The 71,279-nt window shown below is 47.6% G+C and overlaps 3 protein-coding genes and 2 long non-coding RNA genes across 5 annotated transcripts; 4 read left to right on the forward strand and 1 right to left on the reverse strand.

Annotated features, from left to right (window-relative positions):
- The first annotated feature begins 13,322 nt into the window (after positions 1–13,322).
- Positions 13,323–19,075, forward strand: LOC123086325 (ubiquitin-activating enzyme E1 2-like). The gene is made up of 6 exons (XM_044508081.1): positions 13,323–13,812; positions 14,383–14,600; positions 15,751–16,545; positions 16,629–17,497; positions 17,659–18,094; positions 18,265–19,075. Exons 1-6 carry the CDS (start codon positions 13,596–13,598, stop codon positions 18,859–18,861), a joined length of 3,132 nt encoding a protein of 1,043 aa, XP_044364016.1. The 5' UTR covers positions 13,323–13,595; the 3' UTR covers positions 18,862–19,075.
- A 2,954-nt stretch (positions 19,076–22,029) lies between these two features.
- Positions 22,030–23,876, forward strand: LOC123082067 (transcription factor HRS1-like). Its single transcript, XM_044504492.1, has 5 exons — positions 22,030–22,477; positions 22,558–22,634; positions 22,755–22,791; positions 22,875–22,971; positions 23,175–23,876. Exons 1-5 carry the CDS (start codon positions 22,264–22,266, stop codon positions 23,773–23,775), a joined length of 1,026 nt encoding a protein of 341 aa, XP_044360427.1. The 5' UTR covers positions 22,030–22,263; the 3' UTR covers positions 23,776–23,876.
- A 6,080-nt stretch (positions 23,877–29,956) lies between these two features.
- LOC123086326 (serine carboxypeptidase 1) lies at positions 29,957–32,890 on the forward strand. Its single transcript, XM_044508082.1, has 8 exons — positions 29,957–30,366; positions 30,518–30,625; positions 30,720–30,994; positions 31,077–31,325; positions 31,429–31,547; positions 32,115–32,210; positions 32,313–32,418; positions 32,569–32,890. Exons 1-8 carry the CDS (start codon positions 29,973–29,975, stop codon positions 32,707–32,709), a joined length of 1,488 nt encoding a protein of 495 aa, XP_044364017.1. The 5' UTR covers positions 29,957–29,972; the 3' UTR covers positions 32,710–32,890.
- A 15,899-nt stretch (positions 32,891–48,789) lies between these two features.
- LOC123086327 (uncharacterized) lies at positions 48,790–50,047 on the forward strand. The gene is made up of 2 exons (XR_006440794.1): positions 48,790–49,103; positions 49,683–50,047. It is a non-coding gene; the product is annotated as an uncharacterized lncRNA (long non-coding RNA).
- A 6,398-nt stretch (positions 50,048–56,445) lies between these two features.
- On the reverse strand, positions 56,446–58,039 carry LOC123086328 (uncharacterized). Its single transcript, XR_006440795.1, has 2 exons — positions 57,182–58,039; positions 56,446–56,838 (listed from the first exon to the last, which is right to left on the reverse strand). It is a non-coding gene; the product is annotated as an uncharacterized lncRNA (long non-coding RNA).
- Between the last annotated feature and the right edge of the window lie 13,240 nt (positions 58,040–71,279).

The following is a 71,279-nucleotide window of genomic DNA, read 5'->3' on the forward strand; positions in this document are numbered from 1 at the left end:
GAGATATGAAGTCTCCAACAAGTTCTATAGCTAAAAGATGGAGGAGAATAGCTCAAGCAGTGAGCATGTGCTCAGATTGTCTAGGTACTACAATCGCTTGAATCAAGTGGGAGTTAATCTTCAGATAAAATAGTGATTGCCAGAATTCTCTAGTCACCATCACCAAGTTGGTAGAACTTCATGATGAACTATAGTATGCAAGGGATGACGAAAACGATTCCCGAGCATTTCATGATGATGAAATCGATGAAGGTAGAAATCAAGAAAAAGCATCAAGTGTTGATGATTAACAAGACCACTAGTTTCAATAAAAAGGGCAAAGGGAAAGAAAGGGAACTTCATGTAGAATGGCAAGCATGTTGTTACTTCCGTGAAGAAGCCCAAAGCTAGACTAAAGCCCAAAACTGAGTGCTTCTACTGCAAAGGGACTGATCACTAGAAGCGGAACTACCCCAAGTAATTGATGGATAAGAAGGATGGCAAAGTGAACATAGGTATATTTGATATACATGTTATTGATGTGTACTTTACTAGTGTTTATAGCAACCCCTCAGTATTTGATACTAGTTCAGTTGCTAAGAATAGTAACTCGAAATGGGAGTTGCAAAATGAACAGAGACTAGTTAAGGGTGAAGTGACGATGTGTATTGGAAATGGTTCCAAGAATGATATGATCATCATCGCACACTCCCTATACTTTCGGGATTAGTGTTAAACCTAAAATAAATGTTATTTAGTGTTTGCGTTGAGCATGAATATGATGTAAAGATTGGAGGAAGTGTTGAACCCTTTGGTCTCGGGCCGCTGTTTATATTGACAATATGTCGTGGGTTACAAGTTTTGGGAGGTCGCTAGGACTCTCCAGGATTACACGAGAAGAAACAGAGAACTACACAAGAGGGAGAAAGGATAGAAGTTTGAATACAACATATATCGCTACTTTTTCTATCTAACATCCTCCCTCAATCTAAACCTATGAAACTCTATCAAGATTTAGATTGTATATGAACTCGTTCATCCTCCTCGTGGAAAGTGGCTTAGTAAACCCATCAGCAAGTTGATCTCCTGTTGGAATAAACCTGATGTCAAGTAGCTTCCGAGCCACTCGTTCTCTGACAAAATGGAAATCAACTTCTATATGCTTTGTTCGTGCATGGAAAACAGGATTTGCTGAAAGGTAGGTTGCACCAATGTTGTCACACCATAACCTTGCAGCTTGTGGAACTTTTATCCCAAGTTCACATAGCAAAGTCTGAATCCACATGACTTCAGCGGTTGCATTTGCCAGTGCTTTATACTCAGCTTTAGTACTGGATCTAGAGACAGTAGCCTGTTTTCTTGCACTCCATGATATAAGGTTTGATCCCAAGAATACAGCAAATCCACCTGTGGACCTTCTATCATCAACACATCCTGCCCAATCTGCATCAGAATATGCACTTACTAGCATAGATGGTGACTTAGTAATCTTAACTCCAAGCCCCATTGTATACTTGAGATACCTCACAATTCGCTTAACAGTTGTCCAATGAACTGTACGAGGAGCATGCAAATACTAACATACCTTGTTCACAGAATATGAAATATCTGGACGAGTTAAAGTCAAATACTGAAGCGCACCAACAATACTTCTGTAATTTGTTGCATCCTCTGGACCAAGTGCCTCTCCTCCCTCAACTGAAAGTTTTTCTGAAGTTGAGAATGGTGTACTTACAGGCTTGCAGTATTCCAGTCCAATCCGTTTTATAATATCAGCAGTATATTTTTCCTGTGCCAAAAGTATTCCATCTTTCACCTGTTTTACTTCAATACCAAGAGAATAGTGAAGATTACCCAAATCCTTCAATGAAAACTCCATATTAAGATCATGAAGAAGACTTGTAGTAGCATCTGGATTGGAACTACCAACAATAATATCATCAACATAAACAAGAACAAATATTGTCATACTTCCTTTGTTATAGAAGAATAGTGAGGTATCTGCTTTTGATGGAGTAAACCCAAGTCGTTGTAACTGAGTACTTAACCTTGAGTACCAGGCTCTAGGTGCCTGCTTTAATCCATACAAGGCTTTATCTAGCTTGCAAACATGATATGGTGTATTTTTGTTTTCATATCCAGGTGGTTGCCGCATGAACACTTCTTCCTCAAGAACACCATGAAGAAACGCATTCTGTACATCTAGCTGTCGTAAACTCCAACCTCTAGAAATAGCAATAGACAGTACAAGTCTGATGGTAGCTGATTTAATAATAGGACTGAATGTATCCTCATAATCAATCCCAAATCTCTGCTTAAAACCCTTTGCAACTAGCCTAGCCTTGTATCTATCTATGCTTCCATCTGCCTTTCTTTTGATCTTGTAAACCCATTTGCAATCAATTACATTTTTACCTTTACCTGGTGGAACTAAATGTCAGGTTTTATTTTTCATGAGTGCTAGATATTCTCCATCCATAGCTTCTTTCCACTCTTTATGTGCTAATGCATCACTAAGACTTTCTGGTTCACCAACGCTAGTAAGAAAAGCATGTTTGCGTTTGTCATACCTTATGGTGACATCTTTGTACTCCTTGGGCTTGAATATCCCAGATTGAGACCTGGTAGTTCGCTGAGACACATGAGGTACATCAATTGTAGCAGCAAAGTTGTTGTTTTCGGAACCACATGCCTCTGATGTAGCAGATCCTGAGACAGCCGGGTGAGCCACAGAAGATCCAGGCACGTCACACGGAGAGGATCCAGGCTCCAGATTCGAGAACTCCAGATCAGCAGAGGGAATCAATCTCGTGTCGGACGCCAACCTTGTACTGGGCGAACCAGTAGGAGAACTCCATGTGGCATCCGCTGGAGCCGCCCGCTTGGGTGTGTGGCAGGCCGCCTCGTGCGCGGGCCCCGCCTCGTGCGCGGGCCCCGCCTCGGTCGGCTTGTCTCCCATGGGCCTGGCCAGCCCACGCGTGGCGGCTGGCAACCGCCCGCATCCAGGCCCGTGCCCAGACTAGCGGGGCCACTTGCTGCTGGCGCTGGCGCTGAATCGTCATCGGATCCAGCGCCAGTTTCGTCTTGTTCTGCACACATAAAATCATGGCTAGAAACTGCATTGTTGCCATTAGATGCACTATTTTCATCTGAATCTTTTCTGGTTGGATTAATCTCATGATCGGTTTCAATTAATTCACCCCCGTGATCAGGAGAAGTCAAAGGATCAGAAAGAAGAGAAATTTCTTGACGAAGGAGAGCACCTGCATTTGGATGAAGTTGAGCAAATGGAAAAAGAGTTTCATCAAAAACAACATCACGAGAGATATAGAATCGTCTTGTGGAAACTTCAAGACACTTGTAGCCTTTGTGGAGATTGCTATAGCCAATGAAGACACACTGAGTTGACCGAAAGTCGAGTTTGTGACGATTGTATGGTCGAAGATTTGGGTAACAAGCACACCCAAATATTTTTAGGGAGTTGTAATCAGGTTTTTGATGATACAGGCGCTCTAAAGGAGTGGAATTTCCAATGACTCTACTAGGAAGCCGATTTATGAGATATGTGGCAGCAATAAAAGCATCATCCCAATATTTGAGAGGCATAGACGCATGAGCAAGTAGTGACAACCCCACTTCGACAATGTGACGGTGTTTGCGCTCGGCAGAACCGTTCTGTTGATGAGCATGAGGACAAGAAACATGATGTTCAATGCCTATACTTTGAAAGAAAGAGTTGAGTTTTTCATACTCCCCGCCCCAATCACTTTGGACGACAAGAATTTTTCTGTCAAAGTGACGTTCAACGAGCTTTTGAAATTCTTGAAAAACAGCAAAGACTTCAGATTTGTGTTTAAGAAGATATATCCAAGTAAACTTGTTGAAATCATCAATGAAACTAACATAATATTTCTTTCTTCCAAAAGAATCTCTTGCATGACCCCATACATCACTAAATATAAGCTCTAAAGGAGCATGAGAAACACTACTAGACTTCGGATAGGGAAGTTGGTGACTCTTGGCACATTGACAAGCTTCACAAACAGACTCACTATTTTCTCTACCTGACAATGGAAGATTGTCTTTGTTAACTACTTGCTCAACTATAATAGAAGACGGATGTCCTAATCTTTGATGCCATCTTGCCAAGGAGGGCTTAACGACGGAGTAAACTTGACGATGATGCTTGCGGCTAAGAAACTTTGATGTAATGAGGTAGAGACCACTGATGCATCTACCGTGATGAAGAAGTTCCCTCGTTGCCCGATCCTTGATGAAAAAATATTTTGGATGAGTTTCAAAAAAGACATTATTATCAGCTGATAAGCGAGACATAGATGCAAGATTTTTGTTAGCTTGAGGAACATGAAGAACATCTTCAAGAATAAGGTCACGTTTAGAGGTAGGGGAATTAATGAAAGCATGACCAATATGATGTATATCCATACCTCCACCGGTTTCAGCAGTGTTCACTTGATCGTTGCCATAGTATCATTCACGAGTTGCAAGTTTCTCAAGCTCACTTGTGATATGATCGGTTGCACCAGAGTCAGCATACCACACGGTTTCTCCTTCTCCTGCTTGTTCTCTCAGGGCAGCAAGGACATGGCGCTCTTCAGGCACAAAGTCCTCATCATACCTATGCCAGCACTCAAGTACTTCATGACCAGGCTTCTTGTAGAGTTGACAGTAGGGTCGAGGCCGCCCACCAGATCGGCCTCCATTGTTGTTGTTGTTGGAGCGTGCACCATTGTTGTTGTTGTTGGAGCGCCACGCCCATAGCCGCTGTTGTTTCCGCCTCGGCCGCGCCCTTGCTAACCTTGGTGACCGCGGCCTCGACCACCATAGCCACGACCACGAGTCAGAGCGTTTGCCGAAGATTGACACAGATTTCCCTGTTGGAGCAGATTGATGCAGGCTTCAAAACTAAGAAGCTGATTGTAGAGCTCGGTGATGGTGACGGGCTTGACGCGGGCAGAGAGAGCCGAGACGATTTCATTGTACTCCATGTCCAAGCCCTTCAGGACGAAGGAGACGATCTCGCCTTCGCCAAGCGGGGATCCGATGCAGGCAATTTCATCCGTTAGAGCTTTGATCTTGGTGACATACTCGGGCATCCCCATGTTGCCCTTCTGGAGGTTTGCAAGAGCGATGCGAGTATTGACGATCTGCGACTGTGTTTGCGTAGTGAAGAAGGCATGGATGGTGTTCCACACCTCGGCCGGCGTCTGGAGAGTTACGACCTGCGCAAGCACCTCACGTGATAGAGACCCCGTGAGATAACCTTGTAGTTGCTGCTGCTGGGCGTACCAGATCGTCCTGGCGTAGTTGAAGACCTGCTCTTCCTTCCCATCTTTGTTGATGGTGATGGTGGCAGAGGGCACCGTCTTTGTGGCGTCTAGGAAGTGCTCCATCTGTGCCCCCTTGATCTGGGGTAGCACGATGGCCTTCCAGAGAAGGAAATTCGTCCTCGTCGGCTTCTCTGACGGAGGCGACCCGAGGGAGCTAGCGCTGTTGCTGGAGGTGGAAGAAGAGGCATAGGAGGAACCGGCGAATTGGGTAGTCAGGGTGCTTGCGGTGGATGTGCTAAGGGTGGAGAAGGTAGAGGCGGTGGCGGTGGATGCATCGGTTCCTGCCATGGCTTTGACCTGCGGTGGCTAGATTGGTTTTCCTCTCGGGGTTGAAGGCTTTCTCGTGGATTACTAGATGCGATGAGGATTGGCTGTGATGACCATGTAAAGATTGGAGGAAGCGTTGAACCCTTTGGTCTCGGGCCGCTGTTTATATTGACAATATGTCGTGGGTTACAAGTTTTGGGAGGTCACTAGGACTCTCCAGGATTACACGAGAAGAAACAGAGAACTACACGAGAGGGAGAAAGGATAGAAGTTTGAATACAGCATATATCGCTACTTTTTCTATCAACATATGATTGGATCATGTTTATTGCAATACGGTTATTCATGTAAGTTAGAGAATAATTGTTGTTCTATTTACATGAATAAAACCTTCTATGGTCATACACCCAATGAAAATGGTTTGTTGGATCTCGATTGTGGTGATACACATTTTCATAATATTGAAGCCAAAAGATGCAAAGTTAATAATGATAGTGCAACTTATTTGTGGCACTGCCGTTTAGGTCATATTGGTGTAAAGCGCATGAAGATCCATACTGATGGGCTTTTGGAATCACTTGATTATGAATCAGTTGATGCTTGCGAACCATGCCTCATGGGCGAGATGACAAGACTCCGTTCTCCGGAACAATGGAACGAGCAACAAATTTGTTGGAAATCATACATACTGATGTGTGTGGTCTAATGAATATTGAGGCTCGCGGCAGGTATCATTATTTTCTGATCTTCATAGATGATTTGAGCAGATATGAGTATATCTACTTGATGAAACACAAGTCTGAAAAATTTGAAAAGTTCAAAGAATTTCGGAGTAAACTGGAGAATCATCGTAACAAAAATAAAAGTTTCTACGATATGATCGCAGAAGTAAAATATTTGAGTTACGAGTTTGGCCTTCAGTTAAAACAATGTGAAATAGTTTCACTACTCACGCCACCTGGAACACCACAGTGTAATGGTGTGTCCGAACGTCGTAACCGTACTTTATTAGATATGGTGTGATCTATGATGTCTTTTACCGATATACCACTATCATTTTGGGGTTATGCATTAGAGACAACTACATTCATATTAAGTAGGGCACCATCTAAATCTATTGAGACGACACCGTATGAACTATGGTTTGGCAAGAAACCTAAGCTGCCGTTTCTTAAAGTTTGAGGTTGCAACGCTTATGTGAAAAAGTTTCAACCTGATAAGCTCAAACCCAAATCGGAGAAGTGCGTCTTCATAGGATACCCAAAAGAAAATGTTGGGTACACCTTCTATCACAAATCCGAAGGCAAGATATTCATTGCTGAGAATGGATCCTTTCTAGAGAAGGAGTTTCTCTTGAAAGAAGTGAGTGGGAGGAAAGTAGAACTTGATGAGGTAACTATACCTGCTCCCTTATTGGAAAGTAGTTCATCACAGAAATCTGTTCCTGTGACTACTACACCAATTAGTGAGGAAGCTAATGATGATGATCATGTAACTTCAGATCAAGTTACTACCGAACCTCATAGGTAAACCAGAGTGAGATCCACACCAGAGTGGTATGGTAATCCTGTTCTGGAGGTCATGTTACTTGACCATGACGAACCTACGAACTATGAGGAAGCGATGATGAGCCCAGATTCCACGAAATGGCTTGAGGCCATGAGATCTGAGATGAGATCCATGTATGAGAACAAAGTATGGACTTTGATTGACTTGCCCAATGATTGGCGAGCCATTGAGATTAAATGGATCTTCAAGAGGAAGACGGACGCTAATAGTAGTGTTACTATCTACAAAGCTAGAATTGTCGCAAAAACATTTTCGACAAGTTCAAGGTGTTGACTATGATGAGAGTTTCTCACTCGTATTTATGCTTAAGTCTGTCCGAATCATGTTAGCAATTGCCGCATTTTATGAAATCTGGCAAATGGATAAACAAAACTGCATTCCTTAATGGATTTATTAAAGAAAGAGGTGTATATGATGCAACCAGAAGGTTTTGTCAATCCTAAAGGTGCTAACAAAATATGCAAGCTCCAGCGATCCATCTATGGACTGGTGCAAGCATCTCAGAGTTGGAATATACGCTTTGATAAGTTGATCAAAGCATATAGTTTTATACAGACTTGCGGTGAAGCCTGTATTTACAAGAAAGTGAGTGGGAGCACTACAGCATTTCTGATAAGTATATGTGAATGACATATTGTTGATCGGAAATAATGTAGAATTATTCTGCAAAGCATAAAGGAGTGTTTGAAAGGAGTTTTTCAAAGAAAAACCTTGGTGAAGCTGCTTACATATTAAGCATCAAGATCTATAGAGATAGATCAAGACGCTTGATAAGTTTTTTAATGAGTACATACCTTGACAAGATTTTGAAGTAGTTCAAAATGGAACAGTCAAAGAAAGAGTTCTTGCCTGTGTTACAAGGTGTGAAATTGAGTAAGGCTCAAAACCCGACCACGGCAAAAGATAGAAAGAGAATGGAAGTCATTCCCTATGCCTCAGCCATAGATTCTATAAAGTATGCCACCAGATCTATTGTATACCCTACACTGTTTTTGGCAAGGGAGTACAATAGTGATCTAGGAGTAGATCACTGGACAGCGGTCAAAATTATCCTTAGTGGAATAAGGATATGTTTCTCGATTATGGAGGTGACAAAAGGTTCATCGTAAAGAGTTACGTCGATTCAAGCTTTGACACCGATCTAGATGACTCTAAATCTCGATTTAGATACATATTCAAAGTGGGAGCAATTAGCTAGAGTAGCTCCGTGCAGAGCATTGTTGACATAGAAATTTGCAAAATACATACGGATCTGAATGTGGTAGACCCGTAGACTAAACTTCTCTCACAAGCAAAACATGATCACACCTTAGTACTCTTTGGGTGTTAATCACATAGCGATGTGAACTAGATTGTTGAATCTAGTAAACCCTTTGGGTGTTGGTCACATGACGATGTGAACTATGGGTGTTAATAACATGGTGATGTGAACTATTAGTGTTAAATCACATGGAGATGTGAACTAGATTATTGACTCTAGTGCAAGTGGGAGACTGAAGGAAATATGCCCTAGAGGCAATAATAAAGTTATTATTTATTTCCTTATTTCATGATAAATGTTTATTATTCATGCTAGAATTGTATTAACCGGAAACATAATACATGTGTGAATACATAGACAAACAGAGTGTCACTAGTATGCCTCTACTTGACCAGCTCGTTGATCAAAGATGGTTAAGTTTCCTAACCATAGACATGAGTTGTCATTTGATTAACGGGATCACATCATTAGGAGAATGATGTGATTGACTTGACCCATTCCGTTAGCTTAGCACTTGATCGTTTAGTTTGTTGCTATTGCTTTCTTCATGACTTATACATGTTCCTATGACTATGAGATTATGTAAATCCCGTTTACCGGAGGAACACTTTGTGTGCCACCAAACGTCACAACATAACTAGGTGATTATAAAGGTGCTCTACAGGTGTCTCTGAAGATACTTGTTGGGTTGGCGTATTTCGAGATTAGGATTTGTCACTCCGATTGTCGGAGAGGTATCTCTGGGCCCACTCGGTAATGCACATCACTATAAGCCTTGCAAGCATTGCAACTAATGAGTTAGTTGCGGGATGATGTATTACAGAACGAGTAAAGAGACTTGGCGGTAACGAGATTGAACTAGATATGGAGATACCAACGATCGAATCTCGGGTAAGTAACATACCGATGACAAAGGGAACAACGTATGTTTTTAAGCGGTCTGACCGATAAAGATCTTCGTAGAATATGTAGGAGACAATATGGGCATCCAGGATCCCGCTATTGGTTATTGACCAGAGAGGTGTCTCGGTCATGTCTACATAGTTCTCGAACCCGTAGGGTCCGCACGCTTAACGTTCGTTGACGATATAGTATTATATGAGTTATGTATGTTGGTGACCGAATGTTGTTCGGAGTCCCGGATGAGATCACGGACATGACGAGGAGCTCCGGAATGGTCCGGAGTTAAAGATTCATATATTGGATGATATGGTTTGGCCAAGGGGTCAGGCCCATGGGGCTATAAGTCGGTGCAAAGGGAGTTTTGCGGAGGCCAGGGGGCCAAACGCCGGAGACCCTGGCGTCTGGCCCTGGGCCAAACGCCGAGGCCCATGGCGTCTGGGCCAGACGCCAAGGATTGTGGCGTTTGGTCCTGGAGTCCGAGTGGGACTCTTGCCTTTCGGGCAAAACCGACTTTGAGGAGGCTTTTGCTCCAAGTTTCGACCCCAGGGCTCAACATATAAATACAGGGGCAGGGCTAGCACCAAAGACACATCAAGAAATACCAAGCCGTGTGCCGGCAACCCCGTCCCCTTTAGTTTATCCTCCATCATAGTTTTCGTAGTGCTTAGGCGAAGCCCTACGAAGATTGTTATTCACCAACACTGTCACCACGCGCGTCGCGCTGCCGGAACTCATCTACTACTTCGCCCCTCTTGTTGGATCGACAAGGCGAGGACGTCACCGAGCCGAACGTGTGCAGAACCCGGAGGTGCCGTGCTTTCGGTACTTGGATCGGTCGGATCATGAAGACGTACGACTACATCAACCGCGTTGATATAACGCTTCCGCGAACGGTCTACAAGGGTATGTAGACAACACTCTCCCCTCTCGTTGCTATGCATCACCATGACCCCGCGTGTGCGTAGGATTTTTTTTGAAATTACTACGTTCCCCAACATCCAACTCATACTCCAGTGTGGCAGAGCGCAGCCTGCGGTGGCGGCCTCCCCCCATCTCTGATAAGCAGCAGAAGAGACCAATTACTACCCTTACAACGTTATCATACAACATTATAGCAGCAGAAGTTTTGAGCAGAAGATAATCAACTACACGAAGTTATCATTTCACATTCAAAAAGCAATGCACTTGTGGACATATGTGGCAATAACTTGAACCCTTCAAAACTAGGGATTTCTTTATACATGAAACAAAACTGAAAATGTAAACCAAATTAACAAGTTGCAGTTACTTGGAGTAACATTTGGTTTTAATTTAACTATAATATGCAAGGGGCTGATATTGCTCAGATATGTGTTACAAAACTGAGAAACAAGTTTGAAGATAGAATAACAAGCACTAGTGCCGGCACTCTACTTTGGGCAGTTAGTTAGTGGAAATTTTGCTAATAGAGATGCTTTAACTGATTTCCTGGAACGTAAATAATTTCCTGGAACCCAAAAACCATTGGACACTGAAACAACGATATTTGCATCAATAAATAACTATTTCTTGCTACAAGTGCTAGAAATATCTTAATCTTGGTCTGAAGATGGGCACAGGTTAATTAACTGCAAGTGGAGACATTGGGTGCATTTTTCTATGAGCACACTTGCTAAGTTGCTATCACATGGTTAGCTGCTGAAGGCAAAGCTCTCACATGGTAATGATGGATCGTATTGACTTGAGACCTCGATGTCCTAGACCAATCAAGGTGCTCATGAAATAAAAATCATATATAACTATTTTTTTACTGTGTCAAATTGGACCCTTATTAAAACAACACACGACAATACTATAATCTCCAAGTACTTATCTCTTAATTTTCTCTCAAGCCTTAACCTATCTGTTTCTTGTTCTGTTTCCCAGTGATTCCTTTACATTAGCAGCACACAACTTCTGCCATGGCTTCAATCAACAACAAAATAAGAGATAAGTACTTCTGCCATGACAAACTTAATTGAGGGCGAGGAGCGGTCGAGGTCGAGGTCGGGGTGGCGCGGGGCGGAGGAGGGGGTCGCCGGGGCGGCGGCGGTGCGACGACGGGGTTGGCGCGGGGTCGGAGAGGGGGTCGCCGGGGCGGAGCGGCGATGTGGGTGGCGCGGGGCGGCGGCGGCGCGGGTGCGGGGCAACGGGGTTGGCGCGGGGGCGGAGAGAGGGGACAAAGAGAGGGGTCGGGCGCGGGCATGTTTGATTTTTAGTTAGGGCACGGTTCTTTGCCGTCTGCTGGCAGACATCAAAGAACTTTGCCGTCTGCCAGCGGACGAGAAAGAAAGTGGTCGTTAGGTGGCTGTCGCTAGTGGGCCACCCTTCCTCTTTGCCGTGCATCTATGCCGTCAGCTAGCGGACGGCAAAGAGCCGGCTGACGGCAAACAATATCTTTGCCGTCAGTTTCATTTAACCTTATGGCAAATACCTTCTTTGCCATCAGCTAGCTGGCGGCAAAGAGCCAGTTGACGGTAAAAATCCTGATTTCAGTAGTGGGCGCCTCATTGACAATCCAGACTCATTATGTGAAACTACTCTAAAGGCTAAATGTTTCTCGGAAAGGGACCTTATGAGTGCTACATTAAATAAGAAGAAAGCATCAGACATCTCACAGAGCATTGTGGCAAGGGTAGACACGCTGATGCATGGTCATATATGGAGGATCAGCGTTAGTGAGATGGTTAAATTTGGTAGGACTCGTGTCCCCAATCACCTTCGAAAAAGCGTTAACAACTAAAGGAAATAATATTCTCTCTCATGTATGTGATTTTATTGATCCCTCGACAGGAGATTGGGACACACAATTGGTAAATCAAACTTTTTGTCAAGTTAATGGTCAAAGGGTACTAGCCATTCCTCTCCCTTTACATGAAATGATGGATTTTACTGCTTGGACTCCTACAAAGATCGGTATTTTTCCTACAAAGATCGGTATTTTTCCCGGTTCACTCAGCCTGGGATTTGGAATGGTATAGCCAATTTGGACATAAGATTCAAGCCCCAACAAGATCACTAGCTCCTAATGAACGAGAATTCAGTTTGGGATTTATGCCCAACAAAAATCATAATATTTATTTAGAGGGCATTACACAGTAATATACCTTGTCGAGCTATTTCGGCATGTAACACATAAAGGTTAAAGCGCACTGTTCTGATTGTAATCTTGGTCTAGACAATATTAGACATTTTCTTTTTGAATGTTCATGGTTGGTGAATGTTTGACGACATCTAGGTTTGTATGATGTTATCAAAAGAGCATGTTCAATTGACTTAGCTGGCGAAGCCATACTGGAGCATTTGTTGCGCATGGCGGACAATGAAGTTCAAATCCTAGGCATGCCAAAATTGAGAGAATAAGTGGCTACCACGGCACGGTATCTATGGTTTGATCACATAAAAGTTTATCATGGAGAAGACATCCAAAGTTCTTCACAGATTAGCCTTGCGGTGCGTGGCGAACTTCTAGCATTGCTTGCGTGCCAAAGGCTAAAGCTCGATCCTCTGCATGGATAAAACCGCAGTCTGGCTACATGAAGTTATATGTTGATGCTGGATTTGTTATTTGCTCAAAGGGAAGGGGAGGTGGGGGGGGGGGGGGGGGGGAGGGCTATCAGCCGAGACCACAAATGGAAAGTTCATAACTGCAACAAATGAAAAAGTTGAGATTTGTTATGACTCTCTCACATAAGAGACCTTGGCTTTGAGATTCGGTATAAATCTTGCACGAACTATTGATTGTAGGAACGTTGAGATCAATTCGGATGACATGGAAGTTTGTAACAAACGATTTCCTAAAATAAATAAATAAAGCAAGAACCAGATTCTCTCTCTGCCTAGAAGGAAAGCAGCAGTCCAGCACACGTACACTTCCAGTTGCACTGCCAAGCGGGCCCACATGCCCCGTGCCCCACCTGTCAAGCCACCCCCACCCCCAGATAGGCGAACATCGCCAACGTTTGTATAGTTGAGTCGACCTCCTAATTCTCTCATCTTCCTCGTATAACCCTAGAGGCTCTCCTCGCACTCCACGAATCCTTGGTGAGCTCCGTGCTTCCGCCCAATCCCCCCTCTCTCCGATCCTCCTCCCCCTCGCTCTCCCCGCCTCACGACGAGCCGCCCGCGGCCAGTTGCAGGCCCCTCCTCGCACGCTGGATCTGTCGCGGCAGCTCCCGCCGGCCGCCTACTACTACTGCCTGCTTTTCGCGGCGGCGGCTGGGCTCATCGGCGGCGTCGCGCACTATATGCTTCCTCGGAAGCGGGAGGTCGTCGCCAGCGAGGTCGATAACTTGCAGAAGAAAACCCGCCCCGCTGCCGCCGACGACGCCATGGCCAGGCCCACGGAGATCGACGAGGACCTCCACAGCCGCCAGCTCGCCGTGTACGGCCGCGAGACCATGAAGCGTCTCTTCGCCTCCAACGTCCTCGTCTCCGGGCTCCAGGGCCTCGGCGCCGAAATCGGTAACAACTGCTCAGTCCCCCCTTCTTTAATTTCTTTCCACAATTTCAATTCTCAACTTATACCGTGGGCAGCACTATGAGTTGTCACTTCTATCTCGATTGGATATATTATTATGTTTTTAAGTAGAGTACTAATAGTGTTAATCCTCGGTTGCTATTGTGAGCTGATATGGGATGCGCCAGGATGTCCTGTACAGCGTTCTTATCTCAGCTCTGCCTCTACTGGTTGCGTTCGTAGTTTGACCCATCAAACCAAGTGATATGCCTCATCTGGAGGGACTGATTTTATTATTTGAGTCCTAGAACACTCCTAGTCCTAGATGTGCTCATCTTATTCTGCCTTATGATTGTCTGCAAACCATCAACAGATTTTTTTTGTCTCGCTGTGTTTCTGTATTGTCTGCAAACCATCAACCGATTTTTTTTTTGTCTCGCTGTGTTTCTGCACTAGTCTTGTTACTGTTTAAGTTCTCGTTCTGAAATTTGAATTGGCTTTCCAGTATCTAAGTCATTAGATGTTAAAATTGTTTGTCTTACAAATAATTTACTTATAATATCCATGTGTTGCAGCAAAGAACCTTGTGCTTGCGGGTGTCAAGTCTGTAACTTTGCATGATGATGGTAATGTGGAGCTATGGGACTTGTCAAGCAACTTTTTCCTCTCAGAGAAGGATGTTGGGCAAAACCGTGCTCAAGCTTGTGTTCTGAAGCTACAAGATCTCAACAATGCAGTTGTCATCTCCACTCTAACTGGTGATTTGACCAAGGAGCACCTTTCTAAGTTCCAGGTATGTGAGCAGAAAATTGATGTGTGATCTCCTTGCTGTTTTTTCCTACTCCTGTGCGCTTTCCATTTAAGTTTATGTCGGTATTCTGCATGTACTTTCTGTCCATGTGAGTTGTAACAACAGAGTGTCCATGTGAGTTGGAACTTGGAATAGCTTAAAAGTAATTCACATTCATATACCCTTGGGTTTCTGTGTCTTCTTCCTTGCTACTTTAGTTGTGTGGTTTTGGTCTGAAATGGCACGCTTCGTCTGTGTTTTGTATTTGCCAACGTGTATCGTATAATTCCATGTAGAGCCTCCCTATGTGCGTCGTTTCAAGGCGCCACTAGGGCAGGTGGATTAGGCTCCTAGGCAGCTTTGTTATACTGTTATGTCTCCAGATTCTTTTGATTAGAGTTGATCTGTTTCCTAGTTGGTTAGTCTTTTGCTTTCTCCACATGACTTTGTTCAACCTTTTCCTAACCTATACGACCTCTATAAAAAGAGGTACTACTGTTATAATGCAGTCCACATATCAAAAGGGAGATCAGACTCCAACCCTAAGGTGCTGCCCTAGCTGCATTTTCTGCCATAGCAACCCAGACAGCAAAGGCTGTACGCCCTTGTCCTGAAACCCACCATGATTACAACCTATACAATGTTGCATGTGACATAGAAATGCAATCAACTTTTCTTAGTAATATCTTCACCACAGCCATATATCAATCAAAACCGCGCAAACTGGTGAGAAGACGAGCAGCAGCAGCAGCATATGGAACCCCAGCAGAAATGTAAACAGCAGCAGCCTTTTGTCCCAGCAAGTTTTGGTAGTGTAGCTAGATATGAAACCCAACAGAAAAATATGTAGACCAAAAAGCAAGAGAGAGAAAAAAACCCCAAAAGATGAACAAGTACACAACTATATTTTTTTAGCATTTCTGTATACATGTTATCTGTTTGCTTTGATTTTGTGGACATATATTTGATGCTAGCATGGCCCGCAATGAGTTTTGTTCCCATTTTCTTGCTTTTGACAGTGTGGTTTTTGCTTTGCATACGAGTTTACATGGTTTTAGCTTTTGAGGAGTATTATACAAATTATGTATTCTTGTTTATTACAATTCTATTTATTATTTCTTCTCGGAATAATCATTTCCGTATGATCTTACAGGCTGTAGTCTTTACTGATATCACCTTAGAAAAGGCAGTTGAGTTTGATGATTACTGCCACAACCATCAGCCACCCATTGCTTTCATTAAGTCTGAAGTCCGTGGTCTTTTTGGCAGTGTCTTTTGTGATTTTGGTCCTGAGTTTACTGTTTTGGATGTCGATGGAGAGGAACCACATACAGGAATTGTGGCATCGATCAGTAATGACAACCCAGCGCTAGTCTCTTGTGTCGATGATGAGCGACTGGAGTTCCAGGATGGTGACTTAGTTGTATTCTCTGAAGTTCATGGAATGACTGAGCTGAATGATGGAAAGCCAAGAAAGGTTAAGAACGCCAGGCCTTACTCTTTCTTTCTGGAAGAAGACACTTCCTCATTTGGCACATACGTCAGAGGTGGGATTGTCACACAGGTCAAGCCACCAAAGGTTCTTAAATTTAAACCCTTGAAAGAGGCCATGAAAGAACCAGGAGAATTTCTTATGAGTGATTTCTCTAAGTTTGACCGCCCCCCTCTCTTGCATTTGGCTTTCCAAGCTTTGGATAAGTTCCGGAATGAATTGAGACGATTCCCTGTCGCTGGTTCTACTGATGACGTGCAAAGGCTGGTAGATTTAGCTATTAGCATTAATGAATCTCTGGGTGATGGGAAACTCGAAGAAATTGACAAAAAGCTCCTGCAACATTTCGCAAGTGGTTCCAGGGCTGTTCTGAATCCTATGGCTGCAATGTTTGGTGGTATTGTAGGTCAGGAGGTTGTGAAAGCATGCTCGGGGAAATTTCATCCGCTTTATCAGGTTAGAATTTGCCGTCTCTTTTATTCAATATCCATTCCAATTTGTTTCAGAGATATGTAATGTTAGTCGTCTTGATTTCACAGTTCTTCTATTTCGATTCTGTCGAGTCTCTCCCTGTTGAGCCTTTGGAGCCTGGTGATTTGAAGCCAGAGAACACAAGATATGATGCACAGATCAGTGTGTTTGGATCTAAGCTTCAAAACAAACTGGAGCAGGCAAAAATCTTTATGGTCGGCTCTGGGGCGCTCGGGTGTGAATTTCTGAAGAACCTGGCACTGATGGGCATTTCTTGCAGCCAGAATGGAAAGCTGACTGTGACAGATGATGATGTTATTGAAAAGAGCAATCTCAGTCGCCAGTTCCTTTTCCGTGACTGGAACATTGGGCAGCCCAAGTCGACTGTTGCTGCTACGGCTGCCATGGCAATTAACCCTAAGCTTCATGTCGAGGCCCTTCAGAACAGGGCAAGCCCTGAGACCGAAAATGTCTTTAATGATGCCTTTTGGGAAAACCTTGATGCTGTTGTCAATGCCCTTGACAATGTGACTGCAAGAATGTACATAGACTCCCGATGTGTATATTTCCAGAAGCCACTTCTAGAATCTGGAACTCTTGGTGCTAAATGCAATACACAAATGGTCATACCTTACTTGACAGAGAACTATGGGGCGTCCAGAGATCCACCTGAAAAGCAGGCACCTATGTGCACTGTACATTCATTTCCTCATAATATTGATCACTGCCTGACCTGGGCTAGGTCTGAATTTGAGGGTTTACTTGAGAAGACTCCCACTGAAGTAAATGGTTTCCTGTCAAATCCTAGCGCATATGTAGCTGCAGCACGAACTGCTGGTGATGCACAAGCTAGGGATCAGCTTGAACGTGTTATTGAATGCCTTCATGGAGACAAGTGTGAGACATTCCAAGATTGTATTACCTGGGCCCGTCTTAAGTAAGTTTTAACCCTGTTTGTCCATACTCTTTGTATACCTGCTTCGTTTTAATATGGTTGAACTGTACAAAACTATTGCAGACAAAAGTATTTGCTTTTGACTATGCTTCATAGGTTTCATGTTACTCACTACACTATTTTTTATTGATGGTGTAACTTAGGTTTGAGGATTATTTCTCCAACCGTGTGAAGCAGCTGACGTATACTTTCCCAGAAGACTCGATGACTAGCTCTGGTGCTCCATTCTGGTCTGCACCAAAGCGGTTTCCACGACCTCTTGAATTCTCGTCGACGGATCCAAGTCAGCTTAGCTTTATTTTAGCTGCTTCGATACTAAGGGCAGAGACATTTGGAATACCCATACCTGACTGGGCCAAAACTCCAAACAAAGTGGCTGCTGAAGCTGTTGACAAGGTGATTGTTCCTGAATTCCAACCAAAACAGGGGGTTAAGATAGTTACAGATGAGAAGGCAACTAGTATATCGTCTGCATCTGTTGATGATGCTGGTGTCATTGAGGAGCTTATCACGAAGCTAGAACAAATTTCCAAAACACTGCCACCGGGGTTCCACATGAACCCAATACAGTTTGAGAAGGTCAGTGTTATTCGTCTCTAATTCTTCCTCGGAAGTAGTGTTTGCCTGCACTTGTATACGATGGAACTTACGCTAAATATCTACCCTCTAGAATGAACAGAAATGTAATCCAGATTTGCAATTTTGCATACAAGTTTGAGAATTACTGATATGCTTTTCTGTATGTGCAGGATGATGACACCAATTTCCATATGGACGTGATAGCTGGTTTTGCCAACATGAGGGCGAGGAATTACAGCATTCCTGAAGTGGACAAACTGAAGGCTAAATTCATAGCCGGCAGGATTATCCCTGCCATTGCCACAGCAACCGCAATGGCCACTGGCCTTGTCTGTCTAGAGCTTTACAAAGTCCTTGCCGGCAGGCACAAGGTTGAAGACTACCGCAACACGTTTGCAAACCTGGCAATCCCCCTCTTCTCCATTGCCGAGCCGGTCCCACCCAAGACCATCAAGCACAAGGACTTGTCCTGGACGGTCTGGGACCGGTGGACCGTAACAGGCAACATCACGTTACGGGAGCTCCTGGAGTGGCTCAAGGAGAAGGGGTTGAACGCATACAGCATATCGTGCGGCACGTCGCTCCTGTACAACTCCATGTTCCCCAGGCACAAGGAGCGGTTGGACAGGAAGGTGGTCGACGTTGCCAGGGAGGTGGCCAAGATGGAGGTGCCATCGTATCGGCGCCATCTGGATGTTGTGGTGGCCTGCGAGGATGATGATGACAATGACGTTGACATCCCACTCGTATCTGTCTACTTCCGTTGAAAGGATTCCCTCTGAATTGACATCATCTCGTGTCCCATCTTTCCAGTGAGTTACTTTATATAGTTATACTGTAAACTGAGCTGGGGTTTAAAGCAATATTACTGATTTTCGTATGCACCGACTTGTTAGAGCTCAGTTCAGATCCTTTGGAAAATGTGGTGTCGAGCTTGATACCTCACCGTGATAATTGATGCATGGCACCGTTGAACTTGAATGGCCTGTCTGTTTTCGCGTTTAGCTCGCGAAGAAGTGCATCCGCAATTACACAAGTTTGCTTGTTGGAAGAACGCTGTAGATGACCTCCCAAGCTGATGTTTAACCTAAGTTGTTGCCGCTAGAATTCCGCATCGACAGAAGAATGCGTACGGTAGACCTTTATCCGACACGGGTACTACGGATAATTTGTTTGGGACATTTTATATATCACAAACGTTTATGGATAGAGCAACGTGTGAAACTTCACATACAGTTTTATAGGGACAAATGTATGCACTCTTACATCCAATTGCATATGGTGCATGATAAGTAAATGTGTGTGATAGTCTCTTTATAGTATACGCTTTACAATCGTGAATTGTTTGTGATGAGATGCACATAGTAAGCGTTGCATCACAGAATAACGCGTGTGATGATAATGTCAACCCACACAAGTAGCAAGGATGGAGCATTTAGGACATTTGATATATCACAAACAAACAGTTGTGTGATGACTCGGGTTTTGGATAGATGCAGGCATAGCATACGCTTAGTTTTGCAGAACGTATGCATTCCTACTCTTTATCGCCGACGGTTTCTGGATCATGTAGAAAAGACCCACACACAACCAAGGCGATGGTTTAAAACTCTGTCGTGAAAAGGGGTTAAAAACTGTTTATATAGCACATCGCTGCACCGGTGACAAGGGCACCACCACGGGCACACGGGAGAATCACCACAGCTGCTGCTCCGGTAGCCGGTGCTCCAGTGCTGATCAATCCTCGTGACGGGAGCACCACCTGAGGTGCAAGGGCGCGAGCACGAGGAGCAGCGGTGCCAGCTTTGCATGGCCACGAGCACGAGTACCAGTGGCGCCCATCGCGCATGGCCGCGAGCGCGAGGACGACATGGTTGGGTGACGACGTGGGGAGTACCCCTTAGTCCAGGACACCATCACCTTCTGTGGCGGATTCCCCCTCCGGCAAAGTGCCGGAACAAACCTCCAGAATGGATCTCCTCGGAACAGAAACTTGTGGCGGCAGAAAAAACGAAGAAAAATCTTGCGAAGGATTTCGCGAAATATGAAATTTATAGATGGAAGAATGGACGAAAGGCGATGCTCATGGGGCCCACACGGCTTGATGGCGTGGCCTAGGCCCTGGTCAGGCCCCATGCCCGTGTGGAGGCCTTATGGGTCTCCTCATCCTCCGGTGCTTTTTCAAACCTTCGTGTCCCGGAAAAAATCATATTAAATATTAATTTTCTACAAAGCTAAAAACATGCAGAAAGCAACAATTAGCACTAGGTACTAGATTAATAGGTTAGTCAAAAATAATAATATAAAATGCTATAAAAAGTATACAAATGTAATATTATAATAGCATGAAACAATTAAAAATTATAGATACGTTTGAGACGTATCATGACCTTCTTCATCCTCCGGTCTAGTTACCAAAGCAAGGCAGTTCAAGTCTGATAAAGAGTCCTTGATGTCTTCTTCCGACAAATCTGCTGTTGGATGGATGCTATGGAGGTTACACCTTCCCAAGTGGTTCATCCTCGGCGATGATGTAATTCCATCTTTGTAGATCTGCTTTTGGGCCCAATTGCAATCTTATTTCTTGGTTGGGGTATTTGCAAAAGTCATGTACTTAGTTGTATTTTTCTTCTTCAGGTCCTTATATGAGCTTTCAACTAGCACCATCGTCTAGTAAATAAAGCATTGGACCTGTCTCATGTTAAAAAAAGATCAATCTGATCTTTTGTTTAATAAAACACCCAAAAAGCATCTTAGATTTGATTAACATCAAGGAAAACAAACGCCAGTACAATGAATACACAACTGGACATAGAACGACCAGTAAAAATAATACATTAAAAGGATATATTAGTCTTCTTCTTCTTCTGATTGTATGCCGTCCGCCGGAGATTGAAGAATGCACTGAATCAATAGCAAAGAAAAATAACACAAACTTTTAAGAGTTTTTCTTTCTTACCGTTTCTTTATTTATTTGTGGAAAGAGTGCCGCAAGGTGACTCTGTTCAAATTGCATACAGAAGTATCTATAGCTATGCAAAGAGAGAGAACCAAAAACTCACCACAGTCAAGAAACATTTATTTGCACGACCAAATAGTAGTATTTCATGGCAGATGTTAATTCTTTTAGCCAGGACAGAAGAATAGGAGTCAAAAGAGAAGAATAAATTCTTCTTAAAAAAAAGAAGCACAACTTTTTCTTGAAACTCAGGTAACCTTTAATTGCACAATGTACCAAAAAGTTAAAGTGCTAACATATAACATTCAACCAGAAATTTAGTTAATGTGTCTTACAAGAAGAAATCATGATTACTGTTACTACTAAGCAAACGATTGACCTATAATGATGTCTACCCTGTGATGTCTACTGTACAAAAGAACAAAAGTTTAGTAGTGGGCCCACCAGGCAGTGAGGGATGCCAATATGGATGTTGAGTATTCAAGGACTATTTTTTTAAAAGGTCGGCACTGATCTGCTTTTGCACAAACACAATGAAACGTGCGCTTGTGATGTACCGCGCTTCTTCTAGGACCCACCGATTGCACACTAGTGTATTACGTGAAAACTCATGCAATCTCATGCACGCGTGTACTTAAGATTCATTGCGTGTGCAAGGACCTAGCTGGACTTTTTAGTTAGTGTTCAGTGCTGGCCTTAGATCTCTCTTTTCCAAACCAACTAGAGAAAGTGAAAGCCACACACACCAAAGTGATAGCTAGTCAGAACGGGCGACTTTGGACTAACTTTAATTAATTTCAACAGTAAAAAAACGAGCTTGCTTCCAGCACTTAACTGTCCTTCTCTCCTTAGGTATACAGGACTAGTACATGTACTGTAAAGTGTAAAGGTTAGACTTAACTCAATCTTTCACCACCTCACTTTTAATTTGGATCTCCCATGCATTAGTATGCTTCCTTCCAAAGTCCACATATAATGTAGGAGTATGCATGAGCTCACTTCTGTTGTCTCCCACGCGCCAGCTAGCTTCACATGCAGATAGATAGAATTCAATGGCGACCTCCTTTAATTTGGCCTGATCTATATCTTCCACCAGAGTTGATTAAATGATAATGAGATGAGATCGATGCAACACAACAACAACAGCCTCAAATCAGGTCTCAAGCGCCTCGATCATCAAGTAGCTAGCGAGATCACCATCGGCTAAACGATGGGGACAAGCAACATGGGCAATGAAGGGAGCTCAGCCGCAAGCAACGATGACAGCACGGTGGAGGAGGAAGGCGGCCAGGACATGACCAGGGCCGGCGACTCGTCGTCGTCAGTGCGCCCCTATGTTCGTTCCAAGAATCCCCGCCTCCGCTGGACGCCAGAGCTCCACCACTGCTTCGTCCGCGCCGTGGAAAGGCTCGGCGGCCAAGATCGTAAGCCTACTCTCATTTTCCACAATCCTAGCTATATATGCATCCATCGACATGTTAACTTGATGTTCATCTTTGTGCAGTTGCAACTCCTAAGCTGGTCCTTCAGTTGATGAACGTTAGAGGGCTTAGCATAGGCCATGTCAAGAGCCATCTCCAGGTACGCATCACTTTACTTCTTATTTTTGCATCGTCGTCTTTTGCTGTGCGTTCATATTTCACTGATTCCCCTTTGCATGCGCAATGCTAATTCTGCAATTAATTGACGATGGGCCTTCAGATGTACAGAAGCAAGAAGATTGACGATTCCGGCCAGGGTATGTCCACGAACTCATGAATTTCACAGCCCTCCTTTGGATTCAGTATATTTTGCCCTGATCTGGTCGACTCTTATGTGCAGTCATCATAGGTCACTTGCAACAGGGAGGACAAGTCTATAACTATGCTCATCTCCCCTTCCATCATCGTGTCAGTGGTGCCGGTACAATGCTCTCTAGGTAGTTCATTGGATCTACTAAATTGCCCTCTACACATTCAAGTTTTTTGTTAAGCGATCGACTATATATTTTGGATAATTGGGGATAAATTTATTTTCCTCGTCCTCTGCATTATGAGATAAAACGACTAGCAAAGTTATTCAATAATCCTAATTTGTTAGTTCTGAGTACTGACTAATTAATCTCCTTGGATGGCGAACTAGGTTTGGCACTAGACCATGTCCTCCATCGAGGGGGAGCTGGCATGAACCATACTGGCTCCATGGCCACCGTTTACTTGGATCAAAACCATACTATTCATCATCAGCAGCAGCTCATCATGACGAGGCTCTCCTTAGAGCACGTGCTCAACATGTATCTGGCTATAACCCAGCTTTGATAGTCCAAGAATCCTCTTCATCGAGAAATGATTATCACGCCATGAATCGCTACCACTATGAAAGACGGCCGCTGCAAGCTGCTACGACGGAGGACAACGATGATCAGATCCATGGTCGTGATATAAACCTGGATCTCTCGCTCGATATCGGTGGTGGACAGCGGCTAGAGATGAAGAGCAAGAGAGGCTGCACGAGATGGGGGAAACAAGCAGAAGAAGATGATGACGATCAGGTTGATGTCAATGAAGAATTGAAGAGCACTGCTACTAGACTGTCTCTATCCCTACTCTCTCCTAGTCCTATTACTCTTGATCGAAAGGGGAGTAGTGCTAGTGATCATGCACTAGGTCTAGATGTCAATGTGGATAAGATAGGGAAAGTGCAATATGCAATCAGGGCAAGCACTCTTGATCTCACCATATGATCGATCTGTTGCAGTGTAGTACTTAATACTTATCCATATCCATATATACATATGTAGAGCAAGAAACCTATGTATAACATATAAAACTTATTTAGTATTTATTATATGTGTCCTTTTTTCCAAAAACAGGGGAACGCCCTCGGCCTCAGTCATTATATATTCCTTTTTTTCTTTGAAAAGAAGGTTGAACCCCCCGCCTCTGCATCGAGTGATGCACACAGTCATTTTTGTTACTCCCTCTAATTCTAATTAATTGACTCAGCCTTGTATAGAGGTTGCATCAATGAATTTGGATCGGAGGGAGTATATTATTCAACAATGCCTTATAAGATAAAACATCGATCCTTCTTTCACCCTCTAGGCAATAAAGACACACCACCTTCAAACTTGATGATAATGGTGGTCTTGATCAGGGTTGCTTGCCCTGACCTCATCGAGTCTGCCATCCTCACGATTCAACCAGAGTGCCACCGAGAGGAGCAGACGTCGTGCACTGCGCCTCTAGACAGCCACGGTCGCGGGACACTAGATCCCTGCCACCCCCTTCACCGGCAGCGCACGGCTTTCTTGATGGCCACCTGTGTGGGGATGACAAGGGGAGAGGGGAGGGCGGAGGGGTTGGCGGTAGATGGGGTAAGGTTTTGCGCCCCCGGTCGCCCTGGAGGAGGCGACACAAGCAGGAACGAGAGAGAGAGAGAGAGAGAGAGAGAGAGAGAGAGAGAGAGAGAGAGAGAGAGAGAGAGAGAGAGAGAGAGAGAGAGAGAGAGAGAGAGAGAGAGAGAGAGAGAGAGTCCATGTATATCTGCCATTATATTGTCATTGGTATTTCATCTTGATGATGACCCTACTCTTCTAAACTAAGGGATCCTCTAACTCAAAAGGGATTTCAAAGGGTTTTGAAGTGCTCGAATCCTTGGAATTTTTCCTATCGGAGGTCATTGTATTCACAATATTGGATTTTTAGGAACTTTTCTGTAGGTTCCTTTGCACTTAGTTCCGCAAATTTTTTTTTCGTCCACTCGAACATCTTTTTAGATAAAAGGCACAATATGTACCTGACTTTAAACTAATAAAACAAATAACGCCAACGTCATATAAATAAAGTTCATATTACAGAACAACCAAAGGTAAACATGACAGCTCAAAACAAGTAAGCATCAAATAGAAATCTAGAGGAGCACAAGTCAGGCGGCGTTGTTTCTACTGATCACGTGGAAGCCCTTGATCTTGGACAAGACTGTCCTAGCTTACGCAGTATCCTTCTTTTTGCCCAACGGGCTGCACTGCTAAACAAACAGAGACTATTTGAAGATATAGTCAACAGGTTGGCTTGGAATTTTTCCTCTCATCACAGTTTTGTTACGGCAAGTCCACAAGGCTCGGATTAAAGCCACAAAAGCACGGTAGGCTAGGCTACGATGTTGCCCGTGACTACTAGCTAGTAACAATAGAATGTCATTAACTGAAGCACTCTCAAACGCAACTCCGTAAGAATCTAGCTGGAGCACAATGGAAGATGTGGTTGCCGTCTTCAAGATCTTCACGCAGGGCACACATGTCGTTCCCAAGGGTGTGGCGCTTTTGAAGGTTGATAACGGTGGGGAGACGATCTCTGGCATCCTGCTAGAGGAAGACCCAAATATTGAGAGGAACAGTAGTAGCCCACAATGCTTTAGCAAAGCAGATCCGAGACCTGGGAAATAGTTTCACATAAGTTGATTTGACTGAGAAGTTACCAAAGCTTCAAGATTCCAAGTAATGACATCCCTGTTGTTAGACAATTGACAGGGCCCCAAATCCCAAAGAAGCGTCTCCCACGATGATCTCACTATGGAGGCAAGATTTCATTTGAAAGTAATGTTGGGGTTGCCATTTAGAAACACATTTTGAACCATGATGTCGGGATCTGAGCCAACGAGAAAAGAGATCTTGGTATTTGGAAAACAAGCGAAGGTTAAGCGCCCACTTGGATAACCAAAATTTGGTGTTGGCGCCGTTACCCACTTCAAACTTAGCACTCACAAGGAAAATGTATAGGTCATTTGTGGATTCCTTTCCATAATTGAGAACCACTCTTTTTCGCTGCACAGACAATTGAGTTGGGGAAGTACTTCGCCTTGAGGATCTGAGCCCATAGACTATCTTCGTTTTTCAAAGTCTTCCATATTCGTTTCTTAAGCAATGATAGGTTCATCTTCCTCGAATTTGTAATCCTCAAGCCGCCCTTGCATTTAGGTTTACATAAGTCTGCCATTTGACCATGAGATACTTCTGTTTGGAGGCGTCTCGCTTCCCAAAATAAGTGCACAAGAACTTTGGCAAGCTGACGATGGGTCTCATCTCCCAACAGAAATAGCCCCATGGAGAAAGAGGGATTAGCTTATACATAAGCATTGGCAAGTGTAAGTCTCGCTCAGAAGACATAATCTTGCCTTTGCCACACTTGATAACTTACATACAGTTGGGTCCCAGTCAAAGCTGATGAGATATTTGTCGGAGGCTGGGAGGCCGGGTATGTGATAGGGGAGTTGATGAGCCAACAATTGAGCAAAATCATGACCCAAACGACATCAGTGTGTTGCACCGCCAGGGTTACAACCTCGCTCTTGGATTAGTTAATCTTCATACCCAACAGCAAAGCCCCCTCAGCTTGGTCCCGAAACACATGAAATTGTAGACTCAAACATGTTGCAGTTTTAGAAAGGTCCAAACATGACTTTGCAGACTGTAGTCGCCTATTCCTACCAATATATTTAAACTAAAGCAAATCTGCTTATTCCAAATTTTGCTACTTTTGTACAAAATGTGCGTCTGATTAGGATGCTGAGATCTTTTTAAGTTCCACATTAACGCAAAAGAGTGCGTTAACAATACATGAACAAGTAAACTTTTTTACAGACCCAAAATTTGTCTTTTTTGTCGAAAGCTACTCAGATGTCCAAATGATGTGAAATTTAGGACACACCTCACGCACCAAATTATCTACCATGCAAAAAATATTTTGAATATTTGTTTTGAGTTTTTTTTTCTTTATCGCAGGTGCAGATGAGCCTGCGCACCGAATCACTGCTCTCAAAAGAGTGGTACTTCATAGGAATATCATAGGAATAGGAAAATTATAGGAAGTAAGGTGGCATGCATCTCACTTCCTATAGGGAAAGAGATGTCACTTGATTCATAGGATAGGATTTTTCCCATTGAGTCTAGGCTAATGTTTTTTTCTTTAAAATGTGAAGGATTGATTCCTATCCTATATAGGAATAGGAATCCATTCCTACAAATCAAAGGGCTTCATAGGAATTTTTCCTATAAAAATCCTATCCTCTAAAAATCCTACAAGATTCCTCCAAACTAAAGGAGGTCTAAACAGAGGAATAACAGGAACATACAACAATTCACCATTTGTAATTGCGATGGCTCTCCGGTTGGCGCCACCGCTTCCCCCGCCACCACCGGAACCAGATTAGATCGTCGTCTTCACGCCTCCGCCACCACCGTCTAGGGGTGTTTCGTCGTGCATCTATGTTGGGCTTGTTGTGCTGTGCCCACAGAGGAACTTGGGTCTATTTGTGTTTGTGTGTGTGAGTGTTGGACCTTGTCTGCGGTGGCGTTGTGTTGATGTGTGGTGTGTTCTGTTGTTACCTTGATACTTTGTGCTTCGTGGTTGCTTTATTTATAAAGCGAGGCGAAAGCCTTTTTCGGTAATTGCAGAATATTCAGTTGGATGAAATGCAAGGTTATCTCATAAAAACAAGTTGAAAAGTAAGCTCTCTTTGTAGAACGTGCAATTATCTCCCTAAACCACCATGCTGAACATTTGCTGACTAGATTTACATACTTCGTTGTGTTCGAAGGACCTCCTTAGCTGTTGTGCCTTTCAATTGACGACAAGACAATTATCTGACGTTCTCTGCACATCGCCATCCCAATTATTCGCCCAGCCCATCCAACACTAGAAGGCGCCTTATTTTGCGCAACAAGCTAGGAATGTTCCTGCACAATTTGCATCATCCCGCAGAAGTCAAACAAACATACACGGATGCTGAAATGCCCCACTGAGAATTGGATAATCCTTTTTGCATGACCACCGTTCATGATCGTGAACGCTTTCTGTACCAAGTAAAACTTGACTTGAGCATAAGAGTTGTTCTTTATTCAAAATGCTAAAAAAAATTGATTTTGCAAGGAACCAGAGCACCAGCAGAAAGAAATATTCTTTGCTCCCTTTGTAGTCCTTGTGGCATGCACATCTTCCTTGCTCTCACTAACTTCTTTGTCAGTATGAGTTGTCTTTGGGGAAATTCTTCATATATGTACACTAGTAAAAGGTGGGATTCTCTGCCAAAGTTTATGCTTCCTGCCCAAGAACTCGTCTTTCAACTCTAGCCCCAAAGTGGCATCCCTGAGTGCATAACGACCTACTAGAAAAACAAAACAAAAGGAAGGGAAAAAGAGATGAAGCACACTAACAAAATGGTAGTATGATGCCCCAATTCAAAGACGACAAACGGACAAAACTGAAAAAATATTTGGAAAGAGAAAGTAACCATGACCAAGCAGACTTTTTCTTATATTACCTAAAAGAGTGTATTTCCCCAAAAGAAATATCTCAGGCCAGACAGGGCTGTTGTGAACAGCCAATGTTATCAGTAACCGTTGGTGAAAGTATTGTGCTATACTCACTGCTTAAGTTTAGCATCTACTTTATCACAGAAAAGTTCCAGACCGAAAGGGTAACTTGCTTGAAAGTCATACCTAAAGAACAAAATGGAATATGCGCAAACAATTCCATGGTGTATCCATAAGTCATATCAAACTGCAAACAGCAGTTCTTAAGAAACATGCATGAGAAGGAATCAACATTCTAGTACATGGTAACATAATTCATAAGGTGCCAGTCCATGTCTACAGTGCTCGAGTCACTCTTACTCTCCAGATTCTGTCAATCTACTAATTATGTCGAAGAGAGTTGCCCAGTTAATTAAATAAAAACCAAGCACAAAGCAGATTACAACCGTCTACCCAGGACACCACCGACAGACATGGCCACACTTGCACAAACTCAACGCGCACTGTTCGGCAACTCCGACTTCACCATAGGTGACCACAAAAGAATAGCTAACCACAAAAGCTCCACAAATCAGCACGAAAAAGCCACAGCAGCCAACCAACACGCCAGCGAGAAGACAACTCTGATTTTGAGGATGAGCCTCACAGGAGAAATGTGCAAGGCCTGCGCTGACCAGATCCGCTGAAACTGGACCACCCTTCATGTGTCATCGTCACCACTTGGTCGACCTCATGACAGGGAAGTTCTGAGTTAATGGTAACAAGGCGAAACAGAGCACATAGAAGTAGGGAACCGACGGACAAGCAAGAAAGCTGACTACCAAGCCATGCCGCAACCCAACGTTGTTCGCCATCATCATCGTTGGCAAATCAAACGCAGAGCAAACGGGATCCAAGCCAGCGGACCCGTAATCCGCACCAAGAAAAGTGACCGGGAAGCCTTGTCACACATAAATATGATATGCAATACAATGTATGTATGATGATGACCAGTTGCACTAAGCCAGAATTGGATGACATGAGAAATTTATGTATTCCAGCTTTATGGGGCAATTATGCAATGAAACAGCCTTCTTTTTAAACTCAATTTTAGTTGGGCCGGAATACACAACACATCAGAAAAGTAAACTAAAGGTAAAGGTTTCCCGGGAATCTTGAGGATACAGTTGAGTGTACAAGAAGCTTATGATGGTGTATGAGAGATCTCCTTCAGTGAAGGTCAGACATACTCGTGCTATTGTTGATAAAAAAAAGAGGGTGACATTGCCACCATGATGTGGACAATGCACTTAATACATATTGTGATAGATGAAACACCCCCAATCTGGCCTGAGCTGGGAATATGTCCTCCAGGAATCATGCTGATTTTGTTATATCACAGTCGACGAAAAGGAACCATCAGTTTAATTGAACAAGAACACCATTGACAAATGACAACACAAACATAGATGCCATGATAAAGACAGAATATTAAGCGCCTTTGAGGGCCAACTTGGAGGGGGGAAAGGTCAAAGAATCAACAAGATTATGGTTTCCTTGGAGGACTCCCACAACTGTACTGCAAACAGAATGTCCCGCTATAAATGAAGATTGGCCAATGGCAACACAGCACAGGACCCCAAACACACATGCACACGCTTCCTATCAAGATGAAAAGAGGCCTACTAGTAGTATTTTGGTCCTTGTTCTGCCTCTGTGTGGCAAACACAGCTACTGGCAACAAGCCCAAACACCCTATTGAGTTTGATCAATTAGAAATATCCAGGAAATATGTTCCAGCAAAACAGCATGCATCTGCGAGCAAGAGCCCTTCTAGTTCTTCAGTCCATGGTGGCTCACAAGATTATCAGCGAAAGAGGGATAAGATTATAGCAATGCCAGGCCAGATGGAGGAAGCGGAATTCACACAATATGCAGGGTATGTCACTGTGGATGCAAATGCTGGAAGGGCTTTGTTCTACTATTTTGCTGAGGCTCCTCAAGATCCTTCCAACAAACCACTAGTCCTATGGATGAATGGAGGTATGTTATATGTGCTCTGCTTATCCATAAACTTGCAGTATAATTTAACCATAAAACTATGTGAGTGAGACCAGCAACGATGCAGATGTGCACTTGAGAATGAATGATGTTACAAACCTTCTTTGAGAACTATTGCTAATGAGGTTTGCAGGCCCTGGTTGTTCATCCTTTGGAGCTGGAGCCATGCTAGAACTTGGACCCTTCTCTGTCCATAGTGATAACAAGACACTGTACAAGAAAAAACATGCTTGGAACACAGGTAAATTCACTCCAGCCCTGCCCACAGTTAATTGTTAACAAAGAGGTCACATTTATACCCAGATGAATTTATCAGCCTTCATCCACAAATGCAGTAGCAAATATGCTGTTTGTTGAGATCCCAGCCGGTGTTGGGTACTCATACTCCAACACGACATCAGACTATCACAACACTGGTGACAAAAGAAGCACAGATGATGCGTACACCTTCCTTGTCAATTGGCTGGAGAGATTTCCCATGTACCGAGACCGTGATTTCTTCATAACCGGCGAGAGTTATGCTGGCCACTATGTACCAGAGCTAGCTAATTTGATTATTTCTAACAACAGAGCCAGAGGTGCGACTAATGTCAAGCTTAAAGGTGTTGCTGTAAGTGCTTAACAATAACTGTTTTGAAGCTTCTAATGCCAGTAAGATTCTAATCAATGATGCCACTCTCAAATTTGGTCAGATCGGCAACGCAGACTTGCAATACAATTTGACTCTAAGAGCGACATTTGACTACTTCTGGATGCATGCTATGATTTCTGGAAAAACCTACAGAACTGTACAGGCCAACTGTGGCTTCAACGGGACATATACTAAAGATTGTGATAATGCCATGAACTTGGCCATAAAGGAGAAGGGTAATGTTGATGACTACAACATCTATGCACCAATATGCCGTGATGCCTCCAGTCCTCTCAGATCAAGTGACCCGGTATACACAATTAAACACATTAATCCACATACTTGTCAAATTTCGTTTGTTACATATATGCCTCTTGGGATACTGAATTTGTGGCTGACCAATGTAATGTAAGGTGGTGTTCGGTGATCCCTGCACAAATCACTATGTTTCATCTTATCTAAATCGTCCTGAGGTCCAAAGAGCCCTACACGCAAACACCACAGGGTTGAACTACCCATGGACGGATTGCAGGTATAAAGATTGGAATACCCAAGTAGGTTTCAAAATTTTGCAGCCAATTTTGGGCACAATTATTTCCCAGGAATAATTCCATTCTTTTGTTTTCTTAGGGCTATCTGAAAAGGTAATCTATACATTTAAGTACAAATCACAAATTATTTATATGACTGACCCTAAGAACTTCATCACTAGAGAAGTACTTGTAAGCCTCCCATCACTCACTTCTGATTTGCTTTACTGCCAAAAAGGTACCTATAATCTATATAAGCTAGCCATCAAAGATTAAGACTCTGTGAACCACAGATCACGGTAGGTATTAAAAAGTGAACAATAAAGAGGGCATAATGGCATATCTCCATAAGATTCTTCAGCCTATACAGACTATACTTTTGCTTGTGCAGGTGCATCAATCTGAGATTATGCATAAACCTTTTTTACTGCTGGGAATTTTCTCAGTCTTCGGTATCAAGCAACCTCGTACTAAAGGAATATCAAGGAAAATTCGATAACCGGAAAGCAATCAACTTGTATTAGACTTAGAATATGTTTCTAATCGATTTCAATGTCTCACTCAAGCAGTCAACTTGTATTCGATAACTGGAAAGATTCACCCGAGACCGTGCTGCCATCGATCAGGAAACTCATTTCAAGTGGCACAAGGGTATGGCTGTACAGGTACTCCTATATATATAGCCCCCGGATTCTGTTTCTCAAGTACCGAAGCAATCAATTGTTAATGTCTTATTAATCCCTATCAACTGCACCCTTGTGTACCAGTGGTGATATGGATGCAGTATGTTCTGTGACCTCGACCCAATACGCACTGGACATTCTTGACCTGCCCACAGAAACATCTTGGCGCCCATGGCGCGTCAACAATGAGGTAAAGAATCCACGGCTGATCACCTGACTAACGCTGAACAGTAGAGAACTTCAGATTACATTATTATTTCCTAATTCCTATAGCTACATGGCTACGTGCACCTGCGAATGAAGCTAAAAATTGTTTACTGGTTCCTTCCTGAAATGGCAGGTTGCTGGCTATGTGGTTGGGTACAAGGGCCTGGTGTATGCAACAGTCAAAGGAGCGGGGCACATGGTCCCTTTTTATCAGCCCCGCAGGGCCCTAGCGCTATTCTCATCCTTCCTAGAAGGAAAGCTTCCGCCACAATGATCTAATTGTTAGGGATAAATTAGCACATATCTATTGTAAAACGTCGATAGCGAAGTCCGACCCCAAGAAGTCGCATCCCTTCTCTCTCTCTTAACATGTAAATGTCATCCTTTGGATGCATTCCCGCAGGCATGCATATATATCCTTTGTATCAGTGAAATCAATGGTGCTTGACCATTCACTTCCTTCCAATCTCGTTTTACATTATAATTTTTAGATCATCCGGAAGGCTCAAAAAGCCATTCCGGTATATGTGAAACCACAAATTCCAAACAAAGGTTTGAGGATTCGGAAGCTACAGCAAGAACGTCTAGAAAGGCTAAAGTAGCTAAAAGTAGCAGACAACTAGAACATTCAAAGCCTATCACCCAAATTAAAGCATATGAAACCCAGTGCTAGGCGGAAAGACATCTTCTAGTAGCCAGGCAGCTCTCCGTTCACATGGCTTGCATTTCCAGCGGCACCACCAACGTCGAGGAAGTCCTGGTCTTCTTCATCGGCGAATGGGTTGGAGAGCCGGCCAGCTCCAGAGGGGAAGCTGGGCTGAGTGGGGAGGTCTTCGGCACCCTGGTTAGCACAGTTGGGGAGAATGGAGGCGAAGGAGCACTACCACAGGAATATCTAGACAGGGCTCCAGTAATGGAAATGTTTTTAATTGGAGATAAACATAGCACCTTCAGTGCCATTGCCTAGCCCCGTTACCCCACGGACAGTAGTGGAGCATCACACAAATTGCTGGGCGGGCCAAGCTAAAGAACACACAAAATATTCAAACTAGATCATTCGCATTAATCAGTATACCTTCTCTTCTTATTTGTTACAAGATCAAGTGAGCAGATCAAAAGAAGTTATGCCAAAATTTACTACTCCCTTACATTGTACAGAGGACGCGTGGGAGCATATGATAATTTGCCAGGCACTACAATTTTGACTGGCCTTGCACATAGCTACATATACTACAGTTTGTAATCTGTAAACAACAATTGAGTGAATTGTTTATGCTAGCATATTGGTAACGACATGAACAGATAATGACCTAAGTGAAATTTAGGGGAAGAAGAACGCCGTAAAAAAAATAGGGGACGAGAATTGGGAATGATTCAAAGAAGTTATATGTGAAGCTTGTAGTCATTCAGGAGAATTGGAGAAATTGAGGGTACGATAGGATCAAATTCAAGAAGGAGCTCATTTTTGGGAGTTGCCTGTGTTGCCGGTGGTAGCTGGGTGTACTTGTGGCCGCGTGGAGTCGTAGGCTGGCCGACTCCGACTCGCCCTGCTGCTGTGTGCGGTGTGCCGGTGGGCTGTCCGGCCGTGGGCGGCGACTGATGTGTGCCGCAGTCCCCGTGGCCGGTGGGTGGCGCCGCGGCGGCGGCTGCTGAGTCGTCGAGTGCTGCGTTTCTGCGTGGCGTGTGAGGAGTGAGCTCCTGGGCCATGGGCTGCATCCATTCCAGCCATCCAGTGAGTGCTGGGCCTAGATATCGATTTGTTTTTCCCTAAAGCTGGGTAGGTGTGTCTCAAGAAAAAAACTGGGTAGCCTATACAAGTACCCTCACGCTTAGGGTTGCTAGCGCCGCCTCTGGCGATTGCGATCGTCGGCGAGGGACGCTGGTTTTTGTGATTGCTGCCGAATCATCGCCCCCACAGGAGGCGGTGAGGGGGATTACTGGAGACTCAGGTGCGCTTTGCTGAAACTCGCCGCCATGGCGGCGGAAGGAGGCCCTTCATTGCAGGCGGGGAAGAAGTTAGAGACTGATCTGGAGGAGATGATGAAGAATATGGAGCTGCTGGAGGAGGAGCTGGATGATGTGGTCATTGGGAAGGCTGATGCCCAGAAGTTTGAGGCGGAGGCCAGGTGGATGGCGATAGCCCGTGTCAACACCAATAGATCCTTCAGCTCCTCTGCGTTTTTTGAGAACATGAAATTCATATGGGGGCTGGCCCAGACACCTAAGTTCAGAGAGGCGGGTGAGAACTTGTTCATCTTCCAGCTCTTTTGCCTTGGGGACTAGAAAAGGGTTGTTCATGGAGGCCCATGGCTCTTCAGGGGGCTTGGGGTGACCATTAAGGACTACGATGGCAAGACAGACCCATAATTGGTGGCTCTGGATGGCCTGTATGTTTGGGTGAAAATACATAAGATACCTGATATGTATCGCCATGAATCAATTGTTGATGAGTTAGCTCGCAGAATTGGCAAGGTCTGCGTGGTGCAGATCCGCCCCACCCTCTATTATGAAGGAGATTATGTCAAGGTAAGAGCGAGGATAATCACTGCAAAACCTTTGACTCGCTTTACCCTGCTTATTGTGGAAGGAGAAGGCAGACGCATGCTCGTTGTTAAGTATGAAAAGATCCCGTTCTTTTATCAGGTGTGCAGCTTCATGGGTCATAGCCATGAGCAATGTGGCAACGGTGTGTGGAAGGATGAAGATAAAAAGTGGGGCAAATGGATGATAGCTCAACGCCGAACTGTGATCTACTCGCAGCCTATGGGGCGGGGATTTTCTGTTGGAAATATGCCCTAGAGGCAATAATAAAATGGTTATTTATTATATTTCTTTGTTCATGATAATTGTCTATTGTTCATGCTATAATTGTGTTATCCGGAAATCGTAATACATGTGTGAATACATAGACCACAACACGTCCCTAGTGAGCCTCTAGTTGACTAGCTCATTGATCAAAAGATAGTCATGGTTTCCTGACTATGGACATTGGATGTCATTGATAACGGGATCACATCATTAGGAGAATGATGTGATGGACAAGACCCAATCCTAAGCATAGCTCAAAGATCGTGTAGTTCGTTTGCTGTAGCTTTTTCGAATGTCAAGTATCATTTCCTTAGACCATGAGATTGTGCAACTCCTGGATACCGTAGGAGTGCCTTGGGTGTGCCAAACGTCACAAGTAACTGGGTGACTATAAAGGTACACTACAGGTATCTCCAAAAGTGTCTGTTGGGTTGGCACGAATCGAGACTGGGATTTGTCACTTCGTATGACGGAGAGGTATCTCTGGGCCCACTCGGTAATGCATCATCATAATGAGCTCAATGTGACCAAGTGGTTGATCACGGGATCATGCATTACAGCACGAGTAAAGTGACTTGCCAGTAACGAGATTGAACGAGGTATTGGGATACCGACGATCGAGTCTCGGGCAAGTAACATACCGATTGACAAAGGGAATTGTATACGGATTGATTGAATCCTCGACATCGTGGTTCATCCGATGAGATCATCGTGGAGCATGTGGGAGACAACATGGGTATCCAGATCCCGCTGTTGGTTATTGACCGGAGAGTCGTCTCGGTCATGTCTGCATGTCTCCCGAACCCGTAGGGTCTGCACACTTAAGGTTCGGTGACGCTAGGGTTGTAGAGATATTAGTATGCAGTAACCCGAAAGTTGTTTGGAGTCTCGGATGAGATCCCGGACGTCACGAGAAGTTCCGGAATGGTCTGGAGGTAAAGATTTATATATAGAAAGTTCAGTTTCGGCCATCGGGAAGGTTTCGGGGGTCGTCGGTATTGTACCAGGACCACCGAAAGGGTCCTGGGGGCCCACCGGGTGGGGCCACCTATCCCGGAGGGCCCCATGGGCTGAATTGGGAGGGGAACCAGCCCCTAGTGGGCTGGTGCCCCCCCCCTTGGGCCTCCCCTGCGCCTAGGGTTGGGAAACCCTAGGGGTGGGGGCGCCCCCCACTTGGCTTGGGGGGGGGGGGGAAGCCACCCCTTGGCCGCCGCCCCCTTGGAGATCCATCTCCTAGGGCCGGCGCCCCCCAAGGCCCCTATATAAAGAGGGGGGGAGGGAGGGCAGCCGCACCCTTGCTATTGGCGCCTCCCTCTCCCTCCGTAACACCTCTCCTCCCCGTCTGCGCTTGGCGAAGCTCTGCCAGGATCCTACTGCATCCACCACCACGCCGTCGTGCTGCTGTATCTTCATCAACCCCTCCTTCCACCTTGCTGGATCAAGTTGGAGGAGACGTCTTCCCAACTGTACGTGTGTTGAACGCGGAGGTGCCGTCCGTTCGGCACTAGGTCATCGGTGATTTGGATCACGTCGAGTACGACTCCATCAACCCCGTTCTCTTGAACGCTTCCGCGCGCGATCTACAAGGGTATGTAGATGCACTCCTCTCTCCCTCGTTGCTAGACAACTCCATAGATTGATCTTGGTGATGCGTAGAAAATTTTAAAATTCTGCTACGTTCCCCAACAGTGGCATCATGAGCTAGGTCTATGCATAGTTTCTATGCACGAGTAGAACACAAAGCAGTTGTGGGCGTCGATATTGTCAATTATCTTGCCGTTACTAGTATTATCTTGATTCGGCGGCATTGTGGGATGAAGCGGCCCGGACCGACCTTACACGTACGCTTACGTGAGACTGGTTCCACCGATTGACATGCACTAGTTGCATAAGGTGGCTGGCGGGTGTCTGTCTCTCCCACTTTAGTCGGATCGAATTCGATGAACAGGGTCCTTATGAAGGGTAAATAGAAATTGGCAATTCACGTTGTGATTTTGGCGTAGGTACGAAACATTCTTGCTAGATACCTATAGCAGCCACGTAAAAACTTGCAACAACAATTAGAGGACGTCTAACTTGTTTTTGCAGCAAGTGTTTTGTGATGTGATATGGCCAAAGGATGTGATTGATGATATATGTGATGTATGAGATGATCATGTTCTTGTAATAGGAATCACGACTTGCATGTCAATGAGTATGACAACCGGCAGGAGCCATAGGAGTTGTCTTTATTTATTTATGACCTTCGTGTCAACATAAACATCATGTAATTACTTTACTTTATTGCTAAAGCGTTAGCCATAGTAGTAGAAGTAATAGATGATGAGACAACTTCAAGAAGACACGATGATGGAGATCATGATGATGGAGATCATGGTGTCATGCCGGTGACAACGATGATCATGGAGCCCCGAAGATGGAGATCAAAAGGAGCAAATGATATTGGCCATACCATGTCACTATTTGATTGCATGTGATGTTTATCATGTTTTACATCTTATTTGCTTAGAACGACGGTAGCTTAAATAAGATGATCCCTCGTAATAATTTCAAGAAAGTGTTCCCCCTAACTGTGCACCGTTGCGAAGTTTCGTTGTTTCGAAGCACCACGTGATGATCGGGTGTGATAGATTCTAACGTTCGAATACAACGGGTGTAAACCAGATTTACACACGCAATACACTTAGGTTGACTTGACGAGCCTAGCATGTACAGACATGGCCTCGGAACACAGAAGACCGAAAGGTCGAGCATGAGTCGTATAGAAGATACGATCAACATGAAGATGTTCACCGATGTTGACTAGTCCGTCTCACGTGATGATCGGACATGGCCTAGTTGACTCGGATCATGTTTCACTTAGATGACTAGAGGGATGTCTATCTGAGTGGGAGTTCATTGAGTAATTTGATTAGATGAACTTAATTATCATGAACTTAGTCTAAAATCTTTAAAATATATCTTGTAGATCAAATGGCCCACGTTGTCCTCAACTTCAACGCGTTCCTAGAGAAAACCAAGCTGAAAGATGATGGCAACAACTATACGGACTGGGTCCGGAACCTGAGGATCATCCTCATAGCTGCCAAGAAAGATTATGTCCTAGAAGCACCGCTAGGTAACGCACCTGTCCCAGAGAACCAAGACGTTATGAATGCTTGGCAATCACATGTTGATGATTACTCCCTCGTTCAGTGCGGCATGCTTTACAACTTAGAACCGGGGCTCCAAAAGCGTTTTGAGAGACACGGAACATATGAGATGTTCGAAGAGCTGAAAATGGTTTTCCAAGCTCATGCCCGGGTCGAGAGATATGAAGTCTCCGACAAGTTCTTCAGCTGTAAGATGGAGGAAAATAGTTCTGTCAGTGAGCACATACTCAAAATGTCTGGGTTGCATAACCGCTTGACTCAGGTGGGAGTTAATCTCCCGGATGACGCGGTCATTGACAGAATCCTTCAGTCGCTTCCACCGAGATACAAGAGCTTTGTGATGAACTTCAATATGCAGGGGATGGAAAAGACCATTCCTGAGGTATATTCAATGCTGAAATCAGCAGAGGTGGAAATCAAAAAGGAACATCAAGTGTTGATGGTGAATAAAACCACTAAGTTCAAGAAAGGCAAGGGTAAGAAGAACTTCAAGAAGGAAGACAAGGGAGTTGCCGCATCCGGTAAGCAAGTTGTCGGGAAGAAGCCAAAGAATGGACCCAAGCCCGAGACTGAGTGTTTTTATTGCAAGGGAAGTGGTCACTGGAAGCGGAACTGCCCCAAATACTTAGCGGACAAGAAGGCCGGCAACACTAAAGGTATATGTGATATACATGTAATTGATGTGTACCTTACCAGTACTCGTAGTAGCTCCTGGGTATTTGATACCGGTGCGGTTGCTCACATTTGTAACTCAAAGCAGGAGATGCGGAATAAACGGAGACTGGTGAAGGACGAGGTGACAATGCGCATCGGGAATGGTTCCAAGGTCGATGTGATCGTCGTCCACACGCTACCTCTACATTTACCTACGGGATTAGTTTTAAACCTCAATAATTGTTATTTAGTGCCAGCTTTGAGCACGAACATTGTATCAGGATCTCGTTTAATTCGAGATGGCTACTCATTTAAATCCGAGAATAATGGTTGTTCTATTTATATGAGAGATATGTTTTATGGTCATGCTCCGATGGTGAATGGTTTATTCTTAATGAATCTCGAGCGTAATGTTACACATATTCATAGTGTGAATACCAAAAGATGTAAGGTTGATAATGATAGTCCCACATACTTGTGGCACTGCCGCCTTGGTCACATAGGTGTCAAACGCATGAAGAAGCTCCATGCAGATGGACTTTTGGAGTCTCTTGATTACGAATCATTTGACACGTGTGAACCATGCCTCATGGGTAAAATGACCAAGACTCCGTTCTCAGGAACAATGGAGCGAGCAACCAACTTATTGGAAATCATACATACTGATGTGTGCGGTCCAATGAGTGTTGAGGCTCGCGGTGGCTGTCGTTATGTTCTCACCCTCACTGATGACTTGAGTAGATATGGGTATGTCTACTTAATGAAACACAAGTCTGAGACCTTTGAAAAGTTCAAGGAATTTCAGAGCGAGGTTGAGAATCAACGTGACAGAAAAATCAAGTTCTTGCGATCAGATCGTGGGGGAGAATACTTGAGTCACGAATTTGGCACACACTTAAGAAAATATGGAATAGTTTCACAACTCACGCCGCCTGGAACACCTCAGCGTAATGGTGTGTCCGAACGTCGTAATCGCACTCTATTCGATATGGTGTGATCTATGATGTCTCTTACCGATCTACCGCTATCATTTTGGGGCTATGCTTTAGAGACTGCCGCATTCACTTTAAATAGGGCCCCGTTGAAATCCGTTGAGACGACACCGTATAAATTATGGTTTGGGAAGAAACCTAAGTTGTCGTTTCTAAAAGTTTGGGGATGCGATGCTTATGTCAAGAAACTTCAACCTGAAAAGCTCGAACCCAAATCGGAAAAATGCATCTTCATAGGATACCCTAAAGAAACTATTGGGTATACCTTCTACCTCAGATCCGAAGGCAAGATCTTTGTTGCCAAGAATGGGTCCTTTCTAGAGAAAGAGTTTCTCTTGAAAGAAATAAGTGGGAGGAAAGTAGAACTTGATGAAGTATTACCTCTTGAACCGGTAAGTGACGCAGCTCAAGAAAATGTTCCTGAGGTGCCTGCACCGACTAGAGAGGAAGTTAATGATGATGATCGTGAAACTTCAGATCAAGTTGCTACTGAACTTCGTAGGTCCACAAGGACACGTTCCGCACCAGAGTGGTATGGCAACCCTGTCTTGGAAATCATCTTGTTAGACAACGGTGAACCTTCGAACTATGAAGAAGCGATGGCGGGCCCGGATTCCGACAAATGGCTGGAAGCCATGAAATTCGAGATAGGATCCATGTATGAAAATGAAGTATGGACTTTGACTGACTTGCCCGATGATCGGCGAGCCATAGAAAATAAATGGATCTTTAAGAAGAAGACAGACGCGGATGGTAACGTAACCATCTATAAAGCTCGGCTTGTCGCTAAGGGTTATCGACAAGTTCAAGGGGTTGACTACGATGAGACTTTCTCACCCGTAGCGAAGCTGAAGTCCGTCCGAATCATGTTAGCAATTGCCGCATTCTATGATTATGAAATATGGCAAATGGACGTCAAAACGGCATTCCTTAATGGTTTCCTTAAGAAAGAATTGTATATGATGCAGCCGGAAGGTTTTGTCGATCCTAAGAATGCTGACAAGGTGTGCAAGCTCCAACGCTCGATTTATGGGTTGGTGCAAGCATCTCGGAGTTGGACATTCGTTTTGATGAGATGATCAAAGCGTTTGGGTTTACGCAGACTTATGGAGAAGGCTGCATTTACAAGAAAGTGAATGGGAGCTCTGTAGCATTTCTCATATTGTATGTGGATGACATACTGTTGATGGGAAATGATATAGAATTCTTGGAAAGCATAAAGGCCTACTTGAACAAGTGTTTTTCAATGAAGGACCTTGGAGAAGCTGCTTATATATTAGGCATCAAGATCTATAGAGATAGATCGAGACGCCTCATTGGTCTTTCACAGAGTATGTACCTTGACAAGATATCGAAGAAGTTCAAAATGGATCAGTCAAAGAAGGGGTTCTTGCCTGTATTGCAAGGTACGAGATTGAGCACGGCTCAATGCCCGACCACGGCAGAAGATAGAGAAAAGATGAGTGTCGTCCCCTATGCCTTGGCCATAGGGTCTATCATGTATGCTATGCTGTGTACCAGACCTAATGTAAACCTTGCCGTAAGTTTGGTAGGAAGGTACCAAAGTAATCCCGGCATGGAACACTGGACAACGGTCAAGAATATCCTGAAGTACCTGAAAAGGACTAAGGATATGTTTCTCGTTTATGGAGGTGACGAAGAGCTCGTCGTTAAGGGTTACGTCAATGCTAGCTTCGACACAGATCTGGATGACTCTAAGTCACAAACCGGATACATGTATATTTTGAATGGTGGGGCAGTAAGCTGGTGCAGTTGCAAGCAAAGCGTTGTGGCGGGATCTACATGTGAAGCGGAGTACATGGCAGCCTCGGAGGCAGCACAAGAAGCAGTCTGGGTGAAGGAGTTCATTACCGACCTAGGAGTCATACCCAATGCGTCGGGCCCGATGACTCTCTTCTGTGACAACACTGGAGCTATTGCCCTTGCCAAGGAGCCCAGGTTTCACAGGAAGACCAGACATATCAAGCATCGCTTCAACTCCATTTGTGAAAGTGTTCAAAATGGAGACATAGAGATTTGTAAAGTACATACGGACCTGAATGTGGCAGATCCGTTGACTAAATCTCTCCCTAGAGAAAAACATGATCAACACCAGAACTGCATGGGTGTTCGATTCATCACAATGTAACTAGACTATTGACTCTAGTGCAAGTGGGAGACTGTTGGAAATATGCCCTAGAGGCAATAATAAAATGGTTATTATTATATTTCTTTGTACATGATAATTATCTATTGTTCATGCTATAATTGTGTTATCCGGAAATCGTAATACATGTGTGAATACATAGACCACAACACGTCCCTAGTGAGCCTCTAGTTGACTAGCTCGTTGATCAAAAGATAGTCATGGTTTCCTGACTATGGACATTGGATGTCATTGATAACGGAATCACATCATTAGGAGAATGATGTGATGGACAAGACCCAATCCTAAGCATAGCTCAAAGATCGTGTAGTTCGTTTGCTGTAGCTTTTCCGAATGTCAAGTATCATTTCCTTAGACCATGAGATTGTGCAACTCCCGGATACCGTAGGAGTGCCTTGGGTGTGCCAAACGTCACAACGTAACTGGGTGACTATAAAGTTACACTACAGGTATCTCCGAAAGTGTCTGTTGGGTTGGCACGAATCGAGACTGAGATTTGTCACTTCGTATGACGGAGAGGTATCTCTGGGCCCACTCGGTAATGCATCATCATAATGAGCTCAATGTGACCAAGTGGTTGATCACGGGATCATGCATTACGGCACGAGTAAAGTGACTTGCCGGTAACGAGATTGAACGAGGTATTGGGATACCGATGATCGAGTCTCGGGCAAGTAACGTACCGATTGACAAAGGGAATTGTATACGGATTGATTGAATCCTTGACATCGTGGTTCATCCGATGAGATCATCGTGGAGCATGTGGGAGCCAACATGGGTATCCAGATCCCGCTGTTGGTTATTGACCGGAGAGTCGTCTCGGTCATGTCTGCATGTCTCCCGAACCCGTAGGGTCTGCACACTTAAGGTTCGGTGACGCTAGGGTTGTAGAGATATTAGTATGCAGTAACCCGAAAGTTGTTCGGAGTCCCGGATGAGATCCCGGACGTCACGAGGAGTTCCGGAATGGTCCGGAGGTAAAGATTTATATATAGGAAGTTCAGTTTCGGCCATCGGAAAGGTTACGGGGGTCACCGGTATTGTACCGGGACCACCGGGTGGGGCCACCTATCCCGAAGGGCCCCATGGGCTGAATTGGAAGGGGAACCAGCCCCTAGTGGGCTGGTGCGCCCCCCTTGGGCCTCCCCTGCGCCTAGGGTTGGGAAACCCTAGGGGTGGGGGCGCCCCCCACTTGGCTTGGGGGGGGGAGGGGAAGCCACCCCTTGGCCGCCGCCCCCTTGGAGATCCATCTCCTAGGGCCGGCGCCCCCCAAGGCCCCTATATAAAGAGGGGGAGGGAGGGCAGCCGCACCCTTGCTATTGGCGCCTCCCTCTCCCTCCGTAACACCTCTCCTCCCCGTCTGTGCTTGGCGAAGCCATGCCGGGATCCTACTGCATCCACCACCACGCCGTCGTGCTGCTGGATCTTCATCAACCTCTCCTTCCCCCTTGCTGGATCAAGTTGGAGGAGACGTCTTCCCAATTGTACGTGTGTTGAACGCGAAGGTGCCGTCCGTTCGGCACTAGGTCATCGGTGATTTGGATCACGTCGAGTACGACTCCATCAACCCCGTTCTCTTGAACGCTTCCGCGCGCGATCTACAAGGGTATGTAGATGCACTCCTCTCTCCCTCGTTGCTAGATGACTCCATAGATTGATCTTGGTGATGCGTAGAAAATTTTAAAATTCTGCTACGTTCCCCAACATTTTCATCCCAGGGGCCGAAGCCGCGGCGGTTTTGGCCGTGGTTTTGTTCCTACCAGAGGAGGAGGTGTGGCGAATGAATAGGCCAAGAATGCTACTTCTGGAGCAGCTCGTACTGAATCTGGTGATGCAAACTCCCATGCAAGGAGGCAAACAAGGATGATCTCCAGGTGGGGGTTGAGGAAACTGAAACTGGTCCAGTAATGGAGGAGATAGCCAGCCCGGACAAGGGGGGACAACCATGCTTGAGAAATGATCAGGAAAGGGATTGCTTGCTGAAACTGTATCTGGGAACAATGAGATAGACATAGGGGTGGTGGGGGAAACAAGCAGGATCCCCAACAAGCGCCAGTCGCAGGAGAATCATGTAGCGGCCACCGAAAGGACTGCCATGGCGTCTGTTACGGGAGCTAGCAGTGCCCTTGTTACTACTGGGATGGTACTACACGGGGTTCCTCCCTTACCCCAGTGTATGTGTCACCAAGGAAGACCAACAGGAGGCCCCAAAAACTGACGAATCAGCAAGATTTGGAAGGTGGGGAAGACATGACAACTATTGCCAGTACTCAATCGGCGGGCTCCCGAGGGGGCGCCGCCGGGCACAATGAGTTACATATGCTGGAACTGCCGAGGCGCGGGCAAGGCCTCGACAGTTCGCGAGCTTCGCAATATCATGAAGAACTTTGCCCCTACCATGCTTTGTATTTTAGAAACACAAATCGACAAGGCAAGTGTAGAAAACTTAGCATCTTCAGTGGGTTTTTGATAATGCTTATGCTATAAACAGTGTTGGTAGAAGTGGAGGCATTGGCCTTTTTTGGAATAATGCAATAAAGATTGATATTCTCGGGTACTCGGACTATCATGTGGATGTTTCTGTAAGTGATCTAGGTTGTGATCTATGGAGAATGACAGTTGTCTATGGTGAGGCCCAAACTCACTTACGGCACCAGACATGGGATACCATCAAAAACATCAGCAACATAAGCAACCTTCTGTGGCTGTGCATAGGTGATTTCGACGAGGTCCTTTGCCCAGATGAACATGTGGGAATTGGGCAGAGGAGTAATGCACAAATTCAAGCATTTCGTGATGTAGTGGATGTTTGCATGCTGATGGACATAGGTTTCAAAGGAAGGTTTGGGGCTTTTGAGAAGAAAGTAACAGGGGGATCTTATACAAGAGTTAGACTGGACTGTGCTCTAGGGTCGGCTGAGTGGTGCTCGCTATTCCCCAATGCGAGTTTGACCCATCTAGATGCAGTTACATCAGATCATTGCCAGATTTTGCTTGAACTAAACAGTACACAATCAATACTGAAAGGGGCAAGCAAGATCATCAGGTATGAAGTGGCATGGGAGACGCATGAAAATCTATGAGATATGATTCAGGATTCTTGGTCAGCTAGCCAACCAAGCTTGTGAATGGAGAATGTTAAACAAAAACTAGCCAACCTCTCGAAAAATCTGAAACTTTGGGACAGGGACACCTTTGGGCCGGTTAGGACAAAACTTAAACATTTGAAGAAAGAATTGGGGAGGCTGCGAGATGATCCGGCGCGCGTCAGTCCAACCCATCAGGAACAGAAGGTCCATGAGAGACTTGTTGAATTGTACCATAGGGAGGAGATATTGTGGCATCAACGGTCGAGAATTGAATGGCTTACATCGGGTGATAAGAACACCACTTTTTTTCATATGAGAGCAAGCTTGAGGAGAAAGAAGAATATGATCAAGTCACTTTCACGTGCTTTGGGCATTATGGTGGATGATCCAACGGATCTAAAGTAATTGGTTTCAAACTTTTACAAAGAATTGTACACCTCGGAGGGTGTAACAGGGATGGAGGCTATTTTGGAACATGTACCCCGCAAAGTCACGACAAATATGAATGGGATTATGTGTGCTCCATACACGAGGGAGGAGGTGAAAATAGCATTATTTCAGATGTTCCCTACCAAAGCCCCAGGGCCGGATGGGTTTCCTGCTCACTTTTATCAAAGGCACCGGGACGTTTGTGGAGAGGAGGTGACAAATGCGGTCTTGCGAATTGTCAAGGGAGAAGAAAGTGTGGATTGCATTAATGATACTTTTTGGTCTTAATACCAACGGTAATGAACCCAACCCTTCTCACTCAATCCAGGCCTATAAGCGTGTGCAATGTTCTATATAAAATTGCGTCAAAAGTGGTGGCAAACAGATTAAAGCAGATTTTGCCAGACATTATATCTCAAGAGAAATCAACATTTGTTCCAGGAAGATTAATTATGGATAATATCATTTGCGCTTATGAATGTCTACACTTTATGAAGAGGAGCAAGGCCAAATCCAATAGTCACCGTGCGCTAAAATTGGATATGATGAAAGCCTATGATAGGCTAGAATGGGATTATTTGGAGGTTGTCATGACCAAACTCGGTTTTGCACGGGCATGGATTGATATTTTGATGGGCATGATTAAGTCAGTGTCTTTCTTAGTTTTGTTTAAAGGAGAAAAGTTAGAACAGTTTAAACCCACCAGGGGTATTCGACAGGGAGATCCAATCTCCCCTTGCCTCTTCTTGATAGCAGCGGAGGGCCTCTCGTGCCTTTTGAAATCTGGAACTCAATCATCGCAATTTGTGGGAGTACAGGTGGCCCCGATAGCTCCGGTTGTCAACCATCTTCTCTTCGCTGATGATAGTCTGCTGCTTTTTAAGGCGAGTGATGAGGGGGCGGCTGAAGTATCAAACGTGTTGACTACTTACTGTAACGCTTCGGGTCAGAGGATTAACAATGAGAAATCGTCCATCTTTTTCAGTAAGGGATGTCCTCAGTCTGTTCGTGAAGGTATAAAGAATTCCCTTAATGTGCACAATGAACAACTCAATGAGAGGTACTTGGGCATGCCGACAGATGTAGGTCACTCAAGGAATGGTACATTTAAATACTTGAGAGACAGAGTTTGGGAAAAGATCAAGGGATGGATGGAAAAGTTATTGCCATATGCAGGGAAGGAAGTGTTGATAAAAGCGGTTGCTCAAGCAATCCCAGTTTATTCTATGGCATGCTTCAGATTACCATGTGGCATTTGTGAGAGCGTGACATCTATGACTCGACAATTATGGTGGGGTAGTAAAAAGGGTAAGAGGAAGCCTTGTTGGGTCTCTTGGGACATATGCACTAAACCCAAATCTTTGGGAGGTCTCGGCTTTCGGGATATAGAGATTTTCAACTTGTCCCTCCTTGCGAGACAAGCATGGAGGTTGATTGAGGGTCCAGCCACCTTGAGTGCAAGGATATTAAAGGTAGTATACTACCCATCGGTTTCACTTCTTGAGGCTGAACTGGGAGCCCAACCATCATAGATTTGGAGGGCGATATTGAATGGTCGTGATGTGGTCTCCAAGGGCATTATTAGAAGAATTGGAATGGGAGAGAGTACTAGTATCTGGAAACATAATTGGTTGCCGCATTCGGGACTAATAAGGCCAATCATGTCACTAGTATCCCAGCCGCCTTTATTAGTTTCGGAATTTATCGATGCCTCATCATCGTCTTGGCGAGAGAATGAGTTAAGAAGAGTTTTTGTTCCTATTGATGTGGAGGAGATATTGAAGATACCACTATGTACGAGGAGGATCAATGATTTTTGGGCCTGGGGAGAGGACCACCAAGGCAAGTTTTCTGTGAAATCATCTTACAAGATGTTGTACAATCTGAAATTTCAGCAAGCGCATCTCCTTGAGGGCGCCGGGGGGACGTCTGTTGTTGATAGAGAGATGAAGGCCTGGGTAGCAATATGGCATATCAAGGTGCCTCCGAAGCTGAGGAATTTCGTTTGGAGACCGTGTAATGAATCAATCCCTATGGGGGATGTATTGCATCACCGTCACATGTCAACTACGTTTGCATGTCCCTTTTGTTCAACTCATGATGGATGGAAGCACACACTTGTTGATTGTGTTATGGCCAGGTGCATTTGGTCACTGTCTTCAGAAGAACTAGTTGAGAAGATGTGCAATAATCTGAAATTAAACGCCAAAGGTTTGATATTCACACTGCATGAAATACTATCAGAAGAGGAGTTCACTCGCTTGGTGGTGACACTATGGGCGATCTGGAGAGCTAGGAGAAGAGCCGTTCATGAGGACATCTTTGGCAGTCCGCTGCAGACTCATACTTTTATCAATGCTTACTTGAGGGACCCGCAGGTACTAGTGAAGCCCAACCAACAGGCACGCTTGAGCATGAGTAGCAGACTGTCTCAGTGGTTACCACTGCCTTTGGAGCATGTAAAAATGAATGCTGATGCAGCAGTTTTAAACGGGACAGTGGGGGCTGTTGCAGTCGTTTGCAGGGATATACATGGAGTCTTTCTGGGTGCGTCGGCTATTACTTTTAGGCACATCCATAACCCAACCATACTTGAGGCATTAGCAGTGAGGGAAGCGTTGGCAGTGGCATAAGATTTATATGTTCAGAAGATTTACGTTGCGTCTGATTGTAAGAGCGTGGTGGAAGAAATCAAGCAGGGGTCGTCGTTGGCAGGCCATGCGGCTATTATACATGAAATCATAGCTAGATCTTATGCTTTTTCTTCATGTAATATAATCCATGAGTTTAGGAGCTCGAATTTGGAGGCTCACAATCTCGCTAGACATGCACTTTCACTCGGGTTGGGTCACCATGTTTGGTTAGGCCAACCCGGCGATCTTAGTTTCATTCCTGTAAACATGATGGCAGTTTGAATAAAGTCTAGCAAGAATGTCTCAAAAAAACTGGGTAGGCCACGCCTTTTAAAAAACACATTTGCTGCCGGCCCGCCGGGCGAAGCGTTACGCCGGACGCGCACTCCACGTTAGATCAAGACACATCACAATGCATGTCAGGGCCCCATGCACCGCTTTAGGGTCAATCTTATCATTTCTACTGCGTTGTCCACCCCTCATTCCCGTGGCCTTCCTCTTTGCTCATTTCGTGTCCACACAACATGTTCTCATCTCTTTCTTCCTACCCCTCCCCTTCGCCATGAGAGAAGAACCACATAGCTCGGCACGTGCATTCCTTTTTTTGGGTCCATCAGCGGCGGCATGCTCCTCCCCATGAGATTAGCGATGGCGACAAGTGTTGCAACCAACACCCACCGATGCCGGAGACAACGGATACAAGTGCGGGAGACCCCGCGGTGGCATGCATTCAAGATGTTGGAGGTACGTCGACAAAATGCTGGAGATCTCGGCCAGTTTATTTTTGCTGCAACCAAGTGTGTGTTTATTTTGCTGGAACCAACTTCAGATTTTGGTACCAAGTATTTGGGTTTTATTGGAACAAACCAAAAAATTTGCTACCATGCTTGTTTCCCTGGTGGAATCAGTGTATTTCTTTTGCTACAACTGTCTTCGACTTTTGCTGGTACTAACCAATTTTTTGCTTCCATGTACTTTTGTGTTGGAACCATTGTATCACTTTTGCTACAATCGTTTTGATTTTTTGCTACTACCGCCTTGTTGATTTGTTACATCCATTTTTTCATGAGGTTACCGAGACCCACAACTATGTGTTTTTTTGCTACGACCATTGTCGATTTTGCTACCATCGGTGTCAACATTTGCTGCTTTCACGCCCGTGAAAATAAGAGCTGCAACCAAAAATGGCGGCGAGGTGTAGCGTCAGTGCGGGGTGTTTTTCAACCAAGGTGTTGGGGGCGTTGCAAGATTTGTTGGGGAAGTAGATCGAGTTTTTTTGCTGCAGCCACATCCATGGCGATGACTACGTTTTTTTGCTGTTAGCAAGTACAACATCGCTCGGTTGGCCACGGAGGAGATCTCACCGGAGCTCCTGAGCTACGACCACAATGGCGAGGGCATGGAAGCGGCGTGCCAGGGGAGCGTGGGGATTTCCCTTTTTCTATTGCGACCTATGCGGGAAGAAGATGACTCAAGGGAAAGCCAAATCTAATAGTTGTACATGAAGGAATCAGACAATTGAGCGGTGCCTGGCCCAAATTTGGGCCGGTCGACGGGCGCCTACCACTAGCCAAAGATGAATGGACAAAGACTAATTTTTTTGAACCTAAACACTCATGATCTTTTTTCACGCAGGGAGGGGGGAGTGACCCCTGGAGTACACATAGCTCCACCTCTGAGCTTATCCATGTAGAGAGTCTCTGAGCTAGAGTCTATAGGGATGTGTTAAGATGCTGGGCTATCACAGTTTGGGATAGGGATAATCGTACTTTTGCATGGATACCTGTCATTTGGTTGGTGGGCGAGTAGGAATAAGGATGGCCGGATACTCGTAATATTCCCGTAAAACGAGGCTCTACTTGTCCGTGAAAATCTCATAGATTTGGGCATCCTGAGCGCATGCACGACGCAAAGGCAGGCCGTGAAACGTTTTCTCGGTTTTATTTTGTTCACCTCTCAAACAAAAGGACAACCCTATCTCTTTCCGCTTTCCATCTCTCTTTTCTCTACCGTGGTGGCTATAGATCGAAGCGCGACAATTGAGAGGTGAGACACGGCGGTATGGGTCTCTCCTTGCGTTGTTTACTTGTCATGCCATCTCTTCTTCCTCTATTGATCATCTATCGCATCGGGGTTGCAATGTTAACCCAGCATAGGGCATGGAGGCGGTAGACACAAGTCAATACCGCGCGCGGCCATCGGAGCCCTGTGGATGGAGGCGGTTTCTCTCCGGCAGGGCATGCGCGATGTACTTAGCGGGGCGTGGTGTGTGTCGTATGCGCATGCATGATGTACTCACTAGGCGTGGTGTGTGTGGTCTGTGCATGCCATGTTGTGTGTGCGTGGTGTACTGGTGTGTACTACCTCCCCTTGATTTTTCTCTCCAAAAATTTGATCCTTTGTTTGATTTTGTGCAACAACAGCTCAATGGGCAAAGGGGGCCGGGGAGTGAGGGGACATATCTTTGATATCCTTGTTTTTCTTCTAGAAATGGCTATCCCCAACCATGATTCATCATCCAAATCAAACAAAACATGGCTAACCTCACACATCAACCAAACAGAAAAATGTCTATCCCTAAACGGGCGGTTGGGGATACCCATAACCACACTAGCTGTTGGGAATCGTTGCATGGAAAACAAAAAAATTCTACGCACACGCAATGATCTATCCATGGAGATGCATAGCAAAGAGGGGGAGAGTGTGTCTATGTACCCTCGTAGACCGTAAGCGGAAGCGTTTCACAACGCGGTTGATGTAGTCGAACTTCTTCGTGCTTCCACCGATCAAGTACCGAACACATGGCACCTCCGCGTTCTGCACATGTTCAACTCGGTGACGTCCCTCGCCTTCTTGATCCAGCAAGACGTAGAGGTAGTAGATGAGTTCCGTTAACACGACGGCGTGATGACGGTGATGGTGAAGTGATCTCCGCAGGGCTTCGCCTAAGCACTATGACAATATGAACGGGGGTGTAAACGATGGAAGGGGGCGCCGCACATGGCTAGGCAATTGTCTGGGGTGTGCTAGGGGTGCCCCCACACACACACACACACATATATATATATATATATATATATATATATATATATATATATATATATATATATATATATATATATGGATTTGCTATCCACACTAGCTAGAGGGGTGGCTATCGGAACCGTTCATGCGCGTCAAGATCCGCACCGTTAAGTGGATAAGGTTCAACTTTTATGAATTATTGAATTTCGCCATGACACAAGAGGAAAACTCGGCTGAACCTTTTGAGAGGTGTTGTCCCGGTATGGCAAGCTAGTGTCTGACTTTTCAGGCGTATTCAGATCAAAGGCTGCTGCGCCTTTCTCACGGGGCAGTGGGCGCCAGGAGCTACTTCCGGCAAATTTTGGCACTAGCTGATGGAGTCATTGACTAAAAGTTCTGAGCTGCCCTCTGCTGGCCGGGGCATGTAAAACTTGCTATTTTAGTCTAGCTAAATTAGCACGGTTCGGCACCGTTTAGACAGTAAATGAACTGCATCTTGAGAACTCATTTTTTGCAGCTGGAAAGGCCGGTGGAAAGCAGCCAAAAGCGTGAACAGAGTTAATGTCGTTCTATCGGTTCGGTGACTGAGGCCAAGGTCCACCTGCAGCATGTAATTACTACGCCAGCGTCCAGCTCTGCTTTGCATACAACAAGTTCCTCTTCCTCACTTTTGCCGTTGCACTCCACTCCGTTCAGTTAGGTAAGTGTGTGGGAAATTTCAAAAAAAAAGGTAAGTGTGTGGGAAATTTCAAAAAAAAGGGTTAAGTGTGTGGGATTATGTTTTTCGTTTGCATACATATGTCGTTTGTTTTGCCTCACCCTTGAAAAAAAAATCCATTTATAAAACACGTGCAACAATGGTGACTACATAGTAGTTAATGGCTCTTTATAGCAACTCCAAAGCATGGATCCAAATGGACACGAATTTTGTCCGTTTGGGTCATCCATCCGCCTAGCGGACATGCCGCGGACACGCATGGATGAATGATGCATCCAACGCGGGACGCAAAAGTGGGCACGCGCGGACGGTAGCGAGTACCTCCTCTGCATGGATGAAGGATGCATCCAACGCGGGACGCAAAAGCGGACACGCGCGGACGGTAGCGAGTACCCCCTCTGCAAGTTCCCCGTCTCCTCCGCCTCAACGGCACCGGCACCGCCGTGCCCGTCAGCTCCCCCTCACGGGCGCCGGGCCCCTCCATGCGCGGCCCCTCCGCTTCCCATCGTGCCGCCGGGCCTCTCCACTCCGGCCGCGTGCCGTCGTGCCTCTCCGCTTCCCCTCACGGCGGCGACGACTTCCACCTGGCGCTCTTCGTCGACGCGTTCCCGTTCCGAGCGTCAGCGGCGGCGGCTATGGCCACGGTCGCACCCGCCCTGCCCAGCCGGCTTGTCTCCGCAGTGGACCTGCACCACAAGGGGGTCTGCATCATGTCGCGCGTGGTGGAGACGGACGCCTCGTTGGCCGTTGACCGGAGCTGGCTCACGGGAGGGACCGTGGTGCTCGGCGGCGTTGCCCTGGACGGGGCGCGTCAGGCGGGACGGGCTGGCCTCCACGCGCCGCCCCTCCGCTCCCCATCGTGCCGCCAGGCCTCGCCACTCCAGCCGTCCCGCCGCTGTGCCTCTCCACTCCCGGCACCGCGCCGGCCGCGTACAGTTCCCCGGCCGTGTCGCCCGGGTGGGCATGGCGGCGGCCTGCGCCTGTGAGCGGGACGGCCGAGAAGGCAGAGAAGGAGGACTGGGTGGGGACGCCAGCTCGTGCGTGCTCACTGCTAGGTGGGACCAAGGGCGGACAACAGCGGTCGAGCAGAGCATCCGCTTCTGTCCGCTTCGTACCCATTTGTTTTCAGATTTGGGTCAAGTTTGGGTCGGGGACGGACATCACGCCATTGGGCCATGTTTTGTGCCTGGATGACCCAAACGGACAAAATGGGTCGCCCTATTGGAGTTGCTCTTAACGAGGCAACATTCCCTCATGCACATATACGAGTGTACTCCTTAAAGGTGTGCGCATGTAGGCACTTAGTCAGTTCGAGCGATTGTTGCGTGTCTAATTCTGAAGAAAAATGTTGGCATGTCTTGTTTTTCAGTGTTGTGACAAACTACAACGACATCACTCACCAGTCACCACTTCCTCCATTGCATATGTTTATTTGGATCTTCAGAAAAAGGCATGTTTCCAACCCTTCTGGTGCATTTGAAGTAAGCAATTGTTGACCCAGTGAATCTTCTATACAGTACAAAGAGAGGCAAATGGATATCCGTCGGACGGACTTGGCAGCAGCCGCCCTGCGAACAAACGCTGTTCGTCAATCTTCCGATGCGCTTCAACCTCTGGTAAAATTGATAGCGGACACCAAATGATCTGCTCGGCTTTCGTAGGAGTAGCCGCCGCGTGAATCCGATCACGGGCCGCCCTCGCCGTCTGCACGATAACCTGCAATGGGGAGCCGAAAAAAGAAAATGCCAGGCGATCTCTGAACCCCGGATTCCATGAGACACGAGTCGAGCTTTTTGTTTTGGGGGCGAGCATTGACTTTGTAACAGTAAGTCAGTAAATCTGGTGTTTTTTTATCGCCCACGGTAAATAACCATGAATCCTTGATCATGGGCCAACTCCAACGTATACCCCAAACAAACATCTGATTTATCCGCATTTTGTTTGTTTGGATCAAAAAACAGACGTCCGGTCAGGGTTTCTGCACCGAATGCATCTCCAAACTTGCCCATCGCTGACATTTCATCGAAAACCAGGCCCTCGCCCACGCCCGCCTGCCTGCACGCATGCCCACGCGCTCGCCCACCGCCCACCTGCCAGCATGCTCGTCTACGCTCGCTCACGCGCCTGCCCGCGCACATGCAGCGGATACAGCTGCACAACGGTTCGTGTACGCTTCGGACCCAAATTGCGAGCGAATTTGCTCCGGAAATGAGGTCGAACAAACACAAAATGGATAAAAATATAAGATGGGATATGCGGTTGGGCCGTTGTTTTTGTCTGTTTAGACCCAAATGGACACAGCCAGACTAAATGGGGTCGTGCATTGGAGTTGGCCTCACAAGCAATCGTCAGTTATCAAGGAATTCACGGCGACCACGAACTGGTCGTCAGATGACCAACCCAAATCGTAAAGCAGAGAGTGTTGCCACGTCAGTCCTATTCCCTCCCCCATGACCTTATCCCCCCACACCCAACACAGTTGTAGCTTGAGTCCTATCCATTTCATCCGTCGCATCAACTTTTTGTCTATCCCCCCTCACCCAACGTAGTTGTAGCTCGAGTCCTATCCATTTCATCCGTCGCATCAACTTCTTGTCCTGGCCGCCGACGGCGGCAAAGGTAGCTAGCGTGCGGCGGGAGTTGACGGTGGAGCCGCTTCAGTGGATATCATCACGGTGGCACTGCACTAGCAGCCGCGTTGGGGTGGCTGCCGCAGCGAAATCGAGCTGGAGGCGCACGCAGCCACGCATCTCCTCACCAACGACCGCGTCTAGGTTTGTCCTGCTGGCATGTGCAGCGGGAGGAGACAGTGGTGTGGGTCCAGCGGAGGTCGACCCGAAGCCATACAAAGATGGGCTCATATATATGTTGTCAATGGGTTATGGAGGCAATTACAAATTGTCATGTCATTACAACACAAATATCAACACCCCAAAAACCTTGCATGGTGTAGAAGGGTGTCGGTGGGTGACCCGTCCACCCTGGGAAGGTTCTCGTAGACAAGAAAAAGGGTGCTCATATACGGGTATGCATGGTTTCTAACAATCTAAAATGAAGGTTCGCGTGTAATCTAACGATGTGGTGATACTTTGTGCTGCACTCCCATTCACCAACAATCCTCTCTCTCTCTCTCTCTCTCTCTCTCTCTCTCTCTACTAAATATGTCATGTTATCATTTATACGAAGTAGTGTCTTTGCGTTCCTTGCCCTCCGAGCCTGATACACCGGACAGTGTCTTATTTGTTTTGATTCAAGGGTTCATCGATTCAAAGTCAACGGTGTCTTATTACCGAAGAGGAAACTGCAGTCTCATCCTTCCTACGCGTGGTGTTACCACAGTGTGGCGTATGTGCCATCCAGTAGCAGCACCAACACTAATGAATCCAAGACACTCTGACATTACTACCTGAATATTATTACCTGAAGTGCCGTTGATGAAATTGAGTACTAATGATTTGTGATGTACGAGTGCATCATGTTCAGATAACTTGCATCAAAATAAGTGTTTATTCATAGGAAATGTGCGTACAACTAAATGCACGTGCCTTGAGTCAGATATAAGAGGTCAAACTCAACATGGGTTCCACTTATACTCCTATTTTTCAGATTTACATCTCCATAAAATTCCCAACAACAGAAGTTAAAAAGGCTTGATGAAAGCATATTACACAATTAATTGCACCAACCATGATCCACTATTGGTAGCGTTACTTTGATCAATTTGGAATGTTAAGTTTTTTGAGAAGCAACAGGAAATATGTACCATCAAACATCATCGAAATTAACCACTACTGCCACTTATTTTCTTCCATCCATCAAATTATTTGTTAATAACTTTCTCTACTTCCACTTTGGATCATTCCCTTCGAAAGCATCTATGTGCACTCTAGGCGACTGGAGTTCTATGTGCTCTCAGTAGAAAGCATTCATGTTAATCAGAATTCTGTATTATAGAAAAAGGGACAGATCAAGCGAAAGTGCTCTTCTAATCCCGAGCTCACATGAGCTTGGGTGAACAGTAAAATCCAAAAAATAGTAAAAAAAATCCAAAAAATCAGAATTTTTTGTGAGAAACAATGATGTTTTCCCCGCATGCATGCAAATTTTCATCACCATATGACATTCGTGGAAAATGTGGCAAAAAAACAAAATCAATGCTTAATGAAAATTTGCACGCATGTGGGGGAAAACATCAATGTTTCTCACAAAAAAATTTGAATTTTTTGGAAATTTTTTTATTTTACTGTTCGCCCGAGCTCATGTGAGCTGGGGAGCAGAACAGCTGCGACCGAGATCAAGTGCATCCTTAGTCGGACAGAGCAAATACAGCACCTTGCATTGGTGGGAGACAAATTGATTTGCTTACTTCATATAGAAAAGGACAAGAACAAATGAACGCTAGTCATGTGCGCAAGTTTCCATGATACTTATTGCACAACAGGCCCAAAATCACTAAGATCAAATCCAAGTTCAAGTTGAACTGTTCCTGCACACTAAAACCATTAATACTAGACCACATCCAATCCATGCACTACTGATGCAAAGTCACCAAAAAAAAGAGAGAGGGAAGGGAAAGAGAGGAGCGGAGTCGTGAATAATAAGCTGTCCCCTCATGCAGGAGGGAGATGAGGTAGTAGTCGTGCTGGCCACTGGCGTGCATGCAGCGCGAGCTCACTCCTGGGCTGGTTGCCACAACAGCTGGCATCATCCATGCCAGTGCTGCTGTGACGCTGGTGACTGAAGAACAAAGCTGCCGGTCAGAATTGAAAAATAAACCGTAAGGGGAAATCATAACTAAATCTAGGGTTAACCCAGCGACAATTTAGCCCAACGACCATAATCGATTTACTTCAATCGTGTAGAAAGAAATGAAATCTATTATTTGGACGAACGAAAAGGGTAAGTCGGGTTTGAGGCCAAATCAAATTACTTAGATACAAAAATGACTGAAAAAACAACACGTAAATGCGTTTAGGCTGTAAGGACATCTTCCCTGGTATTCCATTAAACAGGTGTTGAGCACTACGAACCAAAAATCAAATCTCAAAGGTTTAAGCCTTAAGCGAAGGAAAACACGTACATCCCATTATTACGCTCAAATCTCACATGTTTTGAGTGGTTTGAACCTCTAGTTGCTGCCCTCCGCGTAAGGTCGAGGGAGATATGCATCTCCAGCTTGCCTTCCATGCTCCACGGGGCTTCTGTACAAATGAAAAACACATCTGCCATATGAGACATCAGTCGAGCTGCATAAGAAGAAAAAATACAGCTGCGTTCTCATCCAACAGCTCCGACCCAGAAAACAGGGGCTTCCCCACGCACTGAGCTGTGTACCGGGGCGCAAGCACGGAACGGCCCCTCCCCCTCGGACCTCAGTGATCTCGGACATCAGATGCAGCTGCACATTATTGTTTTTTGGGAGAAAGATAGGGAGATGGAACAGAGAAAGGTTCACACCATGTATATGGTTCTGAAGAACCCCATATACATGGTGTGGACATCAGATGCAGCTGCACTACGACGGCAACAATAAGCTCGAGAAAGGGACGGTTGGAGGAGCACGAGGTGGGAAGGGACGTTCCGCACAAGGCACAGAGGTTGATGACGATATCTACAGTGCCCCGTCTCTCGGATCTCGCCGGTATTCGTGTAGCAGAAGAGGGAGGGAGCCCGTTGGGTAGCATGATAAAGGAATGAGGAGCACCGAGATGGGGATGGGGGCGGTGCGGCTCGCCGGGAAAAGGAGGGAGAGATGCCTCGTTGAGTAGGGGAAGGGCTGCGGGCGGTGGGATCTGGATGGGATGGAGAACCAGCGAGAGACAGCGACGACCGACTGGTGATGCCCTGATGCATAACGAGTAAGAGAAAAAACCAAGGGATAAAAAACATGAACCTTCACGTGTAAGGTTCACACCATGTATATGGGGTTCTTCAGAACCTTACGTGCAGCTGCAATGACGGACCCGTGACCGCTAAACATGCCATCCTGTGAGTCTACTACTGCGGGCTACTGGACAAGGCACATGCTGAGTGGTCCATGATTCGGCTATAAGTGGAATTATCCAAAGATCACCTAAAAGCAGAAAAATGTAAAGAGGGAAAGGTGAGGGAGCAGATCCCAACACATATGAGCGTCCGTGATTGCAACCGCTGTAGAGAAGCTTCATAGGTTTGCTTTTTCCTATATATATATATATATATATATATATATATATATATATATATATATATATATATATATATATATAGGTGGAGGGAGGGAGGAGCAGCCAAGGGGTGCGCCCCAAGTAGGCCGAATCCTACTTGGGGTCTTCCCCAATCCGGCCTCCCCCTGCCATGATTGCCGGAAGGAAAAAGGGAAGAGGGAAGAAGAGAAGGAAGGGGGATGAACCCCCTCTTCCCCTTCTCCAATTCGGCCTCCTGCCATAAGGGGGGCGCGCCACCTAGTCCTGGCCATGGGCAGCCTAGCCCGGTCGGCCCGACCCGGCCCGACCTTGTCCACGGGCCGGGATCAGGCCTAGGTTTTGAGCCCGATGGCCGGGCCAGGCCGGGCCCGGGCCCGTCATTTTTGCCGTTTAAGGAAGAGGCCCGGCCCGTGGCCCGAGGCCTGACGGGCTTTTAGCATGATGGGCTGGGCTCGGGCCCGATTTTTAGGCCCGACAGTCTGGCCGGGCCGGGCCGGGCCGGGCTCGGGCCTGTTTTTTTTGCGTCGGGCTTTGGTTGGCCCGGCCCAAAGCCCGGCCCGGCCCGAGGGATGGCCAGGTATAGCGCCACCCCTTGTGGGCTAGTGTTCTCCTCTCCCATGGCCCATGTGGCCCATATGTTCCCCCCGGGGGTTCCGGTAACTCCTCCGGTACTCCGATAAATACCCGATACACTCCGGAACACTTCCGGTGTTCGAATACTGTGGTAGTACAACATTCATTCACCAAATCACATAACTCATATAATACAATATCATCATCGAACGTTAAGCATGCGGACCCTACGGGTTCGGGAACTATGTAGACATGACCAAGACACCTCTCCGATCAATAACCAATAGCGGAACCTGGATGCTCATATTGGCTCCTACATATTCTACGAAGATCTTTATCGGTCGAACCGTTATGACAACATATGTTATTCACTTTGTCTATCGGTATGTTACTTGCCCGAGATTCGATCGTCGGTATCTTCATACCTAGTTCAATCTCGTTACCTGCAAGTCTCTTTACTCGTTCTGTAATACATCACCTCGTGACCAACTCCTTAGTCGTTTGCTTGCAAGCTTATGATGTGTATTACCGAGAGGGCCTAGAGATACCTCTCCATACTCGGAGTGACAAATCCTAATCTCAATCTATGCCAACTCACAAACACCTTCGAAGATACCTGTAGAGCATCTTTATAATCACCCAGTTACGTTGTGACGTTTGATAGCACAAAAGGCATTCCTCTGGTATCCGGGAGTTGCATAATGTCATAGTCGAAGGAATATGTATTTGACATGAAGAAAGCAATAACAATAAAACTGGACGATCATTATGCTAAGCTAACGGATGGGTCTTGTCCATCACATGATTCTCCTAATGATGTGATGCCATTATCAAATGACAACTCATGTCAATGGTTAGGAAACCTTAACCATCTTTGATCAAAGAGCTAGTAAAGTAGAGGTCCACTTGGGATATAGTGTTTGTCTATGTACTCACACATGTATTAAGGTTTCCGATTGTCGGAGTAATGGGCCACAGGTAGGCCAACCCGAGTCCCATAACCTTTCAAGACATTGGGGCAGGTGCGCCCCTCAAGACCCCAGGACAAAGAGCCGCCTCCTGAGGAGTCGACGGCAAGGCGGACGACTTCCCGCTCATGGCCGAGTCCCAGGGACGACTTCCAGAGAAGCCGGCTTTGGGGAGTCGGCCTGCGACTCCAACAAACCCCATGACCTCATCAAAGGGGACGAGGCAGGGGCGTGGCTACAGCAAAGCCCACCCCCGCCCCTCACCAAGGGCAGGCATGGCCACAACACGCCGTACCCCGGAAGATCTCCGTGCGGCGTGGCCCTGCTGCCATGTCGGCCCTGACATCAGCACCGCAGGGCCGAATCCTGCACCCACGATGGCTTGTTTGTACGGCCTGGAGGCAGCAGGGCCCACCGGTCAGTGAGACCCCGGGAGACGGCAGGAGAACCACCAGTCGGACCCGTCGGGAGTCGGCCCGGGGGAGTCGGCCGAGCCCTCCCCCGGGGCCCACGCGCCATTAATCAAGATGAGATGGGGAGTGGCAACAGTGATCGCCCGCCAGGCGGCGGGGCTGTTGCCATGACCTCATGATCAAGCCCGCGTCATCAGAAGTACGGCTACAGTAATCAGCAGCCGGCAAGACCCGCCCGCGGCGAACGCGGCCTGTCGGCTTCGTACCCGGCTAGTCAGCGGGGCCCGCAGTCGGCGGGCCCCAGCGGTCAGCAGAGAAGACGGAGGCCAGAGACACTGACGGCTGGGCCCGCGCCCAGCCAGATTACCATTGTACCCCTGGGGGGTAGGCCTATATAAACCCCCCAGGGCACCCATGCAAAGGGTTGGAACCCATTAGCTCTAGACCAAATCATATAGGAGGGAGAGAGCTAGTCTTGCCCTCTCCTACCACCAGAAAACAGCTCAAGGAGCAACTATGTAAGCACTTTACCATAGTGATCATGCGGAGACCCCGCAGAGCAGCAGTAGGGGTATTATCTCCCCGGAGAGCCCCGGAGCTGGGTAAGATTCGCCGGCGTGCATGTCTTCGCCTCATCCCGTTTCCAGGCACCGGCGACGTTCTACTCGCCCCCACCATGATAAGCCATCCGTTGGCATATGTCGCACCAAACCCCCGACATTTGGCGCCCACCGTGGGGCCTGGTGCACCGCCGTCTGGAGATCTGTTCTGGACGGGAACCCTTTTCCTCCCTAGCGAGCGCAGCCAGCCAGGCACGCCCGATGGAGTTTGCGCCGACGCGCTAAGCGGCGTTGAGATCGCCTGCGCGGTCAGCTCCTTGGCCGAACTCGTCAGCGAGGTTCGCCTCTCCAACGAACCTGCATCCAACGCAGGCACGGATGGCCCCGAGAACCTCCTCGCGGGCCTCCTCGATCAACTCCACGTTTCTGGCGAGCCTGCCGTAGACTTGGAGTCCGTAGGCTCCACCGACCCGATGCTGGTCGACTCCGACACCACGTCGCTCGACGCGTTCCCCACCAACGTGGTGGTCTACGACGAACTTCTCCCCCACGCAGAGAGCGACGGAAGCACCGTCACTGAGGTGCTAGTCATCAGTCATGACGAGTTCCCCGGCGGAGGAGCGCCTGACTCACTCGGCGTGGTGCTGCAAGACCTAACTGCGCCCATTCCGGAAGACGCTGACGCAGAGACGTTGGAGGCGCGCCGCCTTCAGCTCATTGAAGGCACGAAGAAGCTAGCCAGCATGAGGCGCTTGTCAGAAGCCTACCAGCGGGAGATGGATCGCGCCGTCGGCGTCTCGCCGGCCCTGGCGGAGCCCAGCCGCCTTGGCGCGGTCTGGCAGCGCGGCGTAGCCATCGCCAACCTGTTTGGGGCAAGCCACCCTGTGTATGCTACACCAGCAGAGAACATCCGAGCCGCCCAGGCAGCGGCAGATGAGCTGGACAATTTCGAGGGCGAAGAACGCCACCTCATGATGGAGCGAGTCCAACGGCTTCTCGACACGGCCGTCACGCAGAATGAGGCCGGCTGCCGCACGGAGGCGCCTCAACGGCCCAACAACGACCCTCACCGAGACCAAGGCGCGACATCTCGGACGCCGACTGGCGGCTGCCGAGGAAGAAGAGACAAGGAGCTGACTGTCAGCCACAGTCGGACTCGCATTACCATAGAGCGCGACCGAGATGGCCGCCCAAGGGCAGTGGAACGACGGGACGACTGTCCGTCTCCCCCTCCCCGCAAGGAGAGGCGAGTCTCCCCGCCGCCTGTTGACCATCCGACTCTCGGTGACCGCCTTGGCCGCCGAGAAGGAGTTGGAGAGAATGACGCCTGCCATCGGATCGACCGACTCCACCGATCCTTAGCACTGGAAGAAGAAGACGAGCTGGGTCCGCCTTGTTTCGGGCCCCGCATTCGGGACGAGCCCTTTCCCAGAGGATTCACGCTCCCAAGAGACACGCCCAAGTATACCGGCTCCGTGAAGCCGGAAGACTGGCTAGTCGACTACTCCACGGCTGTCAGCATAGCAAACGGCAACAAGCGTGTCGCCGTAAAATACGTTCCGCTCATGCTCCAGGGCACGGCCCGGACATGGCTGAACAGCCTAAAGCCCCGCAGCATCAATAGCTGGGTCGACTTCACCGAAGCGTTCGTCCGCAACTTCACCAGCACGTACAAGCGTCCTCCCAAGCCTCGTCAGCTCTCCTTGTGCGTGCAAGGCCCCAACGAGTCGACTCGTGATTACCTCACGCGTTGGGCCGAGCTTCGAAACTCCTGCGAGGGCGTGCACGAGGTGCAGGCCATCGAGTACTTCACGGCCGGGTGCAGAGAAGGCACCCTCCTCAAGCACAAGCTCCTTTGCGACGAGCCAGAAACCCTTGACGAGCTGATGATCATAGCGGACAAGTACACCACGGCCGACTCCTCCATGAAGGCGGAAATTCAAATCAGCACGACTGGCAAAGTGGCTCCTCAAGCTCCAAGAACTCAGGCGGCAGACGCCGGCCGGCGACAACAGCAGGGCGACAACAAGCGCAAGGCCACGCAGCCGGCTTCCAGCAGCCGGCAGGTCGCGACCGTTGAAGCCCAGCAGCCAGAAGAGTAGCCCCCGCCCAAGCGAAATAAAGGCAGCAAGCCAAACTGGTTGCCGGCCTTCTCCTACGAGCAAACCCTGGATGGACCTTGCAAGTTCCACAGCGGCGCAAAGCCGTCAAATCACACCACCCAGAAGTGCCACTGGCTCACCAGGATCGCCAAGGGAGACGGCCTCCTGCCTCCCCCGCCTGCTGGGCAGCCGCCTCCACCTCCGCCCCAGCAGCCGGCTGTCAGGCCAGTCGGCGCAGTACAAGACGAATACCCTGAAGAGCATGGAGCCTATGTGGTGTTCACCAGTGTGGCTGATGATCGACGCAGCAGGCGGCTGCAGCGATAAGAGGTGAACGCGGTACCGTCGGAGACGCCAGAGTTCATGCACTGGTCTGAGAGGCCCATCAGCTGGAGCAGGGCTGACTACCCAGAAGTGATGCCGAGTCCGGGCTCCTATGCTTTGGTCCTGAATGCCACCTTTGCTATGGACAGACGAGCCGCGTGTTTCTCGCGATTTCTGATAGACGGGGGCAGCATCATCAATATCCTGTACAAGGACACCATGGAGAAGTTAGGAATCAAGCAAAGACAGCTTCAAAACAGCTGAACCGTGTTCCACGGCATTGTTCCTGGGCTTTCCTGCTCGCCAATCGGCAAGATCCTGATGGACGTCCTCTTTGGGGACAAAGATCACTTCCGTAGAGAGCCCGTTTGGTTTGAGGTGGTGGATCTTGAGAGCCCATACCATGCGCTGCTTGGCCGACCTGCCTTGGCCAAGTTCATGGCGGTCCCCCACTACGCCTACCTCAAGATGAAGATGCCCAGTTCCAAGGGAATTCTGACTATGGCTGGCGACTACCAGAAGTCGTCTGCTTGCGCAGCAGAGAGCAGTCGGCTGGCCGAGTCCTTGGTAATCGCGGCTGAGAAGCAGCTCCTTGAGCGAGTTGTGGCAATGGCCGGCGAGCAGCCTGAGGTGTCGCCCAACCCAAAAGAGTCGGAGACTGAGGGTTCGTTGAAGCCAGCGAAAGAGACAAAGAAGATACCATTGGACCCGGAGCACCCAGAGAGGTACGCCGTCGTAGGTGCAAACCTCGACAGCAAATAGGAAGGCGAGCTCGTTGATTTCCTCCGTGAGAATCGAGACACCTTTGCATGGTCCCCCAAGGACATGCCAGGTGTACCGACGGAATTCACCGAGCACAAATTACATGTCCGATCTGATGCAAAGCCGGTCAGATAGCCCCTGCGCCACTTATCAGAAGAGAAGAGAGGAGTTGTCGGAGAAGAGATAGCCCGACTCCTAGCAGCCGGCTTCATTATCGAAGTGTTCTTTCCAGAATGGCTAGCAAATCCGGTCCTGGTACTAAAGAAGAACAAGCAGTGGCGAATGTGTATTCACTACACGAGCCTCAACAAGGCCTGCCCCAAGGACCCATTTGCTTTACCAAGAATCGATCAGGTGATAGACTCCACAGCCGGATGCGAGCTGTTGAGTTTTTTGGATGCATATTCAGGATATCACCAGATCAAGTTAAACCCGGCTGACATACTGAAAACCGCCTTCATCACGCCGTTTGGAGCCTTCTGCTACCTCACCATGACGTTCGGCTTAAGGAACGCCGGCACCACCTTTCAGCGTTGCATGCAGAAGTGCCTCCTCAAGCAGCTCGGCAGGAACGCCCACGTTTACGTGGACGACGTGGTGGTGAAGACGGAAAAGCGTGGGACACTGCTGGAAGACCTCAAGGAGACCTTTGAGAACCTGCGCCGGTTCCAGATCAAGCTCAACCCCGAGAAGTGTGTCTTCGGAGTACCAGCCGGCCAGCTCCTTGGCTTCCTGGTCTCTGAACGCGGCATAGAATGCATCCCAGTAAAAATCAAGGCCATTGAGAGAATGGAGGTACCCAGCCGACTGCTGGATGTGCAGAAGTTCGCCGGCTGCTTAGTGTCCATCAGCCGATTCATCAGTCGGCTGGGCGAGAAAGCTCTCCCCTTGTACCAACTCATGAAGAAGACCACTTTTTTCGAGTGGAACCATAAGGCGGACGAAGCTTTTCACCAGTTGAAGAAGATGCTAACTACTCCACCCATCCTGGCGGCTCCGACTCCCAAGGAACCTATGCTCATGTACATCGCTGCCACCAGCCGAGTAGTCAGCACGGTCATTGTAGTAGAGCGCAAGGAGGAAGGCAAGGCGCTGCCTGTCCAGAGACCGGTATATCACCTGAGCGAGGTACTGTCGACCTCCAAGCAGAACTACCCCCACTACCAGAAGATGTGCTATGGCGTACACTTTGCTGCCAAGAAATTGAAGCCTTACTTTCAAGAGCATCCAATCACGGTGGTCTGCACGGCCCCACTTGCCGAGATCATTGGTAGCCGAGATGCTTCTGGCCGAGTGGCCAAATGGGCCATAGAGCTGGCTCCTTACACCATCCACTACCAGCCGTGCACCGCCATCAAGTCACAAGCACTGGCCGACTTCCTCGTCAACTAGGTCGAGACCCAGTACCTACCTCCAGCACCTTATTCCACCCATTGGCGGATGCATTTCGACGGCTCCAAGATGCGCACTGGCTTGGGAGCCGGCGTCGTCCTCACCTCTCCCAAAGGCGACAAGCTCAAGTATGCGCTGCAAATCCACTTTGCCGCCTCCAATAACATCGCCGAGTACGAGGCGCTCATTCACGGGCTCCGGCTTGCCAAAGAGCTTGGCATCCGCCGGATCTTGTGTTATGGCGACTCGGACTTAGTGGTCCAGCAATCATCTAGCAACTGGGACGCGAAAGATGCAAACATGGCGAGCTACCGTTTCCTCGTGCAGCAACTCAGCGGGTATTTCGAAGGGTGCAAGTTCCTCCATGTGCCAAGGAATGACAACGACCAAGCAGATGCATTAGCATGAATCGGCTCTACCTGCCAAGCAATACCATCTGGTGTCGCCCTTCAACGCCTCCTCAAGCCGTCTGTCAAGCCTTCACCAGAATCAGACTCCATTTTTGTGCCAGCTCCTCCCGAAGACGTCGGATTCGACTCCAGAGCTCCGGTAGCCGGAACGAGGATTTTGGCGGAAAACCCCAAAGCTACCATAGCCAAATCCGGCCCGGGGACTGCGGTGGCGGACTCGAAAACTCCAGAACTCGGCCCAAGGACCGCGCCAGTCGGCCTAGGGACTTCAACAACCCAGCAAGCAGCTGTTGACTCCACCCCGCTGCCTCCCAGCCCAACCGCCCTCGTCCAAATTGTAGTTCTAGCAGTCGAAGAAGTAGCAGCACCCTCATGGGCCCAGCCCATCCCCAAATTCCTGGTGAACAAAGAGCTGCCGACGGATGAAACTTCAGCTCGACAAATATAATGCCGGGCGGCAGCCTACACCATAGTCAATAGAGAGCTGGTCAGGCACAGCGTCACTGGTGTCTACCAGCGCTGCGTAGAGCCAGAGCAAGGCCAAGCGATTCTCAAAAACATCCATCAAGGCGAGTGCGGCCACCATGCGGCTTCAAGAGCACTCGTCGCCAAAGCCTTTCGACACGGTTTCTTCTGGCCAACTGCCTTGGAAGAGGCCAAGGAGCTGGTCCAAAAATGCAAAGGGTGTCAGAAGTTCAGCTCCAAGCCGCACCAGCCAGCTTCTGCACTCAAGACCATCCCCATTGCCTGGCCTTTCACAGTTTGGGGTCTAGACATGGTGGGACCATTCAAAACAGCACGAGGTGGTTTAACTCACTTACTTGTCGCAGTGGACAAGTTCACCAAGTGGCTAGAAGCAAAGCCAATCAAGAAGCTGAACGGTCCGACTGCCGTAACTTTCATCTCCGATATCACAATTCGGTATGGCATACCACATAGCATCATCACCGACAATGGCACAAATTTCGCCAAAGGCGCCTTGGCCCGTTTCTGCGCAACACAGGGCATCCAACTGGACCTAGCGTCCGTCGCCCATCCGCAGTCAAACGGCCAAGTGGAGCGAGCAAACGGCCTCATCCTGTCTAGCATCAAGCCTCGGTTGATCGAGCCTCTAGAGCGCTCGGCTGGCTATTGGCTCGACGAGCTGCCAGCCGTCCTCTGGAGTCTGTGCACGACTCCAAACAAGTCAACCAGCTTCATGCCCTTCTTCCTCGTCTACGGTGCCGAAGCCGTCATCCCAATGGACATAGAGTTCGACTCCCTACGAGTCACCATGTACACCAAGGAGGAAGCAGAAGAAGCACGACAAGACGACGTCGATCTGCTGGAAGAGGGCCGGCTGTTGGCACTCAGCCGGTCCAGCATCTACCAGCAGAGCCTGTGCTGATACCACAACAGGAAAGTCAGGCCAAGATCTTTCCAAGAAGGTGACCTTGTGCTCCGGCTGATCCAGCGAACAGCCGGCTAGCACAAGATGTCGGCGCCTTGGGAAGGCCCTTTCATCATCAACAAAAGTACTGGCAACGATTCCTACTACCTGATCGACGCTCAGAAGCCCCAAGAACGCAAGAGGGACCACTCCGGCAAGGAGATAGAGCGGCCATGGAATGCAAATCTCCTCCGAAGATTTTATAGTTGATGCAGTATGTACCACACTACCTTTTGTATTAAAGTACCAAGACTTCGGGCCCCCCGAGGCGAGCTCGGGGACTGCCCTCTTTTGTCTGTATGATAAAAATTATGACTGCGAGTATGTTACTCCTTTTTATGCCGTTTGGCACCGGGCTCGACAAGTCGGCCCGGGGACTTGCCGCCTTGCACTATGAAATGCTTCCTGCAGTCGGACAAGTAGTGTGTAAACGCCTAAACCGTCTCCCGTCAGAAGCCGCAGCTCACAGAGCAACTGTACGGTGGGCAGTAGTAAGGTAGAATGGGCATTCGCATGAAAAATGGCTAAGGACTCAAAGCATAAAACATAGCTCAAGACAGCTTCCAGCCTTTCTCGCAAACCGACTCTCGGATAGTCGGATTGCCGTCTTCTATCTAACTTGCTCAAAAAATCTTGAAAACGGCTAAGTACTTGCTTTCCCAAAGTAGCCTAGCACTTGATCCAGTGACAGTCCGCAGAGCGGCTGTCCGATTGGCAAGGCAGGCAACTAAGAGAAAGCGGCAAAGGAAAAAAGCCAAAAGAGCAATGAGCAAGAAAAGATAGACATATATATTTACATAACATAGGCCCTTGGCCGAATTGTCGTGTAGAGGTTCAAAATACACCCCGCGGGTGGAATTGTGCGAATTAACAAAGTTCTTCAAAGACTACTGAAGCAGACAAAACAAAGATACAACGGCAGCTTAGGAAGCAGCAGACGGACTCGGAGGGTCGGAGGAGGCGCCAGCGCCAGGCGTCGGGGCGACCGACTGGCTAGTCTCGGCTTGATCGCCTCCGGCAGCAGTCGGGTCGGTTGCACGCGGCTCGTTGCTGGAGGCACGGTCGAGCTGAGGCTGGCCGTCTGCTCTGTCTTCTGGTGCCTCCGCCTCGCCTCCGTCCTCCACCTCGCCCTCTTCCTCGATGCTGGAGCCAATCACCTCCGCTGAGTCCTCGCCGTAGTCTGGGTTCATCCCAAACCACTCCGGCGGTACCTTCTCGCCATCTTCAGACCGCTCGGGGACGAATATGCTGGTGTCGGTGTACTCGGCGATCGCCGCATCACGCTTGACGAGGGCGCCTTTCGCGGCCGCTAGCTCCGGCTGGGCCTCCGACCGAAGCGTGGCCAGCCGGTCTAGGTCCAGCCCCAGATACCATGCCTTGACGAACTCCAAGGCCCGGCGCGCTCCAGCTCGGGCCGAAGAGCCCTTCCAGGCCTCAAGACGACCAGCCGCGACCTCCAGCCAGTCGGCCGTCAGGCTGGGGGTGCACGGAGCCTGCATATCCAGCCACAGGGCGGCAATCGCCTGGGCACCGACACGCTGAAGCTGGCGCAGCATCCGATGAGCCGGCCGGAGGCGAGCCTCGATGCTCAGGATGTGCTCGTCAAGAGTTCGAGGGGCATCGGCGGCAATCTCTGCGCCCTCCGCCCTCCGACCTTCACGGTCAGCCTCGATGGCTTGGATGGCGGCCTGCGACTGCCCAGGGAAGAAGTCTGCAAAGACGCGAAGAAATGAAGAAGCTAGTCAAAAACCAGGAGTCGGCACGACTTAAATCGGCAGCTCGAAGAAAGAAAATAAAGAGACTCACCATCAACGATGTCTTCAATCTCGTGGAAGCCGGAGGACAGCAGCGCCTCCTTGTCAGACCAGGAGGAACGCTCGCTCGCAAACTCGGCCAAGAGGGCGGTTTCCGTCTCCTCCGCCTCCCTCTGCGACTTCACAAGCAGCTCCTTCTGCTCTGCCAATTGAGTGGCCAGCAGATCGCACTTTGTGGCGAGCTTGCTGCACTCCTCCTCTTTGGCGCGCAAAGCGGAGTTGGCGTCGCTCAGCTGCTGTTGAAGAGCAGCGTTGGCCCTTGAGAAAAAGAAAGAAAGAAGGCGTCAAGCCACCAGTAAAGAAGGTCGCTAGGGAGATCCGGCCCGACTGCTCAGCAGTCGGCCCGAATCTCGGGAACTACAGCCCATGGGTGCGCCAGCGCGCCCCCGCGAAGAAGGAAAAGGACTTACTCCGGCTCTCCGACAGATCGGCGGTCCGCTTGCCCAGCTCTTCAACATTACGTTTGAAGGCAGTGACATGGAGGTCGTGGTAATCCTGCGACGAACGTTTCAGACAAAAAGTTAATACCCAAAGTTCATCAATTGAAGTTCCGGGTTGCCTGCTCAGCAGCCAGCCCGAAACTCGGGGACTACACTGTCGGATTTCGGGTTCCGGCAGACCCTTGAGGTTCGAACACTGGGGTGCGCGTGGAGATTTCGCCTCCTACCTTCCTGCACCCCTCCGCCATGCTAGGATCATAGCTATGAAAAGAACAACACAAGGGACACAGGGTTCATACTGGTTCGGGCCACCATTGTGGTGTAATACCCTACTCTAGTGTGTGGTGTGGTGGATTGCCTCTTGGGATGATGATGATGGACAGTACAAGGAAGAACAGCCTCGCGAGGGTCTGTTCTTGGCTGGGGCGATGTACTGCTGGGGGGAGTTCAGCCACCTTTCTGTATCTCTCTCTCTCTCTCTCTCTCTCTCTCTCTCTCTCTCTCTCTCTCTCTCTCTTTACCACCTCTCTACTTGTTGAGCCCTTCGAGGAGACTCAGCCGACCCCCCTGCTACGCGGGTGGCCGGTCCTATTTATAGTGGCCCTGGTCCTCTCCCCAAATATTGAGCGGGAAGGGAGCCAACAATGGCAGGCTAATTTGAAAGGGGATAACAAGTATCAACTATCCTGACAAAAGTAGTCTTCGCCTGCGCAAAGCTCTGGTGATGACGCCGTCTTGGGCTCCATGGTGATCTCCGTCTCGTGGTCCTCCTGGTCTTGGTCTCGTTGCACCGAAATGGCAACCTTTGCCTGATGACTCGGTACTCCGCGGCTGCGCTTGCCCCCTTTGCACCAAAGAGGAAAGGAGGACGCTGCGCGGGCTGGCACCCGCCTGGCACCCTGAGTCGTCATGGCTTGCGTCACGGGTACCTCGCGAGGTACCCCGCCTTGATCTCTCCGCCTCCTCGCGAGCCAGCCTGACGAGGCCGTGACTGAGGAAGCTCCGTGTCGTTCTCTCCGCGAGGCTTGGCCCCTCGCGAGGGTCTTGAGTTTGTGTTGGTGAAGATGGGCCGTGTTGGGCCCCCCTTTGAGCCACGCCGCAGGCCACAGGCAGGCAAGTCTAGGGACCCCCGTTCCCAGAACGCCGACAGTAGCCCCCGGGCCCAAGGCGCGCCCGGACTTGGCCGTGCAGGGAGGCGGAAGGGCAAGAGCGAAGCGCTGCAGGCCCTAACAGCCTGCGGCCTTTGGCGCCGCGTGGCGGTTGATTGGACGTGGGCATCTCCACTTCCCCACGGCGCCTTGGCAACTGCACAGATTGGACAAGTCCCTGCATGCAAAGCGGGTCATAATTACCTACGATCGTGGGGGCCGTTGGTTGGCCATCGCCAGCCATAAGTACGGACTGGCGCGCGCCCTTCCAGTTCACCCCCTAGCTTCTCCTTTTTCTTCATGGCCCCGTCGAGGAGGTTCTCAGCCGCCGAGAAGGGGAAGGCTTGCCGGGTTGAGCCCGCCTCTCCCCCACCCAAGCGCGGCCGAGGGCGCCCTCGCAAGCATCCTGTGGCCCCCATGGTGGCTCCCCGCGGCCATGGAGGCGATCTTCAGCACGGCGACGGGCGGATTGCTGCAGCCGGGGGGCGCGCTCCGGCTGCGCGTCCCCCCAGGCCGCGCGTTCATGCTGCTGAAGTGCTGCCGGAGTTCATCGTGTGGTCGGCGGAGCCGGCTAGCACCCGGCTTCCGCTTCCTCACTTCCTCCTCGGCGAGCTCCCGACCGGCGCCCCGGGCGGCCTCTGGCTCCAGGACGACGGCT

This window comes from Triticum aestivum, chromosome 4A, assembly GCF_018294505.1.
Source record: "Triticum aestivum cultivar Chinese Spring chromosome 4A, IWGSC CS RefSeq v2.1, whole genome shotgun sequence".
Lineage (NCBI taxonomy): Eukaryota > Viridiplantae > Streptophyta > Magnoliopsida > Poales > Poaceae > Triticum > Triticum aestivum.

Excerpts from the sequence above, each read along its gene's own strand:
- LOC123086325 (XM_044508081.1), top strand. The coding sequence starts at position 13,596 with ATGCTTCCTCGGAAGCGGGAGGTCGTCGCCAGCGAGGTCGATAACTTG. Across the intron at positions 14,601-15,750 it reads AGCACCTTTCTAAGTTCCAG|GCTGTAGTCTTTACTGATAT; the intron begins GTATGTGAGCAG and ends ATGATCTTACAG. Across the intron at positions 18,095-18,264 it reads ACCCAATACAGTTTGAGAAG|GATGATGACACCAATTTCCA; the intron begins GTCAGTGTTATT and ends CTGTATGTGCAG.
- LOC123082067 (XM_044504492.1), top strand. The coding sequence starts at position 22,264 with ATGGGGACAAGCAACATGGGCAATGAAGGGAGCTCAGCCGCAAGCAAC. Across the intron at positions 22,478-22,557 it reads AAGGCTCGGCGGCCAAGATC|TTGCAACTCCTAAGCTGGTC; the intron begins GTAAGCCTACTC and ends ATCTTTGTGCAG. Across the intron at positions 22,972-23,174 it reads GCCGGTACAATGCTCTCTAG|GTTTGGCACTAGACCATGTC; the intron begins GTAGTTCATTGG and ends ATGGCGAACTAG.
- LOC123086326 (XM_044508082.1), top strand. The coding sequence starts at position 29,973 with ATGCACACGCTTCCTATCAAGATGAAAAGAGGCCTACTAGTAGTATTT. Across the intron at positions 31,326-31,428 it reads CTCTCAGATCAAGTGACCCG|GTGGTGTTCGGTGATCCCTG; the intron begins GTATACACAATT and ends ATGTAATGTAAG. Across the intron at positions 32,419-32,568 it reads CATGGCGCGTCAACAATGAG|GTTGCTGGCTATGTGGTTGG; the intron begins GTAAAGAATCCA and ends CTGAAATGGCAG.